At 35.5% G+C, this 62,244-nt stretch overlaps 3 protein-coding genes, 1 long non-coding RNA gene and 1 pseudogene across 5 annotated transcripts; 3 read left to right on the top strand and 2 right to left on the bottom strand.

Moving 5' to 3' along the window:
• Positions 1-4,860: 4,860 nt before the first annotated feature.
• Positions 4,861-11,455, top strand: LOC109340439 (annotated as a pseudogene).
• Positions 11,456-26,358: 14,903 nt separating this feature from the next.
• Positions 26,359-29,323, top strand: LOC109340442 (pentatricopeptide repeat-containing protein At4g18520-like). Its single transcript, XM_019578138.1, has 4 exons — positions 26,359-26,512; positions 26,830-26,995; positions 27,401-27,428; positions 27,465-29,323. The coding sequence occupies exons 1-4, from the start codon at positions 26,468-26,470 to the stop codon at positions 29,140-29,142; spliced, it is 1,917 nt and encodes a 638-aa protein (XP_019433683.1). The 5' UTR covers positions 26,359-26,467; the 3' UTR covers positions 29,143-29,323.
• LOC109340443 (VIN3-like protein 2) lies at positions 29,183-36,584 on the bottom strand. Of its 2 annotated transcripts, XM_019578139.1 has the most exons (3): positions 36,493-36,584; positions 35,168-35,235; positions 29,183-29,784 (listed from the first exon to the last, which is right to left on the bottom strand). In XM_019578139.1, the coding sequence occupies exons 2-3, from the start codon at positions 35,196-35,198 to the stop codon at positions 29,315-29,317; spliced, it is 501 nt and encodes a 166-aa protein (XP_019433684.1). In that variant the 5' UTR covers positions 35,199-35,235; positions 36,493-36,584; the 3' UTR covers positions 29,183-29,314. The 2 variants fall into 2 exon arrangements, with proteins under 2 accessions (XP_019433684.1, XP_019433685.1); XM_019578140.1 differs by lacking the exons at positions 35,168-35,235; positions 36,493-36,584 and adding an exon at positions 31,146-31,975.
• Positions 36,585-42,851: 6,267 nt separating this feature from the next.
• LOC109340441 lies at positions 42,852-43,268 on the bottom strand. The gene has a single exon (XM_019578137.1). It carries the CDS (start codon positions 43,266-43,268, stop codon positions 42,852-42,854), a length of 417 nt encoding a protein of 138 aa, XP_019433682.1.
• A 6,101-nt stretch (positions 43,269-49,369) lies between these two features.
• On the top strand, positions 49,370-53,283 carry LOC109340440. Its single transcript, XR_002106795.1, has 8 exons — positions 49,370-49,442; positions 49,721-49,827; positions 51,286-51,347; positions 51,789-51,876; positions 51,978-52,039; positions 52,376-52,745; positions 52,836-52,988; positions 53,088-53,283. It is a non-coding gene; the product is annotated as an uncharacterized LOC109340440 (long non-coding RNA).
• The last annotated feature ends 8,961 nt before the right edge of the window (positions 53,284-62,244 follow it).

Genomic DNA, 62,244 nt, shown 5'->3' with positions numbered 1-62,244 from the left:
TGTATTAGTTGAAAACTGTTTTTACAGAATGCAAAATCTTCACAAAAACATCAATGAATGCATGAACATGTGAGGTGAAATAGTGAGAAATTAAACATGAAATGCCTCTCAATCCTAAAGCATAGAATTCTCTCTTTTCTAATCTCACAAATGCAATGTCATATAGATGCAACACTTAACACGAAATATGCTCTAATTCTCTAAAAAAATGCAACATGCAAGTTATGACTTTCTGAAAACGCAGTTTATAAAGAATCAGTTCTGCAGCCCAGTTAATCGATTAAAACCTTGGTTAATCGATTAACTCGGTTTAAAATCATAACTTTCTGTTTTTCAAGTTTTTAGTTTCAACAACTTCTCAAAAACTCATGTTAATCGATTAAATCATGCCTTAATCGATTAACAACATATTTCTAAGTGTATTTTCAAATTACAAAACTTAAATACGTTATGCACTTAATTTATACATGTTCAACACTAAGTTTATGCCTAGGATGCACAGATTACATGTATTTATATGATGCATGAACATATTATAAATGACATATCTCAAAACTTAAAATGATTTAAAGTTTTATGCATATGAGACATGTATAGAGTTTACCTAAGCCTTAGACTCAACCTAAACTAATTATTAGTCTAAGTCTAATACCAATCTAGAGACTTAAGCATGCTGATTTGTTGATGATCTTCAAGCTTCCATAATCACAAGTTGTCCTCATCAAAACTAAACACATAGAGAAAGCTTTCCAAAGTGCTATCTTGACATGTGCACTTTCAGTGATAATCTTGTAAGCCACATTGCAAAGACTAATAGATCTTCACTCCTTGAAATGGACGGGATTGTCCACCTTAGGAATTAAGACTAAAAGAGTTTCCAAAAGAATTGAGTCTGCCTACCCATAACCAAAGGCCTTTGTAATCATGTCATGCAGATCTTTACCATTGACATGCCAATACTGCTTAAAAAAGAAATTTTGGAACCCATCTGGACCAGGAGCTTTGAAAGAGTGCATTCCCATGACCACCCTTATCACTTTATCCAAAGAAACCGGGAGACATAAATTCTCCCTCTCCGAAGCAGGAAAGGAGGGAGTTCTATTATCCATAATATAATTTCTCTACACTTGCACATCAACTTAAAACAGGTTAGAGAAAAAATTATGGGCCTTTTCCATGAGAATTGTCGAATTCGTACAACATTCTCCATTATTGAGAAACATCCCATGGAACTTATTCCTCTTCCTCCTTACCACGGTCTGAGTATGAAAGAACTTTGTATTTCTATCTCCAAACTTAACCTAGTTCTCCCGAGATTTCTGGTACTAGAATAATTCCTCTTGGTGAAGAATATAATCGTACTATTTCTGAAGATCACATTCCAGGCGCACCATTGAGTCCGTAGCAAACCTCTCTAAATCCTATTGAACTCCACACGACCTTCTTTCCAGTCTTTTCTTCCTTTTGAAAATGCTCCCAAACACATCCTTGTTAAAAGTCTCAGAAGCCTTCTGCATATTTTTTAGTTTAACCACTAGAGATTGAGGGTTCTTACCCCACGTGTCACAAACTAAGGGTTCAAAAGCATAGTGGGTAGCCCAAGCAACCTGAAAATGAAAGGGTCTATTACCTTTGTCATCATTCTCAACATGACATCTCACTAGAAGAGGGGAATGATCTGAGTAAATGCGTTTGAGGTGTTCAACATATGCTTCTCGGAAGCTAAGTCTCCATTCAACATCTCCCAAACCTCTATCCAGTCTCTTGGCCAAAACCCACATGCCATGAATTCTCCTCTCCCATGTGAAAGCAGTTTCTATTGCCCCCAAATCAAGAAACCCACATGCATCAATCATGTCTAACATCTTCATAGCTCGGTTAGAACAAAAATTACCTCCCCAAACCGCCCTAGGGCTGCAGTTTTCATTGTAATCACCAATGGCCAGCCAGGGAGCATTGATACTACCCCTAACCGAAATAAGATGCTCCCATAATTCTTCCCGCCTACTCGGGATTGGACTCGTATAGATCGTAGAGCAAACCCAAGCCCAATCAGTATAATTAATAGCAACCGTGACCACTTGAACATGAACACCCATGACTGTAATCCCCAAATCTCTGTGAATAGGTACAAACACCCATATACCACCACTATGACCAACAACCTCAACTTCACAGCAAAGCTCATAACCAAGCGTCCTCCAGAAGGAAACAACTACTGCAAAAAGTCAATGTGTCTCAAAAAGAGCAAACATCATGGGTCTGAAAGTCTTCACAAGGTCCTTCACTCTCCTCTTTCCTCTAGCACCCACGCCTCCTCTAATGTTCTAAGCAATTATTTTATCCTTCTTTCTATCCATGTAAAAAAAATTAGAAATAAACAAACAGCGCAACTTAGGATTGCTCCATAAACTGCATCTGATTAACCATAGTAATTTCATCACCTAGATTAGAATATCCTTTGATGTTACAGCCACCTCCATGAGGACCGAGTTCTCAACATGACACATGTTCTCTGACCTCATCTTAGTACCAAGCGAACCAATATCAGCAATGTTAGCATTGTTCCATGCTCCCTTGTCCATGTCCGCCACCTTCCGACCTTCAACCATCCTCATATCTTCCTCCCCTTTCACCTTAACATGTTGTAAGTAATTGGAGACTACAACTTGAGAAGAATTAGGCTCATTGGTACCTTTATTTTGGTTCCCTCCCTACTTCATAACCTCCTTACGACTTATTTTTTCCCCAAAATTGGTACTCTCCCGTGCCACATGTATGCTGGTGGCCCCCTAAGCAAATCTGAACTCAAAACAGTCCTTATCTAAGATCTTAGATAACAGGACATTATATTTGTTAGTAATTTGGGAACCCTTTAGACTCTCCTCCTTTTTAAATCCAGTTTTTGCCCTCCTTTTTTTAATAACTAACCAATCTCCATGCGGCTCAATAGATAGCTTCCCATTAGGCACGCTAGCAATGCCACCAATATCACATATCAAGTTGTTGCCATTAGTATTAGAACTAACTTCTGGTAGTGTTGCATCCCTTGCCATCACAGGTTGAGTCACCTCTAAAGGTGGATCAGAGTCTGTTGTAGGTACATGGGCAATACAATTCCTAGCCATGTGTCCGTAACAGCCACAACACGAGCACAAAAGGTGAAGACCTTCATACTCTATATTATACCAAGTGTCACGTAAACAGAGCTTTCCCACAACCGGTTTGTCCAAGTCAATTTCCACACAAATCCTAGCAAACCTTCCACGTTGCATATCTAGAGTGTTCATATCAACCTTAATCGGGTTTCCAACTACAATAGCTAATGTTAACAATATGCTCTCATCATAGAACTGCATACCAAGCCCTGATATTCTAATCCAAACCATTGTTGTGTTTATCTTCTCATTGGCAGCAACAAATTCCTTTCTCCAAGGCTTAACAGATAAATAATGGTAAAAAATCAGCCACGGTGCTCCTGCCATCACCTTCTCTCTATTTGTTGCAGCGTCAAACTTAACCAGAAAATATCCATGGCGCACATCAATTATATGAATGCCGCCCACTGGTTTCCACATTGACCTCAACTTGCTGGAGAGCACCTGATACCCTAGGTTTTTTCTGAGCAGTTTTACCACCAAACATTCCTCCCATGGTTGACATAATCTCTGATATTCATTTTCTTCAAAGTTAAACACTGGAAACAGCCTGTTACCTTCTATTAAGTCCATCTGCATAATGTCCTGCATAATCAGATTACATGGCTTCCGTTTTTCTTCACCCATCGCCCCTAACACCTTCTCCTTGAACGTGGGTGTCCTTTCCGTTTGATTCCTCTTGCTCTAGTGAAATACGGAGGCTCCTTCGCTGAGTGTGCGCCATATTCTCGAGGAACCCTAATGCTGTCGTCGCTGCTCTCCATCATCACCCTTTTTAATAAATTCAAAATTCCAATATTTTATATATATATATAACATAAAGGCTACTAGTTATAGCTTATTATTTTTATAAAATAAATTATCTTTATATTTTTACTTTTTAAATTTTTTATTTTTGATTTCTTAAAATATCAAATTATAATATTAAATTAATAAAATTGAAAATTACAATGAGAAACTAAATTATTTAAAAAAAAACGAAAGAAATTTGTCTCCATGATATACCATATTTTGTTTAACTAAATTATACTAATCATTTTTTTTTGTTTAAAAGATCACGCTTATTTCTTACGTGTAAATAATTAGTATAATATATGAATATAAATAGAAAATAAAATATCTTCTGATTTAAGGAGATAAATTATTTCATCCAACAACTAAAATCATGACATATGTCATACTTAATTATTTTATACAAAAAATATTTTTAAAACTAAACAAAATAATATATATATCATACTTTTACTGGTTGAATGAGATAAGTTAGCTCATGTGAATATATTTTATTTCTCATAAAAATATGAGTGCTTTATGTATGTACAAAAAAAAGACGAGAGATTCTTATAATTATAAGTCAATGAGAAATAAAATATGAATGATGTAACGATGAGTAAAAAACTATTACTATTATATATACAATTTTTTTCTTCTAAAAAATTAAAGGAGAAAACTAGTAAAAAATAAAATCAACTTTTTTTTAAAAATTCAATCTTTCTCTTCTATCTGTTTCTCCTCATTTTATTTTCCTTTTCTTTTGTTTTTCTTTTTGGTACTCTTCGAGTTGTACAAAGTCATAATTTCCCTACTTGGGAAGATCTACCACTCTTTTTCTCTCTCTTCATTCAGTGGTGGATCTCTTTTCTCTTCACCATAACCGCCAGCTTAGAAAAAAAGCTGATTAAAAGTTGAACAACACAACTTATCACTTCTCATTTCACCTTTTCTCTATCCCTAACTTCTCAAAACCATTGTGAGTTCATAATATCACGTAATAAGTGTGCGATTCTCAAATCTGCTATTTCTACTAGCTTGTTTTTTTTGCGTGCTCTTAAGCAATAGAGTGTTCTAGTATTTATTTTGTTTTTTGTTTTGGTAATTATTTAACGCATTATCTTGCGTTGGTCACGGAGGATCATGGTTTTGAATTTTGAATAAAACTGTGGAAGTGTTGGTTCATTTTCTCTATAGCTTTTGGCGCAATCTGATATGAATTTTGTTTTGCAATTTGCTTAATTTGATGGTTATTGTTATATGCTGTGATGTGTGTTAACAGAAGTAGTGATGGCAAGTCGATTGAAGGAAGATGAGAAAAATGAAAGACTCATTCGAGGTCTTCTCAAACTTACACCGAATCACAGGTGTATCAATTGCAACAGCTTGGTAGGGTGTCTTTATTATTGCTAATTTTTTTTGCTTCATGTTGTTCTGGATTTATGTAATTATGTTAAACATTCGAAATTAGAAATTCTTAGGCGCTCATTGAGCAAGAAAAGTTCCTTGTTCTGATGCTTAGTTATCATAAATGCACTATGTTCTAACTTTTTATATTATTATTACAAGGTTTTTTGTAACGCGGACTTGATATGTGGCGATGAATCATTTAATGTGTGTTACCACTTACTACAGCTATAAATATAATTTTTTAAATGGGAGATAGTGATGGGTTGTGTAGTTGAGTTACTACACATTGAATGAGGACAATAACCTTTTTCTTGCTCAAGGAGCTACTTAAAAGTTCTTGAAACTGAATCCACTAGCCCCAAGCTCATTGATGTTAGATTCACCTGGAATCAGCGAAGGTAACTTCAAAGGATTGCTACGTAGTAGGAAACAAAATTACTAGTTTGACAGAAGAAGTAATTGATTGCAGTAAGGAATTCATTAAGATTAGTGATATGCAGTCTCATTCCTTGTTATATTTGAATTTGTATGATTGGGGGGGGCACAAATAGGAGACTTCACCTGTGTATGATCTGTTAACCAACGCGGAGTCTTTCATTAAAGTGTCGATGGTTGAAAATTTGACTACCGAGTTAGATATTGCAACCTTTCCAAGTGAGGAGGTTTACTTGGTACATAATATTTTGTTTTTTTGGAGTTTTTATTATTAAACTTAAAAGGGGACCCTGTCAAATATATTACAAGCTTGAGCTGTGCAGTGTAGACAATGTCAAATATATTACAAGCTTAAGCTGTGGAGTGTAGACAGTGTCAAATATATTACAAGCTAGCTCTGCCTTATGTCTTCATGAATATTGACTATTGACAACTTTTTTGCAAAATATATGTGTGTGTTTGTGTAATAACATGGCATCGTTACTACTATGGAGTTGTTTGGTCCATGTTTTCTACCCCACCTAGTGGGAAAAGACTTAGTTGTTGTTGTTATGAATAAGCTTCAGGAAAACAAGATGTACTCAGATTATTTCAATGCAGGAAAGCAGAAGGACTCAAATAAGTTGCATTTGGCTTATTTTCATGCTCAATTATACAGGTGTTGTATCCTCCATGGTGGGGAAGATAGATTTAATTTCTTCTATGACAAACAGAACAATGTTTTTCATTTGTACTTAATGTCATGGTTGTAGACTCACAGGATTGATAACAACACCCATAAGCTATTGATTACTCTCTAGATTTCAAGCAAAAATGGGAACCATAAACAAAGAAATAAATTTGAATGAATATTGAATACCTTCGTTGGACATAATTTTGTACACTTCAACTTAAGTGTTCGTAATCTCTACTAGCTTTTAGAGTGTTGTCTGATTGCATTCTTATGAACCTAGCTAGGAAATGGTTGAGTTTGATGTCAAGACAGATATCTAGAAAATGGTTACATCTAATCTTTTTTACTTTCTCTCTTGGCAGGGACCACAATATGTGTGCACAAATTTCTGGACGTTTGTTTGCACAAACTGTAGTGGAATACAGTAAGTCCTTACAACCTTTTTACTTATTGGGTTTTCAAAATGTCTTCATTTGGCTTTAAGGATTGAATCTATATTTTTGAAGATGATAGAAGCCTATTATACCAACACACATTTCTCATTTTAATGGACTTGAGTGTCATGTGCCTTTCACTTACATGCTTTCTTTATGTTTTGCTCATGAACTTCTACACCACTAACAATGAAGCTTGGAACATCTTTATACTGCATGTATTTTCTTTGTAGTTTATGTATTTTTCTGTAGTGTTGTTTTTTGATGGATTGAAGTTCATGAATTGTGTACCTACTAAAATATGATCTGTATTTTTCAGTAGGGTTATCCAAGCTGTGTTGTGTTTAAAATTTGAAATATATATTCTTTTGTACTGGAGATAGGTCACTAGTCATTCCTGTTTTCTAAAATGCTTTGTGTTTATTTCCAGTCGAGAATTTACACATCGAGTAAAATCAGTTTCGATGGCTAAATTTACTTCACAAGAAGTTAGTGCACTTCAGGAAGGAGGAAATCAGGTATATAGGCTTGTTTATGATAAAACTTGCACTGGATATCTTAGTCTCATTGATGTTGTATGTTTCTTAAGTTGATTTTCATTTTTTTCTAATATGAGGATCTAAAAGCCCTCAATATGAGGACACATATGAACGTCGTTATAGTGATAGGTCTAGTCCTGGTGGAAGAAGTCCTGGTGGAATAAGTCTTGGCGGAAGAAGTCCTAGTGGAACAAGTCCTGGTGGAACAAGTCCTAGTGGAAGAAGTCCTGGCGGAAGAAGTCCTGGTTATGATCAGGAAAGTAGACAGTATGGTGATTTTAGAAGAAGCACTGATCCTCCTCCAGTTGTCAATGACTGGCGTCGTGAAGATAGATTCAGAGATGGAAGGAAATTTGAAGATCATAGAATATCTTATGGTGATATTAAGATGGACAGCCAATCCCCTGAGCGAGCGAAAGATCTTGGTTCTTCAAGTCTACCTGTTGTCCGACCTATTAGAGATATTTTGGGAGAAAATGTTGTACCTCTTCGAATCAGTGAACCCCCTAAAACAAACAGTGGAAAGGCTGCTAACGGCTCATTGCTAACACAGGTGAAATAATCAGGAATGATTACCATATATTTCAATCATCTGGGTCTTGATGCTACTTGATATACCTTCTGCCTTTCCTCTTGAGAGACTTCGGTGTTTATCAGCGGGTTTAATAGCCTTGTTGCAATCATTAATTGGGAGTAAAATGTTAGCAAATAGTCAATGAGCTATTGCATTTATTTTTTACTCTGAACTTGCAAGTTGGTTTTTGGAGGGGAATAGAGAGAAAGGAAAGGCTTTGAGAGCCATGAAATACAGTTGTGAAATCAAGTCTTCCCTTTTCCTCTAAAAACCAACTCGCAAACAAACCCTTAAGGCCGACCTACCCCTTCCTTCTCCCCTTTTGCTTTGTAAAGTTCTTAAAATTGATGTTCTACAACTTACTGTTTATGATTGCAGAGAACTTCATCTTCCAGTAGCTTGGCATCCAGCAATGAAAATCTTGCCGAAGTTAAACTTGAGACTACCAAGAGCCTTATTGATTTTGATGATGATCCTGAACCGCCTGTGGCTCCACAACCTGTTGTGATGCCAGAAAATTAGGGTGATAACAATTGGGCCTCCTTTGATTTTGCTCCTGAGGCAAAAGCAGCTCAGGGTTCTTCAAATGCAAATCCACTTGAACCTGTGTTGTCTCAATTGTCCATACCAGCAGCTTTACCTGGTCATGTGTCTGGAGCTCCAGGTGGTCCTCATCATGCAGCAGCTATTCCTATGAGCAGTGTGCCTGTGACAGGATCAGCTCTTATTGCTGCCGGAGCTCCAACTATTAGTAGCCTTTCAGCATTCCAACCCAGTGGTGCTTCAGTAACATATCCTGGATCGTGAACAATATCACCACTCAATAATGCGGGACAGTTGGCTGGTTTACAGTATCAGCAACCTTCGTTCCCTGGAACCGTTAGGCAGCCTACTATTCAACAATTTACACCACTAGTAGGTGGTGCTACGAATAATCAGGTTATTCTTATTGAGAGTAGTTGCCTCTAATGTTTTGTCTATTAATTAAGATTTAATGTCTTTTCACCCTTTCCTGGAAACATCTTGCAGCCCTGGAATATACCTTCTTTACCGACAGAACAGGGGCATGCAAGCACACCAATGCCACATGCATTACATCACGCCAATGAGACTAATTCCGATGTTGTTTCACAACCTTCTACTGTAGACGTAAAACCAAATGGAAGAACTGAACTTCCAGAAGTATAATTCCCTGCTTAGTTTACTTCATAAAGCATCTATATTGTGCCCATGCTTGTATACACCTACTGTCGTTTCTCAGGTTAGTTGTGATTTCTGCAGGATCTATTCACTGTAAAATATTCACCCTTCCCTGCTCCAGCTCCAGGTTGGCATATGGGTGCACCCCTTGGCATGGGTACTTCAATTCAATATAATAAAACAATGGTACCGTTAGAGCCCATAATTATTACCTTACAAATTTATACTGATTCTTGTCTACTAACTAGTAAAATAGCGTGATGTATTTCTCATAATTCTCTTCTCATCTTTACAGCCTATTCCAAGTTTTTCGCAGCCACCAAAATCATCAAATCCATTTGATGTTAGCAACGAACCAACTCCAGTTCAAGCTGCATCAGTATGTCACTTTAGTTGATATATTAGTAATTAGTGTGTAATGTTCCCAGTAATAGTTTGGATACTTTTGTCCAATTTTGTGTGGTGCATGCATGCATACTGTCTTAAGGCATTAATATTTGATATTGCTAGAGTACTAGGTATCTGTAATCTGTCTCTTCTAACGTGCGTGATTTGCTTTAGAGGAAAATATTTTTTACAATCACTGGTGAAAGATAACAAATATAGTGTGGATTTGTCCACTATTGAGTCATTAGCTCATGTTATTTTTTAATAATTAATTACTAAAGTGTACATTACTAACCGAAGGGTGCATCTTGCTTAGAGGAACCTTATCTTTTAATAGGAAGTTTGAGTATCTGGCAAATGCTGAAAAGTATTGTCTGTTTTATTTATGATCACCTGTTATTTAAAATAGATGGAACATTAAAGTATTACATAATTACTTCCTAATATTTCAATTCATCCATTAATTAAAACTTGTTATAGCCTTCCAGTTTACCCTAGGAAAATTCATAATAGCATAATGTTCCCCAAGATTTCATTAGTTAATTGCACATTTTGGTTAATTTATTTTTTTGTTGGTGTTTATGGCTTGTAGTTTCCTTCCACGTCATCTTTGGAAGGTGTTCTTCCTAGTGTAACAACTTCAGGAACAGTGCACCCTTCAAGCCTGGGTAATCAATCTTTTGCCTGGAATCCACCCTTATCATCATCATATGTATCAGTGCTGCCTCCTCAAGCACAAACTCTTGCACCAGCCGTGACACCAGGTATATTTATCTTTTTGACATTTCCTCAATCAGTTATTTTAGTTGAAGTCCATTTTCTCTATATTTGTATTCTGAACTGTCGTGTAAAATTCTCAGGGGCATACATGGGGCAACAAATGCCAAGGTAACTATTTCCTAATCATGGTTATATTTCTTGTTTGCATAGGCTTAAGATTAGGTTGTCCTTTTTCTATTGGAAACATCTTTTAGGTCTCATCCTTCAGATACCATGTTGGCCTTGCATACAATGTAGCAGAGTCCAGTAATAAAGTGAACCCTTTAGAAGAATTCACATGAAAACTCAAATTTTAGCATCTCGTTCCATAGTTTCACAAACGTTGCTTCCTTGAGTGGGCGGCTATTACGTGCAGTTACTGAGTGCTAAGTTTTATTTCTCCGGGTTTTTGAAGTAATTTGTGCAAGTGCTAATTTATTGTTGTTGTATGGATAGAGTCAATAATTATTGGTTGCGGTTCACCATTACCTACCTTGCTTGCCAATATAAATATTGATAACTGAACACACAGGTATCAAGGAATTGAGAGTTTTGGTGATGATGGGGCTGCTTTTGGCATCTCAAATCTAGACCAGCAGTTGAATGGTAGGTTGTCAATCCCTGCAACCCCAAACTTCTTCCCAGCAGGAGGGAAATCATTCGGATGAGCTGGTATTTTTATCTGCTCGGAATCTTTAAGTCAAGCATCGACTTGTTGCACATGTACAAGTATGGTTGTAGTGGTCTCTATCGTCTGTCAATCAGAAAATACACTCAAACACATTGAGATCTATGGTCACTCGTTGGTCGAATTCAAATATTTGTTCTTGACCTTGTAGATTGTTCATTGCTATAGAAAAGAGAAAGGAAAAATATGCCTTCTAGTATGCAGGTCTAAATAGACAGATAATGAGGAGTGCAGAGACCTCGTTGTATAGACAAATAATTTTTTGGCAAATCCACATTTTCATTTGCATTTGTAGCGTCGATTAGGCAATGGTGTGGTTTGGTGCCTCTAATTATATTATTTTTATTTTGCTGCATCGTATTATTTTGTAATATAATTTTGATAAGGTCTTTTTATTGTCATCTAGCTCTATTTATGCTATAATGAGTTTAGAAAATGGTCACTGATCATTTAAACTGAACTCAGGATCATTTATGCTTTGTAGATAAAGGTGAGAAGTTTTGGGGATTTTACATATTGTTGAGAGAAAAAGGGAAGAAAACCTTGATGTTAAATTTGAATTACAAATGGTTTTTTCTAAACAAGTTGATGGAAATATCCCATTACATAAAAATTGGTTCTCCATATTTTCCACCCATTTTAGGAAAAAATTTTATCTTACTGACAGGTCGTTTTTCTTTCCTTCCTCATTTGTTCCTCTATGCCTTTTCTCTGTGAACTACTAATCTTCCCAAATTCTCCTAGTACAATAATTTTTAATTGTTGTATCTTAGTTGCCAAACATGACCATAACATCGTTCACTTCCTGAGGGTGTAAATGAGGCAAGTTGAATATGGTTTAGTTTAGTTTGACTTGTTAAAGGCTAGTTCAGTTCAAAACTTGTTATTTGTGTAGTTCGTAACAATTCCGAATGACACAAAATAATACTTACTGCTCGAGTTATGACTAAGTTGCTCTCTTTAACAAGTTTCGTGATACTGCCAAAATTGTGTAAGCACATTATCAACCATGCCGTCTCCAAGATAAGATAGCCTAGTTCTTCGTTATTCGATTTTTTACTACACTGGAAGAATCGATCTCGAATACACCCACAATATGGCTACCACCAATTCGCGAAATTCCGATAATATGATTATTTGTGTCAATTCTTTTTCCACAATAGTGATTTCTAGTGTCAGTTTTCGATATTATCACAATTTGGCTGCAAGTGCCAATTCTTAAGTACCACATAAAGAAAGGGAGAGAAGGTTGCCAGAAATGCGTGGGCAAAAAGTTATGGGGGAGAAAGAGGAAATTGAATGAAAACTTAGGACGAAGAATTATGAGGGGAAGAAGCCTCTCTTTATAGCCTTAAGCCTTCAACTGAACTTCCATCTGACAGTAGAGATATCAAAACGTTTACATGATTCGACGGTGGAAAAAAGTTGCTACACAGATCAACACACAATCCAATCCAAAAAATAAAATTTATTTAAAAGGAATGTTTGGCCCGAACAAGAACCGAATCGACTAGCGGTGGAGGTAGTGCATGCACATGTGCGTGGAGGGCGCACACCCCAAGGTGTAACGTAAGGTTTATTAAGCCTTTCAACTTCTCTCTTCCTAGCAATGTGAGACTTCAAGAGTTTTTTTATTTCACACCCCCAAAATATCCCCTTAATGGCCTCATTAATATGTGATCGATGTTGTACCCGATGTAAATATTATAACAATTAAAGTAGTATTAAGAAGTGACTCATAGATCGTTTCCAAATGATTATCTTTCCAAAACTTCAAACACCTTATACTCACACACACATACAAAGGGTTTTGTGGTTGAATGGTATAACAATAAGCAATTTTAGAAACATTAATTAAGCAATGTAATAAAACGGCTAAATTCCTTTGGTTCGTTTGTTCACAACTCAATCCTCAGTTTCAAAAGATTAATTTTACATTTCAACCATCATCTTCCTAATTTGCACAGTTTCACAACCTAAGCTTTTAACTAAGCGAAATCATCATAAACATGAAACATTAGCAAATTCACACAAACTAAGCATTCATGCACTAGAGAGTAAATCAACTAAATGAAGATAAACTCACAAACCAGTTTCTAAACAATGAGATTAAGCAAACCACATTCAGAATTAGGATAGAGAAATCAATAAGAAAGAAACCGAAAATGCATTAATAACAAAACTTCAACAGTTGTGATACATTACCAAATGAATTTAGTCTACAAGCTTAGCCTTCCATGAAAATGGAAGCAAAACCAAATGGAATGAAGATGAAGTGAAAACCGAAAATGAAGAACAAACCCTAGCAAAGCATAAAAGAGGGAAAACCAAAATGTGAAGTGTTTACAAAATGTTGGAATGAAGTGAATGAATGGAATTCGGGTTCCCTCTCCTCAAAAGAGTAAAACCGAAAATGGGCCCTAAACAATGAGCCGAAAACTAAAAATGAATTCACAATTAAAAAAGCCTAAAATTAAAAATACAATCTTCAGTTTAACACATATCCTTCATTTTTGTAATGCCCAAAATGTCTTTAGTGCCAAATATGATATGAAAATGATAATAGATTTAATCAGGCCAAATAAACATAAATTAACTCATTTTAGGAATATTAGTATAATAAAGTTAAAACACTAAACCATGCGAAAGAAAGTCAATTAGGCACTAAGAATCACAAATCTTGCTAAATTAAGGTTATGAATATTGTTTAATATATTACTCATCAATATGCTTTTAGACACTTTGAAAACCAACAATTTCCAACAAAAACTCAATTGAATTAGTCTAATTTTGTTCCATCATTTTTTGCTTTTTTATTTATTAACAGTTTACATTCTTAATGCCATTATCTATTTGCTTCGTATAGTCTGAATTCTTGGTAAGGAAATTGTATAGAAAATCTCGTAGAGAGAAAAAGATAAAACATTTGATAGAAAAAAGCCAAAAACCTATAGAGAAGTGCATAAAGAAAAATACATTAAATGTTATTCTCAACGTAATAAAGTGTCTCATGATACCAGAAAACAATTTATCTGTTATTCTCAACGTAATAAAGTGTCTCTTGATACCAGAAAACAATTTATCTTTTTTAAATCCACTCATTTGACATTTATTTTATTATTTTTATATTATGACATGTGTCTTATTTTTTATTTTTATAATAATATAGAAAATGAGAAAGGGAGATTGAGAGAGGGGGAGAAAGTAGGAGATCGGAAGAGAGGCAGTGAGTATGGTAGACCATGGGAAAGAGGGAGATTTAAGGAGAATGAGAATCATAATTTTCCTAGGTACAAAAAGGTGAATTAGATGGGACCATACATTCTAAGAGGATATTTCAAGAATCTACAAGCTACATGTACATCATTTTTTTCGCTAACTTTCCTAAAAGTCATGAAATATCAGAAATATGGTCGATTTTCTCCAAATGGGGAAGAGTTGGAGAGGTGTTTATTCCACAGAAGAAGGAGAAAATGGGTAACAGATTTGGCTTTGTTAGATTCAAGCAATCTGATGAGGGGGAAACCTCTTAAAAGCCTTGGAAAAGATTTGAATTGGAAATCTTAAAATCAAAATTAATAGTCCTAAATACAACAGGATGGAAGAGAAGATTGCTAAGAACAAAAATATTCTAAATCAACTCCAACCCCAATTAGAAGACAAGAAAAAATTGTTTCAAGCCTTTGTCAAAAAACCGGTGGGTGATAACTTAGGAACTTCTCTCTTCTGGAAAAAGACCCTCCTTCATGGTCTCCCAAAACTGCAGGCTTCAATCAATGGAGATAAGCCTTCTTTTCATTTTTCGACTCCTTTTGAATATGTTAAAAAATGTTCATCCTTATTTGTGGGAAAGTTAAGAAATTGGGAGGATGTCCTTACCATTCATGAGTCACTAATCAAAGGAGAGGTGTTGGAGGTGAAAAAAGTTCCAATGAGGGGGGGATTGTTTCTTTTGAAAGGTGGAGGTGATATTGATGTTGTAAAAGTATTTGATATGGAAGTAGAATGGTGTAAATCTCTTTTTTCTCTCCATAAGAAGTTGGAACCCTAAAGTAGGAGCAAAGGAGAGATTGATTTGGATCTGTTACATAAGATTCCGTCTCCATGCCTAGACCAAGGATTTTTTTGGGTGCTTGCTGAAAAATAAGGATGTTCATAAAGGTGGATGTTGATACCTTGAATATGGAGAGGCTTGACTATGGTTGTGTGCTTGTGGCTACTTCTCAATGGAGTAAAGTTGATGTACACCTAAAAGTGTTGATTGGAGACTTGGTCTTTGAGTTGAGAATGTTGGAGGAAGATCCGAGAATTCCATGTGCTTATAGAGGACCCTTACGTAGGAACATCTGGAATGGAGGGATGTTGGTGGACTCTGAGTCGGAGGATGAAGAGTGGTGGCGGAGGTGGTGACTCTTTTTTGGTGGAGCAATATGATGATGTGGCAAATCTCTGCAAGGTTCTGCAAGAGGGACAAAGTTTAGACATTAGGGTATGTAATCAAAACATTAAAGAAGATGATGATGGAGACGTGTCTATGAACTGTTGTGAGGAGGTGCCAGCGTGTTCAGCGGATTTAGGGGACTCAAACACGATTTTGGAAAGTTTGTGCCTAGAGGAAGATAAAAAAGCTCCCTACTCAAACCGAAAAAAGCTTCTAGGGAGAGAGAAATACAACTAGGGTTGGAATGGGAGAGAGAGCTACAAAGAAAAGGTAAAAGGGCCATTCAAGGAGGAGATGTTGATGTTGGGCCTATTTTTTTAAATGAACCCATTAAGTATTTGAAGTTTAATAAACCATTACCATAGGGTGAACATGTGGGATTGAAGAGCAAGCACTATTTTAAGAACATGGGCCTCCCTGTCTGGGCCTTGGACTGTGATGGTGTTCCAATTGTGGCTAAGGAATTGGACTTCCCTGAATTAATCTAAACCTTGGTAAAGGATTCTTATTATGTTTCTGAGACTGTTTTAACGTGTGATGTGAATGGAAATATACAAGCTACTGTTTTTCTTCTAAAAGAAAAGAAAAAGAAAGAGGAAAAAATTGTTGAAAGACCACTCTACTCCTCTATCCCATTTCATTTCCATGTGCCATCAGAAAATAGAAATTGCTAATGCGGCCAAGACCAAATCGAAATGGATGGTGAAGGGAAATTCTAAGAGGTCGATGACTATTAGTGATGACTAGAATAAATCCTTGCTTGTGCATATTGCTATGACTGGTGAAAATTGAGACAATAAGGTGGACTCTTCGATTAGTAATTCCATTATTGATTCAAATGTTCGGGCACTGAATTCTTTCCATCTCAAAAGCTGTGGTGAAGTTGTAGGCAAAGTATGAGAAATTGGTGAGCTATGGGTGTTTCTTATGATGGACATGATGCTGATATTGTTATGAAAATTGGCGAGTTAGAAAACAGAGACTAAATTGGTTTTATTGGGAATAATCCAAAGGAAGAAGATGGTTGTCCATGATTTGTTTATCTATAGGTCATGGGAGTAGTTTGAAGATTTGGGGTGTTAGGAGTCTTATTGTGAAAAATGATGTTGATTTTATAGCAATTCAAAAAACAAAGAAGGATGTCATTGATCATGGTCAGAGCCATAATCTATGGGATAATAGTATCTGTTCCCGGGAGTTTAATTCTTCAGCTGGAAATTCTGGGGGAATTTTGAGTATTTGGTATTCTTTGAAGTTTCAAAAATCTAGTATCCGCAGATGTTTGGGTTTCTTGGCTATCCAAGGTTTGTGGTTGCCATCCGAAGTTAATTGTTATATTGTCAATATTTATTCTCTGTGTCTTTTTCCATTAAAGACTCAGTTATGGGAAGATCTTCTATGTCTCGGAAGATTAATTGGAGATGGAATGTGGTATTTTCTTGGTGATTTTAATGGAGATCTTTTATGTCTCAAAAGATCAATTGCAGATCTTTTATTCTTCGTGTTTATTAGGACCGCATCGGAAAGAAGATGTGAGAGATGGTTATTTGATAGAAGGGAACCTCAATTGTTTAACAATTAGATTAGGGATATGAAGCTGATTGACATGCCTTCAATAGGGAGAAGTTTCACTTGATATCATTCTGGGAATGGATCCATGACTAGATTAGATAGAATCCTTCTATCTCCTGAGTGAGTTTCTTGTTCACCGAACTTGTCGCAATGGTCCCTCAACAGAGACTTTTCATATCACTGTCCTATTCTTTTTATGGTTAAAAAAATTGGTGAAAGGCCCCATTCCTTTCAAATTTAATAATTGTTGGTTGCAACATCATAATTTGGGGGATGTGGTTTTGAGTAGCTGGAATGATCCTATTGATGTTTCTAGAAAGGCTTTCCTTGTCAAAGAGAAGTTGAAGCGGTTAAATGAGGCTCTCAGAAATTGGAATAAGGTGACTTTTGGTTGTCTTGATACTAAATTGGGAGATTTGGTGAAAGAAATTCAAGCAATTGACCTTTGTGGTGAATCAAAAATCTTGGATGTCAATCAAATTTCTCCAAGGAAAGAGCTTATGGCAGATTGGTGGAAGACATCAAGTTGGAAGGATAATTGGTTGAGACAGAAATCTAGAAACTTATGGTTGAAAGAGGGGGATGCTAATTCTAGCTTTTTTCATGCGTGTATTAATAATAGAAGAAAGAGGAATCATGTTTTAGGGGTTTGAATTGATGGTGTTTGGTATGAAGAGGATAATCTCATTTGATCTAGTGCTTCTAATTACTTCAAGGTTGTCTTTTCCCAAGTGTCTACCATAAATCCTACTCTTGACATGCTTGTGTTTAGTTGGCTATCTCAGTCTCAATATTTTAGTTTGGATACTGAATTCTTGGAAGATGAGATTAGGTCGATAGCGTGGAGTTGCGCTGGTGATAAATGTCCAGGTCAGATGATTTCAATTTCAATTTTTTTTCAGGCTTTTGGGAAATCATCAAGAAGAATTTTATTCTCTTTATAGAGGAATTCCACGACTCTGGGAATCTTCCACGTCGTGAGTAAGGCGATGCCTAAAAAGGATTACATAATACCACGCAGCGAGGTCGTTTGAAGAGCTTGGCCATGTGGTCGTCCAGGATATTTCAGCGTTGGTTCATAGTGGTAGGGATGTTATTCCTCTATTACATGATAACGTAAGATCGGGTCCCACTAGAAGCATTCCTTTGGGAGATGTTTTAGGATGGGTCGATCGATATAAAAGAATGATTAAAAGATTTAATTGACTAACTTCGGTTAGTGTTCGTACTCATTATGAATAATAAAGTAGTGGAGAGGAAATTTATGGGAGACGAATGAGCCCCGCGATGTTGAGAGGGATGGTGTTGGCGATGGTGGTGATTCATTAGCAAATTCTTGAGGGCGATTCTAGGTGAGACGAGTCCCTTGTATTCCTAGATGAGGTATTTCTTGGATTGGAAAGTTCTCATAGCGCAAACTAGACGATCTCTAACAACCCCTCTTTGCAATCAAGATCGTTGAGAAATATGTCCATAAAGTGTTTGATACGACACCATCTTGAAACGAATAGTTATTCGGAACAAATCGATCATATATCCTTGCGAGGAATATTTTTTGGTGCGTTCACATCGGCTTGTTATGTGACCTGTACTCTAGGTTATTTTTTAATAGTATTTTGGGAGGATATTGGTGTAAGGATGGATGAAATAAGCATAACATTCATACATTGAAAGCGGGAATATTGATCCTCATGATCTGAGTTATAACATCATTCACCATTGTGCATTATGTTTGTGATCTATATTGTGTATATTATGTGTGTCTGTTTGGATGTGATATTCCGTGTAATTCTACACTATCAATGAATGATATTCATTAGATGTCTTACTCCCTTTTTTATTCCTTTTCTTTCTACTTGTCTTCGGTTCGTATTCCCGTTCAGATGGAGCATACCGCGATGATTCAGAACTACCGATTCTCGATGTTCGAGAAGGGGACATGGAGCAGTGATGCACACTGATATACCTACACAAGCCCTTGTACCTTAGAGTTGGAGATGGTTTGTGATAGCTCTATGATGCGCTTCCCTTTGCACCATGCAGACTTGGAGGCTTCTTTCAATTTACCTGCTCGAAGATTTGCACCTGTTTCACCATCCATTTAGTATGTTATTCCTCACGGACCCACTATTGCGGGACCATCTACTAGGAGACGGAGTTGGGACGACATGCTCAATTCCCCACCAAGGAGGAGAGTTGCTCGATGGATGACGCCCGATCTTCAAGCAGATGCGGGAGCGGGAAGTAAGTCATAGGGTGCATCCAATGACTTGGAAGAGGAGATGGAGACTGAAGAGGAGGACTGTGTGGAGTTAGTATGTATAGAGGACTCCATTGAGGTGGTGGACCTCTCCTCTGATTCTGAGACGAGGGAGGACCCCAACGAGTGTCCTAGCACACCCGCTAACGCTGGAGCTAGTCACTAGTAGTCATTTCCATTTCTATTTTGCTTTTGAGGCAGGTATCTGTATAGAATACTTTTAATATATTGAATAAAGCAGTTTATTGTGTATATTTAAGTTTGGAAAAATATTGTTTTTCCGCCTTGGTTTTTGTATAAACATTTTTCGTATTTCAATAAAGAATTATTCCAAGATATATTAAGTGGCTTTTAGTTACCATTAGGTAATGATTGTTGTCTTTTCCGCAGTTTAGGTTACTTAACATGATGTTCTGAAAATGAGTCAAATGTAAATGAAGGAGTTTTATATTACAAATTGTTTTACTTATTTTTGGGCAATATTGTTGGAGTAATTTTTGGGGCATTACAACATGCATATGACATATGATAATCTGTTAATTTGTAATCAGATGGGGAATTCCGCTCTTCGAATGTTACCTCGTTGACTGGACAAGGGGACAAAACGATATATATTTTACCCTGTTGGTAAGAAAGTAATTTAAGATGTAAAAGAACCCCTAGGAATAAGGGGAATGAGTAATGAACTAATCATATAGTAGGATGTGAGATTGGAAATACCCGAGTGTAGTCTCTTTAGATACTCAGAGATGGTGTGGGTCAACTATCAACCTTTGGATGGTGAGTTCACCAAACCATATGAGCTAAGAGATTGAGAGAAATGTGAATATGATTATGGGAAATGTGTAATAACTTATCGGGTACCTGAAGATACGCCTGATTGTATACGTGTCATACTCGAATAGTAGTGACGGGCCAAGTAAAGCCAAAATACGTAGAATCTCCGCTAGTGGAAAATAGGAGACTGATTGGTCCCACAAGAAGCATTCCTCTAGCATTGGGCGTCCGATGAGGCGTAGATGACTATGAAGGAGATGACTTAGGAGGGGTTGATCAAAGGAATTAAAAGAAATGTTAAAGTTTAACATGAAGTGTGAATGACATTGAGCATATGCACGAACCAAAGCTTAAGATTGAAAGAGGAAGCGGATGGTGACAGAGATGTCCCGAGATTTGGATATGGGCAGCAATGGTGGTGATTTATAAAGAAGCCTTGAGGGAATACTTAGGTGGAGTAGTCTAGTGAGGGTCCGGATGATTGCAATCCGTTAGACCAGGATAACTCTATATTCGAAACTAAGTGGACTCTAACACCCCCTTGACACTTCAGGATTAGTGGAGAGAGAATCTGAAAGCGCAAGATATAACATCGTCCGTAGGGACATTGGTACCGCACTCTATGTATAACTTTGGTGCATGATGTCTGAATGTATATGGATTGTGACTTGATAGGATGTCTTGTACTCCCGGTCGTTTCCTAGATAGAGAAGTTGAACTTGATATGGAGTTTGGATGGTGATTATGCATAGACTTGTTTATTGTACTTGAAGGCAATTATCCCATGTCTCAAGTTACAATCATCATACATAATGAACATTCACATGTTATATCTTTTCAAATGCTTGCTTCTATTATTGTTGTTGTATGCCATGTTCTATGTAATCCCATGATGTCAATGAAGTGCATTCATTAGATGTTTTACTCCATCTTTTCTCCGCGGTTGTGCTGTTTTGGGTGGGCAGTTTTAGATAACAGCGGAGAGGACCAAATTTCAATTCGACATGACCCCCGAGGGGTCATGGGTATGCAGAGGTGATCGTTGGTTCTACATCGGTTCGTGTATAGCTCACTTACGACCAATTAATAGTGGAGTTGATGCTTTCAGCTATAATGGAGACTTTGAGATCTTAGTGACCTTCCCTATGGATGGACCAAACCCCTTCGTCGTTTCCCATACCGTGAGCGTTGCTTCATGTGTCTCATATAGGTTAGTCGTTCCTAATGACTCTCCTAGGGTTGTACCTGTCTCAGATGATAATATCTTTATTCTTCCGGTTTCAAGGTGGATGGGCCTTCGCTGTATCTTCACTCGGGTAGTGAAGAAGGGCATTCGTTGTAGGCCAGAACCCATTGCTTTGGAGGCAGACTACTTGATCGTCGAGTTTGGGCTAGGTGGGAGGCTAAAGCTTAGAGGAGCGGAAGGATGATCGAGGAGTTCAGTGATGCGGAGAATGAGAATGAGGATGAGGAGGAGATGGTGATCCCTAACGCAATGTGGTACTTTGCTAATGTCATGGTTCTAGTTATGGAGAATGTTGTCACCTTACTTGTCGAGGAGCATCGAGCGACGGAGGAACCAATTTGATATCTCCCAGTGATCATTATTGATTCTGACACCGAGATGGAGGACCCCGAGGAGGACCCTGATGATCCCGAGTCTTTAGATTCTTGAGTAGCATAGTTTTCTAACTGTTGTTGTTAGATGACAGTATTATGGACCCATTTTACTTTCGGTAACACTGATGTAATTACATATGCCTCTGATTTAGTTGTATTTTGATTATGGTCTATATTATTGGAGAGACTGCTGCCTCAAACACCTGACTTTTATTTCCGACACTTAACTGTCACACATCAGGTTATGGTAAGTGAGATGGTTAAGTGACATGGTTCATTTTGGAAAACTAATCAGAGAAGTATCATATACTATCTAGTTTTTAAATTTGCTTATGACTCAAGTTTTGAATTTTCGCGAAGTTTCAACATGTGAGGTTTCAAAATGGGAAGCTTTGAGAAAAAGGAATCGACTAAGTTAATCTTATTTTCCTAATCACTTGTCAACCTTTTTTAACAAGTAGTTGGGCTAATCTTTTTGTGGTAACATCTCTTTTCAAAACAAAAAAAAAATTTACCTTCAATTTATCAATTGTTCGAATTACTTAGTTTAACCTTTTTACTAAAATAAAAATCTCTTTAAATATTTACGGATGGCTTTTCGGGGTATTACAAATATCATGCTTCACCTTGCTCAATACCTAATTCTCTCTAATAGCTTTTCCACATAAGAGTTCATCTCTACAAACTTGTAGTATAAGACTCTTCACCTTAGTGAATATATTGACGATGTTACTTAGATTTCATCTCTACAAACGTGTAGTGTAAGTTCTCGTACTGCCATCTAATAGAACACGACACATACTCTCCATTGCTAGGACGCCTTTCAATATTATGGAATATTTAGACCGATGTTCACAACAATTGTCCTCTTCAATATTCAACTTGCTTAACCATGGAGCTTCCTCAAAAAGCATCAACCACTACCACCATTGTCGAATTCAACAACCATAGTTCAAAAGAACTATCATATTCCACTATAAGAAGTATATCCACAACATACATATTGCGCCAATTCCAACCAATGCTTATGACACACTCTTACATCCAAGCCAATGTCCATGTCACATCTTGCATCTCTACTAGTGTTTGTGTTACACCTTGCATCCAAGTCAATGTCTGTGTTAAATCCTATATCAAAGTCAGTCAGTGTATGTGTGCTTTTGTAACATCTAGAGAGATATTGTAAGCACATGTAACATCTAGAGAGATATTGTAAGCACATGTTTAACAACTAAGATCATCATCTCCATTGTAACATCTAGAGAGATATTGTAAGCACATGTTTAACAACTTAACTCGACACATGGGTCTTATCTCTACCTTGGTCCCAATCGAATACATGGACTTTTAGGGTTACAAATTTAACATTGGTGTAGTCCCCATCACGGTCCCATTATGTTCATTCTCCTTCAACCCATCTCATTTCTTATCCTTGTGCAATGCCTTTGATAGACTTTGTCCAACCAACACATTCTTCACCCCCTTTGTATATGGGCGAAAAGCCATCAACCATGGGTACACGACAACTAATATATAATATTGATTTCTTTTATCTAGTCCAATACTAGGCAATGTGAGACTTCATATAATAATATATTTCAAGCATCCACAACAACTATAATAATTATGTATTTTTTTTTTACCATTTTTGCTATGAAAATTAGTGTGTTACTAAGGACACTTTAGGGATTTGTTACTTTTAATTTTTATATTGATTTATTAATATGGGAAATGTAATGTGATGCTCTTATTTGTTTGAGGAGATATTTTGTTTCCTTGTATCAGAAGTTATTTTATTTTGTATCAAACATAAGAGTAAGATAATGAAATATATTAATTTTTGAAGAAAAAATATCTCTAAATTAAAGAAAGAATAAAAATGTTATTTTATTATCAGTAAAGAACATGACTTAGTAGTTTAACAATTTAAGTATATTTTTTATATTCTTATCATATAATTTAAATGGTTAATTTTAACTAATAATTATCAAGTTACATAATAAATATAGAGGTCAGTGAGGATGAAATAAGATATCATCATTTCACTTAAAATAAGATTTATTTTACCTCTTTCTCAAGAGAATAAGTTTTTGTGAATCCGATCCACTTTTTAATTATGTCATATGTAGATGTTGAGTTAATGAAGTCAGATAATAATGATAGTTAAGGTGGTATAGTTTTTAAACTAAAAAATCTAAAATCATTAAAACACTTTTTATCTTGAGGTGAAATTTGAAAATGACAAAAAAAACATTTATGCTCAAAATACTAAGTAGGTTTTGTTTTGTAGATATCAATCTTAAAGAGTAAATCACTTATTTGACCTTTGAGAAATTTGATATCTAATAATTTAGTTTTGACACCTTAAAATAATTTTTTTTGGGTAGAAAAATTAAATACAAAAACTAAGATCTTACAAACGAGTCTCGATGGCATCCATCAGTAACATGCTTAACTAAAAAACAATTTAGTATTGACACCCTAAAATGATTTAAAAAACTGTAAAAATGATGATTTTGACAAATAGATTATAGTATTACATATTTTTTCAATTATTTGAAAAATTAATTTTATTATATTTCTTCATCGTATATTTAGAATTTTATATGACCTTATGAGAGCTTCTGGAATACTTTTAACAAGCAAGGTGATTTAGAGAATGACATTTAGTTATGGGTTACTACTTATTAAGGTCATGTTAGATCTCAGGAAAGACCAAAAGTTAATAGTTCAATTCCTATAAGCAATATTTGTTGGAAAAAACAGTCAAACATTTTGAAAGCGATTACTTCCTTAATAAAAAATGTAAGTTATATTTTTTATACTACAAAAAAAAGATGTTTGAAATCCGAAAGGATTTAATAGTTGTAGTAAATATTTGTTTACAATATCACCATCATCTATAATTTATATTTTAATTATTGTTAACTTTTAAATAAAAATAATATAAATCAGCTTTACTACCATGTACAAACTATACATTAAAGATAAATATATATTAAATGAGAAAAAATGTATAGATTGATCATGTGTGAGTTTTATACATTATCATTGTATCACCTACCATTCATGTTAAATAATCACTTACTCTTCAAAAAATATAATACAAGTAAATGATGAATAATATATTGACCGTGTATAAATGTTTATACTAAAAGTATATAATTATATAATACATGGATATTACACTTATATAAAATTCAATTTTGAAATATCTTTGAGGAAACTTATGGATTTCCAACTTTCCAGAACCAAATTAATCCATAAAAATGGATCTTACTCTTAAATAATGATCTCGTTTGAAAACTAAAAACTTGAGCAATAAAGTCTTAAATTAATCTGATTTTTTCTTCTTTGTAAAATAAATTTAGATTGGAACTTGGAAGTATAGTAGCCGCTATAAGCGAGTCCTCCTTCCTTATCCGTGACCACGAACGAGTTCAATTCAGTTCAGTTCCTTCCTTCTATTTCTTTACTCACTTCACTACTTTTTCTCTTTGTTTTCCCTCTTCAAAAGTAACCCCACCCCAACACATGGAGTTGCACGCTTCAATTTTCCAACCATCTTCCTCACTTCTCTCAAGGTTTCATACTGTTAAACACGCCGCAGATTTTGTTTCTCCCTTCTCTTTATTCATTTCAAACTCACTTCGACCTTCTTTCTTCACTTTTACTACTTCCAAAGGTCACTCATTACTTTTCATCTCTGTAACTATTTTTTTCGTAACTATCTGTTTTGCAGTTTGTAGTATTACATTATTAAGATAGTGCATAGATTAGTAAGGTAAAACTAGGAATTAGGATTGTGCTAACAAGATATTTGTTATTTAGATACTTTTACAAAATTCAAGATATTATGTTCGTGGTGTTTTTGTTCAATGAAAACATGCCTGCAGTTGTGGCATGTGTCTTGATCTCATTGGAGAATAACACCAAAGAATAGTGGATAAGTTTTGTCTTTTAAATATTTAGAATGGTGTGAATTCAGTCATGTGCAACGATATAGTTGTAAATATCCTATTGATCCTTGAGAAACAAAATCTAGAATTATGTCATCAAGAATCTCAAATGTCTGTCCAAATAATTCTTTCTAGGAAAAATAAGTGCATATTGGGAGATATGTACTATTTTCAATGGCATTTGAGATTCCTATGGTTCGTTTGTGAATTGAATTTTAGAGGGGAATTGAAATAGAATGGAAGGTCATCTCAGAAGTGTATTTTATGACTGTCAAACCTTCCATCTCTCCAAAATTCAACTCGCAAACAAACTCTTAGGGACCAAAGTGAGTTTTTCCATTTCTGAGGGGCATTTTTTCCTAGGGATGAATTTAGGTATTTACTATTTATTTATATATAATTGAGACTATTTACTGAATTTCTTGATCCTATAATAACCTTAATTTTAAAATGAATGAGTTAAATATATGCTACCAGAGGATTAGTAACATATACATACTTAATTATAACTTGTTTCTTGCCTTTGACACGAATGCAGTGCCGAATTGTTTCAGTAAAGGGTTGTCATGTAGTAGCACACCTGGTTGCAATGGAAGTGATGAGAAAAACAACGACGATGATAATGATACATGGTTCTTGGATGACTACCAATTGATTAGTGATTGCGACAAGTTAATTGAAGCTTTTGTACTGGACAAATCTGCCTTGATTGATTGGAGAAGGGTGTTAGTGTTGAACAAGAAATGGAACAATATCAGACACCATTTTTTTAAACACTGTCAGGATAGAGCAGATAATGAAAAAGATCCAATGATGAAGAACAAACTGCTCTGGCTTGGAATGAAGCTTAAAGAGGTTTGTCATTTGTTATTGACATTTATGCACATCACTTTGTTTCATTATGATATTACAAATAGTTACTAATGAAAAACAATCAGGTGCGGTTCTAATCAAAGGAATCTCTTAATATCTTTAATTTGTTTCTCTTGAATTCAAAATAATTGTTACTGTATTTCACAGTTCAATTAATAACAGGGGAAAGATGTTTTATGCCAGAAATCAAAATAAGAACTTGGTTAATGTAGGGAAATTTGTGTATTAGGAGATTATGTTGTTCCTCTATTTTGTTGTTTATGATTGCTACAATACCCAATTTTACTCATCTTCTGCAGATAGATGAAGATGTACAGAGATACAGTGAACTCATGAAAATGATAAAGGGGACACCATCAGATATTAGTGAAGTTGTCTCGAGGTGCCATAAAGATTTCACAAAAGAATTCTTGGTGCATCTTCATACAGTAGCTGAATCTTTCGACGATCCAAAAGTGCAAAATGGTAAGACTAAATGCATGGGATAATTTATGTAATTTAAATTGATATTTCTTATAACAATGGATTTAGCTTTTAGATATTTGATCACCTATAGATGATAGTTCTTTTTAAGTCCGTAGAGGCAATTCAGTTCAGAACTTATAATACTTTTTTGCTAGAACTACACTTAGATGGTGGTATCTTTTATAATTGAATCGAAATTGCTCACCCACATACTTAGAGATAATCAATAATTTATTTGGGTAAGCTTAAGCTGAATTGTGATTGTAATCCCTATGAAATTTTTGTCCATCCACTATAGAGATCATGTAGCACTTGCCACGTGCTTAGAAATGAGTCATTTAAATGAGTAGTTCAAACTTCCTTCAATTAATCTGGTATTTGACTTATTATTATGTTTGTAACAAGATTTGGTAAAGCTTCGGGACGCATGCTTCACTGCTGTAAAATCCTATGATGCGGCAGCTGAAAGCACTGGAGCACTAAAAACTGCAGAGTTGAACTCTCCACATATTATCAGTTCTGACTTGGATGCAGTCTGCAGGAATATAGACAATTTGGATGGGAGAAGTCAATGCTTCAATCCAGATTCAGTAGCTCGTTTGTTGCGGTCATGTTATAATGTGAAAGAAATTGGAATGATACATGCAGTTGTCTTGAAAAGGTTTAGAGATTCAATTATTTATGTTGATAATAATTTGATATGTAGTTATTTGAGATTGGGTAAGTTAGCTCAGGCTCGTAGAGTGTTTGATGGTATGTCCAGAAGGAATACAGTTACATGGACTGCTATGATTGATGGGTATTTAAATTTTAACTTGGTTGATGAAGCTTTTATGTTATTTCAAGATTCCACTAAACATGGTGTCCAAGAAAACAGTACCATGTTTGTCTGTTTCATGAATTTGTGTCCTAAAAGAATGGACTTAAAACTGGGGAAACAAATTCATGCTCGTGTATTGAAAAGCAATTGGAGGAATTTAATTGTTGACAATACAGTTATTCATTTTTATGCCAAATGTGGGGAGATATCAAGTGCGTTTCAAACATTTGATTGTATGGCAGAGCGAGATTTGGTATGTTGGACAACTATGATTACTGCTTGTTCCCAGCATGGTCTTGGACATGAAGCCTTGTTGATGTTGTCACAAATGCTTGGTGATGGGTTCCTTCCTAATGAGTATACTATATGTAGTGCACTGAAGGCCTGTGGAGAAAATAAAGCATTGAAATTTGGGACACAGCTACATGGTGCCCTAGTAAAGAAAATCTGTAAGATTGATGTTTTTATAGGAACATCTCTACTTGGTATGTATGCAAAATGTGGTGAGACTGTGAATTCTAAGAAAGTGTTTGATAGAATGAGGATTAGAAACACAGCCACATGGACATCCATCATATCAGGATATGCTCGAAATGGGTTAGGTGAAGAGGCCATAAGCGTCTTTCGATTAATGATGAGACGAAAAGTGCATGTTAATAAATTGACCATTGTAAGTGTCATGATGGCTTGTGGCTCAATCAAGGCTTTGCTATTTGGAAGAGAAGTTCATGCACAAGTAATCAAGAGTATTAACCATACTAATTTGCACATAGGAAGCACTTTGGTATGGTTCTACTGCAAATGTAAAGAATACTCACATGCTATCAAGGTGCTCCAACATATGCCTTTTAGGGATGTTGTCTCGTGGACTGCCATTATCTCTGGGTGCGCTAAGCTTGGACTTAAATCTGAAGCTCTGGAATGTTTGCAGGAAATGATGGAGGAAGGTGTGCTTCCTAATTCCTATACGTACTCATCGGCTCTAAAAGCATGTGCAAATTTAGAATCTCCTACTCAAGGAAAGTTAATTCATTCCAATGCAAGCAAGACCCCTGCCTTGTCTAATGTATTTGTGAACAGTTCTTTAATTAGCATGTATGTGAAATGTGGAAATGTTGCTGATGCTTTTCAAGTTTTTGACAACATGCCGAAGAGGAATTTGGTGTCTTGGAAAGCTATGATCTTGGGTTATGTAATGAATGGCCAATATAAAGAGGCTTTGAAGCTCATGTACAGGATGGAAGCTGAAGGGTTTGTGGTGGATGATTACATACATGCAAATGTTTTTACGGCGTGTGGAGGCATTGATCCTGTAGACATTGATTAGGATATCAAAGTCTTCTTCTCATTTCTTGCATTCCTCTTAATCTTCTACAAGAGAGGAGCATCAATACATTAAGTTTATCAATCAAATGTATAGTAGTTAATGGATAATGTATATTTAGTAGATGAGCAGGCTAAAGAAAGGTGTTGAGCAACAATGTGATAACAGATGTTATTTATATTCTCCATTTGTTGTCTTTGTGCCGATCATCAAAAAGGTGACAAATACAGCAAGAGCATCTACTACAAAATGTGTCATCTATAGATAAAACTGCCCTACAAGCAACATTTTTACAGATCCAAGAGTTTGAATGTCCAAAATCAGAAGACCAATCAGGAGTAGATATCAGCCGTGTGGGGTTTTCACCCTTGCGGTGTTGCTTCCTAGGAGGCTGATGGCTGAGACTGGAAACTTTTTTGGATTCTTGTTTCTTAATAACCTTACCAGTAGACTTCGAGTCAGACATCCTGCTTTTGGATGAAACTTTCTTTTTGTCCTTACCGAAGCATGTTCGAATAAGTTCCTTCTTTGAACCAGACTTCAGGAACTCCTGAGAGAGTTCTGAACTTTTTGAAGCATCATCTGAATGGCCATTCTTTTCTGGAGTACTCTGCTCACTGGAAGAAAGGCTTTGCATGCTAGAAACTGGACAGAAATAAAAACCAACTTAAAGTAAGTCTCTGGTAGAAACAGAGATAAGATTAACTAATATAAACAATACAACTAAGACTCACCCACAAACAACTGAACAAAAATAGCAAAGTTAGAAGACTACTTAGGAGCAGTAAAAAATGCATGCAGTAAATGACCGACTGAGTTCAGGTTCACCAACGAAATATGAACAAAAGGGTAATCTGTACACAGTCATCTGTTGATGGAGCTTTTGCTTTCTAAAATTTACTCTATCATGCATGCCAAGGTAACCCTTCAGATCAGGCACACCAGAGCTTAAATGACTTCCCTTCAAAAATAAAATCATAGCCTACATACACATGCACACCAATGACATATATTATTGTGTTGCTACTTTTGACACATCCAGACCCTTTCTTACTCTAATATTTGAGTTAATGTATTTGACTTTTGAAGTGTGATATTATTCCTATTACGCATTTTCAGGGCAAATAATTCATGCGCAAACTTAAAGAAAATTTGAAAACATTGCCGACCCCACCTAGTGGAATAAATGCTTGGTTGTTGTTGTTACACATGTTATCCGAATATTGTTGTAATTTGACACACTGTATTGTAAATCAAGAAATAACATATAATAGTTAACCTCTTAAATGATAATCATTTGTTTTATAACATCATTCCGTTTATAGCAACAACGTTAAGTCAATCCACCTTAAAATTTAGAAGATTTCAAGATCCAAACATCAACGATGAAATCATCAACAGATGCTAATAGCAATAACGTTAAATCAATCCACTTTGCATCAATAGCAACAACTTTAAATCAATAAACATTTAAAAGCTTTCAAGATCCAAACATCAACGATGATATCATTAGCAGATGCTAATAGCAAACCAGCCAGAACAACACGAATATAAATCAGTTATGGCAAATCAGTTCTTATGTCCCCAAGAGGTAGCTCGATTGGTAGAGCTATGGGGCATAAAGTGCGAGCACCTAGGTTAAGGCACCGACATCTGCACAATTTCCTCCTCCTCCCCCCCTCCCCATCAAAAACTTCGCCTATAAAAAAGTTACGGCAGTTCTTCTAGATTAATATCTGCCAAGGACAAGCCCTGGAGTCGAGTTTCCTCCAGTCGGATTGCACAGATCTTAAACAAAAAGCCAAATTATAATCTATGATAGAATAAGAGGGATAAAAGTCTAGATCCATCCTGAATCGGCTATATTTATAAAATGATCTTCACAACAAAATCAAAATAATAATAGATCATATTTTCTCACCGAAAGTATGAAGAACATTAACATCGGAAATCAGCAAGGCAGCAAAAGCATGTGCACAATAGAGAATATGAAACAATTCAAATACCTCAGAAACTATATCAAGGAAGGGTTACAGGAAAAATTAGATTGTAAGCCAGAACCTCATAAACATCAGATCTTCCCTACCATGAAAAGAAAATGGAGATATCTAAAAAGATTTCACACTAGAGAAGTATCTCAAGTCCGACAATGTGGGGCTCCTAGGTTGAGAACAATCCTTTATAAGACTGAGGTCTCAGAAGGAATTGAAGCACGTGCCAAAGGTCTATTTTAATTTACTATATATATAATATAACTTAATTGACGAAGTGTAAAACTTCATACGTGTACACCATTCATATATAGAACACAATCATTGAGCAATCCTACCATGATAAGCGTCACTTTGACATTTCACAATCATGCATATTTTAGAAAAATTGCTCCGAAAAAGAACTAATTAAACGTTGATATTTTCTCATGCTTGAAGAGTATATTGTATGCTAATATTAATTGTATGAATAAATTACAAATCAGTCACATTAATTAGTATGTAAAATTTAAGAGGATCCAGTGTATATTTTCTGAGTACATTTGCCATTTAAAAAGTTATTTAATGTATTAAAAATATATACAACCTGGTCATGTAAGTGGAAAACTGTATGAGCTATAGTCTATATGCAAATTCAACTCAATACCTCTATGCAATACCTTACCAAGAACTTTTTGTATATCCTCTTTTCATAATGCCCCTGTTCGTCAGCTCCACACTTTCTACTCTAAAGATAACTCCTCTTGGAATCCATTTTTCATAACTTCGCATGATGGAGACTAATGAGAAAGAGTCTCTTTTGGTTCTAATTTACTATATTCATCTCATTCCTATTTTTGACTTATGGTACGATCCTTTATCCATAAGGAGTGAGTGTTCGCATGTAAATCATTTTTTCAATTCTTGACTACTTCTCATCTCTAAAGCACCATATTTCAATGTCCTTAACATATCTGTATCTGATATTGATACTCTCCGATACTTCATAGATACATATCCATAGAGTATCGAAATTATTTATTTGAAAAATAAATAAATTATAAATCCGACACTTTCTGGATATTCGCCGATACTCTTAAAAAATTATGATACGTCCCAGACACCCAAAGTACCATACAAGAGCATCTTAAGGGGGAGAAAAAGGGAAGCATAACTCACAATTAGTTAAATACAAGAGAAAAACATAATATTCAATCTACCAAGTGGAATTGTAGTGAGATAAAAAAGTCAGCATGTATATTACATAGGAAAGGTAAAACAAATGCATTTGCATAATGTTCATCATAGATTAAATGGGATCGATACTAGTCCTATTTGTGGGCACTAAGTAAATATGTGTATCGACATATCGAATATTTATCGTATCAGTAACGGTGCTTCATAGTTTCTCATAATACTAATAATTTTCTTTTGGATACACTTATTTGGGAACCCAAAGTCCCCTGAAAGGCTAAAGCTTTTTGTCTTGGGTGTTGTTCTTAATAGAATTAACACTAACGACATGCTCCATGAGCACAACAGGCCTACTAATTTGTCTCCTCTGTATAATGCATGGTTGTGACTCTAAAAGCAAGCCTGACTCTTTTTACATTGCTCAGTGGCAATATTTCTTTGGAATGGGTTGTTTGGGATCTTTGAATAGTCTTGGATCTGCCCTATGGACTTGCATACTTTTTTCTTTACTAAATTTGGAGGTTTTGGCTCATGTAAAGATGCCCAAATTCTGTCACAACTGGCAATGCTCGATTTTTGCTGCTCTCTGTTGTATACAGTTGGAAAGGAACATCAGATTTTCAATCATGTCTCTGGACTTCTTTTGGGATTTGGTTACTCTTTTACCCCATCCTTTTGGTGCTCAGCACACAGGTTATTAGTTGTGTTTCTTTGGTAATCATGCAGCTTGCAGAGAGGTTTAAGATGCTTTATTGCATGGCTCTGTGACGTTGCTTTAGTTGTTTCCTTTTCTTTTCTGTGAGGATGTCTTATCCTGTTCTTGTATATTTCTCTCTTCTCATATAATAGTATTTCTTTTATTATTAAGTAAATGAAAATTTACAACTAAATATATCATCTATCGAACACATTTGAATCCAATAACCTAATTCCATCAGTCCAAGATGCAGGACATGCCCACTCAATCAAAGCAATCATATTATTAGCCAGTGGGAGTGGGATGATGTACCTCTCTTTAAAACTGCAACCTGATCATACACAATCACAGTATAGTATGACATGCTCAACAACTTATAATGGCAGTTCAACTGTAGTCAAAGGAACCAAAAGGTGTGCCTAAGGCATTGAGGTGATGTGGGATCAAAACGCTGTACCAATTTAGGAGTGCCTTATTGATAAGGATAACAAAAATATCTTAAAACCGGTCATCTAAATTGCCAACGATGATGCTAATGGAGTACAGAGTCAGAAGACAGGAAGAATAACCAGTTGCTAGCTTTTAGGACCCTAGGCAACAACTAGCTTAGGGTTTTCAAAATTGAACCTTATAATCTTGTCTTATTATGAATATTATGCTTGAGTAGTTAATTTATGATGAAAATCACTGAAAAATGGTGAAATATTTAAGTTTTTCTCTTTCTAATGTTAATGACTTTCTATACTAAGGTATGCTTTTTGGGCCCTTTTAGCCTCAAGGCATTGAGGCTTAAAACTCCCTACCACCTCAAGGCCACTTTTCATCTTTGACTACTTTGGTTCAGCTAACCCTCATATCCTAACTTGGACATCGCTAAGCACATGTTTGGTAGTTGAGGATTAGTTTTGAAATAACTACTTTTGGAAGAATGAGTCTATTTGGGATTTTTCACCTACAACTAATTTTCGGTAATTGGAGGAGAAATATTAAAATTACTTTCAGACAAACTTTTCAGATCCAGAATTTATAATTTAGGTTTGGCAACCAAGTAAGACAATTTCGCTAGCAAAATTACTTTTTATAACATATGAAAACATTTTTTCAGTGGAAAAACACTGGTCACATAAATGAACCATCGAATACCTTACTTTTTTAAAATCACCTATTCATTTTTCCCAAAGTCCAATTTCAGATGTATTCTATAACATACCTTACTGTTTCAATAGGTTAACATATGAAAATATGCACAATCTTAAAACCAAACTAGCTTACAGTCAACATTACATCAACTACACGAATTGAAAAGATATTGTTGAAAACAACAATAATAATAACAATAATAAAAAGGATGACTATTGATATTACTGGCTCAAACCATTCACAGTTACATTCCAAAGCTGTACCAGACTCAGGAGAAAGTAGAACAATACTACTTAGTAACTGCATGAATTCCAACTTATCTAAACCTCACAAGATTATCCTTACATAAGTTGATCCTTGACTCAGCAAATAGATGTATAAAAAATTTGATCTCAAGAATAATAATAGGAACTATCATGGCATTGCAATACTCCATTTTAGCACATAATAATGATATATTCATCACATGGGTCAAACGGATGCCATGTAACTGAACTTACCAAAAAAAGTCATGTAAATGATAGATTAATAGGGACATAGGGTATAGGGCAGAGACAAGACCAACTTATTAAAACACTTGAGTTTCTAGATTGTTGATCAAGCAGCCAGTGTTCCAAGGATGTAATGAGGCGATAAAGTATAATGCATAATGACATAAGGACCAAAAGTAGTCACGTTCAATACCATAACAAACAATGTTTATCAGGAATGAAGCAACAAAAAAAATCACATGGTTAAAACTGAAACATATAAAAACATTTTTTTCAGTGGAAAAACACTGGTCGCATAAATGAACCATCAAATACCTTACTTATTTAAAATCACCTATTCATTTTTCCCAAAGTCCAATTTCAGATGTATTCTATAACATACCTTACTGTTTCAATAGGTTAACATATGAAAATATGCACAATCTTAAAACCAAACTAGCTTACAGTCAACATTACATCAACTACACGAATTGAAAAGATATTGTTGTGATTCGAACTTTTGAGAAGTAGCATCAACAAGAAGCTCAGAACCATACCTTTAGCAAGTAATTTCTCTTCTAAATCCATTAGTAATCAATAAACGCTACAGTTGCATGGCCCTTGTCTGACAAACAGAGAGAAAGAGAGCATTAAAGGGTGTTTATTTGTATTAGTGGGAAGATCAAAGCAGTGGCATGTACGAATTAATACTTTACTCAATTCCCGGATAAATCGAAATTGCAAATTTCATAGGTAAATTCTCAGTTATGGCATTATGCCACAGAAATTTTCAAAAAAAATCCCGAGAGATCTTAATCAAAGTTTTAACATACTACTAACTTTCTTAAGCAAAAATTATAACAGTTCAAAGATCCAGAACCAACAAGTGCTAGCAATATCAACTAGAAAATTTTGCTTTTGATATTCCACTTCTATACTACCCATACTTCAAGAACAAGTGGTGACATATAATTGGGAAAATTACCATGTGTATAATCAAATACTACTAGACCAACAAGACGTTGGTCTAGTGGTGTAAGCCTCACTAGATCCCGGGATGACCAAAAGGTCAAGGGTTTGATTTGTGGGAGAACACTTGTTGAGAGGGATTAGTTTCTTATCCAGAAGGTGAGGAGATACCTTGGAGTACAAAAAAAATAATACCAGAAAGTGGCTAATGAGCCAAACATACCAAATCAACAGTAAATGGAATTAATCGACAATGCAGCATAGGAAACTGAAATTAAATGACTCCAATGCGAAATAAACATAGATTAAGGAATAAAAATAAAGTTGAACATTAAATCAGACTCCACCACTTCCAATTTTTCTTTCCCCATTTAATTACAACCTACAATGCTTCATGCAAGAAAACAAAAAACAAACCTCCCCACTACATTCCGAAATCCCAATCATTATTATTATTATAATAGCATGCAAAAAGCAATGTTATTTTTCCCACTAAAACCTCAACAAAAATCGTAATGCAGGGATATAAGTGACACACTGAATAGTGAAAAGAAGAGTAGGAGCATGAAAAAGTCACACACATTACGATTTAACGGTTCTTCCTATATGCATTGTTCTGCATAAGCATTAACAAGAGGTGAAATCAAAGCGCGCTTTTGTTCCATTACTTTTTTTCCAAAAAAATAGAAACAATTCCAATATATATACAGAAAGAAAAAATGTAGTATTTTCCGAAAAAATTACGAAGCATAATTGATAACACAAAACAAAGTGTGGAACACAAGAAGCAACGAAAAAACGAGAACGAATCTCAGGAAAGAGAAAATAACCATAAAAACTAAAAACGCTAAAAATAAGAGTAATTTACGAGAAAGGAGAGAGAGTGAAAGAGAATCTGATAGAAAATGGTTACCTTGGTGAGAATGAGGAGAAAGAATGAATCTAAGGGTTTCTCATTGAATATGATTTGAATGAATCGAAACAGAAGTTTTTTGTATTGCGTTGATTTTAAGAGAGAGAAACTTGTACTAGTCGTTCACGTTGTAGAAAGGAGTGAATATGGGGAAACACGCGCTGTTTGCGCAGAAACAGCGCATGTGAAAGTGTGAAAAAGAGGAAAAGCTTGTACAAGCTGGGCACTTTGGGTTTTTTTGCAGCTACCTTAGTCAGCTACTTCCGATTTCGAACTTACAAGCCCGTGCTATTATCTAAGGCATGGGATGGATTGGTCTGGGTCTCTTCCCCGACCTTAAATATTAGTTAGATCAGTTTTATGAAAATTTAATCTTAAACTTAAAGTTAATTCAACATCAAGTATCGATTGGGTCAGTATTTAAATGATAACTATACGAGTGGTATATTATTAGCAACATTCATGTGGTTTTTTCTTCTATTAGTAATCATTTTGGTTGTTCACTTTCTCCCTATGATTTATTTTATCACCATTAAATTATTTTCTCATTAGTAATGACCATTCCATAGTGGTTGTACCAAAATATTTCACAATTACAATACATTTCTAATGATTCTTTGAAATCATATAATTAGTTTGATTGTTATCATTTTGAAATGAATTTTTGTAACAAGCTTCAAGCTTTACCTTGATGGATGTGTTAGATATATTTGAATTGATAGAGCATGATCTTGTTTAGGATTTAGTTAATTTCATTCTATTTGAATTAATTTGTAGCTTATCATATTAGTTATTACTTAGATTATTATTATCTTATCATTTGTAATAACTTTTGTCTATTTAATAAAGAGGAGGATCCACTTACTCCAAGAGTTAGTTTTTTAAACTTATTATCTATCCTAACCATCAATTATATGGACATCTAATGATTTAGATCTACTCAATAGTTCAAACCATTCGATTTCCCTAGAATTGATGGCTAGGATAAGGAGTAAATTTAGAAAACTTACTATTGGAGTAAATAGATCCCTCCCTTATAATAAATATTTCAATTGATTCATATTTGAGTTTCACCAAATCATCCTCGAGAATAAAATATTTTTTTATACTAGAAGATAACGTATATCCTCTGGCGAGTAAAATTATGAGAGGAATGCTATTTTGTTTAGTTTTTAAAATATTTTTGTAGAAAATAATTAAATATTACACATATCATGATTTTAATAACTGAAGATATTTTATTCTCATCCTATTTATCGTAATAAATTTCTACAAAATCACCTGTTGACATTTGATAAACTCAACAAGGTGAACATGGGATTGCGAATGGCTGAGTCTGGGTTCTGCTTCTGCCTGCAGGGAAAGTACATAAAGTTGGATTCCCTGTGCTATTGGGTAACATTATTATTTTACTTTTATTATTACTAGCGTTGACGGACAATTTGTATATGCGGATCCACATTCTTATTTTACTATATTAAATATTCAATTTTTATATATTTTATTTTAGAGAATTATAATGTTTTATTATTGATTATACTTTATATTATAATTTTTTGTATTTATTATAATGTCCAAATTTTTTGTAGAAATAAAAAATGTTAAGAGCAAAATAGGAATACTAGTATGGCGAGAAACATTTCGTGTATGTTAACCCACATTTTTACTTTCTGGTATGAAATATTTAAGTTTTATATATTTTATTTTGGTGAATCAAAATATTTGCCCATATTAAATGTAATTTATATTGTAATTTTTATTTAACCAATTTTATATTATATTTCTTTGTCTTTATTTTAATTGTCAAATTAAGGTGATGGGTGGTTAAGATATTAGTGGTTATTTCATATAATTATATATTTTCTCTTTATATATAGTATAGTATTTAGTATCAAATAATTTTCAAATAATATGTTTGTCCAGTAGTGTACGATGCTAGTAGATCCTAAGATAATCAAAAGTTATCGTTCAATTTGATAGAACAACATTTATTGAAGTAGACAATCATGCACCTCAAAAGATAGTTTCTTATTCATAAGTTAAAGGAATATCCTTAATAGTATCTAAAAAAAATTTAGAGGGTTGGGTACAACAATATACATTGTTTTTATATTTATCAATAATAATCATTTATGACATTATGAATTGAAAAAAAATCACATCAATATTTTTTTGAAGTGAATTTCTTGGAAGTTTTTATAAATTGAGATTGTTACCCAGACAAGCTTAATTTATAAAAAAACTTAATAACTCAAATAAGAAAGACAATATATACCAAATGCGCCCAATCAAAATAATTAGGAGCTTTGACAAAAAAGCTAAATAATTATGTGGTAAAAATTTATATAATTTTAATACAAATATTTACTATTCTAGTAAATACTATTCTATATCGTTTTTCATAAGTAGAATAGTTTTACATGAGTAAGAAAGTTGGTATTGATATTAAATTTGCCAAAATCAGATTTTCCAATCATACTTAATCACCTAACTCATCCATTTTCTCTTTTTACTTAATATTTTTTCTTTCTTTTATAGAAATAAAAATATTATTATAATAAAAATTCCATAAATGGTTATGTAAAACATATGAAAATCAAATTTTCAAAAGAGTTCTATAAAAAAGATCTGAAATGTATCATCTTTGAGTGAGGAGATGCTCTCCATTTGTCTAATCTAATAATTATCATTGTTTAAACATAATTAGTTAATTTAATATTTACTATACAAATAAATTATTCAATAACTCCATCTTATCCCTTTCCTAGGAAATGGTGAAAATGTGAACTCTATTTTTAGACTTAAAATTGATGCATGTGTTTGGTGTAAAGTAATTTCCCATATTATTAATTAATAACTTGTTACCATATATTTAATTTTTTGATAGTTAATCATAATGAAAGTGAATTGATGACTAGACAAACCTTAACAACTAAAAGGGTTTTTTTTTGTTACATGTGAAAGAAACAAACTAAGCTAACAAAGAACCTCTATCATAGAAGAGGGTGGCAGTTTCCAAATTTGCATTGACATGTTGTCTTGGATAGCTTGCTTGGTTAGTATATCAGCAACAACATTAAGATCCATAGGGATGTGAGATAGAGTGATAACACAACCCCATTGCCACATATCCTTAATTCTTGTGATTATATCACGATACCAATGCTCCTCTAAATCAACATAATCAGTCAACAACTTCACCAACTCCAAACAATGTGATTCACATCGTATGTCCTTATAGCCTAGCTGCCAAGCATGCTTAATGGCCTCCTCCACAATTGTCAATTTCGCATGAAGAGGACTCCCATTATGAGCATTACCTGAAATTGTAGAAATCCAACGACCATCATGATCATGTAAAACACCTGCTCAACCTGTTCGGTTTATTCAAATATGAAGTCTCACATTGGATATGCGAGGATGAGTGAAAAAGTTTATAAGTAGAAAAAGTCTATAGAACTAATGTCTTAAGGTTTTGGTTCAAGACATGATGTCTCATTTGTGGCTCTCCACTCTTCTCATACCCCAATATATCCAATATGTGTGGTACCCACACTTGAGGGGAGCACACTGGAAAGTGTGTGGTACCCACACTTGAGGGGGAAATCGTTGGGTTTATTCAAGTGTGAAGTTTGCACATTGGATATGTGATGAAGAGTGAAAGAGTTTATAAGTAGAAAAAGGCCCATAGAACTAATGCCTCAAGGTTTTGATTCAAGACATGGTTTCTCATTTGTGGCTTTCCACTCTTCTCATACCTCAGTAACAATGGAACTCCTCGATGGTTGGAGGCTCCCTGATCGCAGTCTGATCCAACACAACCCATGTAGGATAAAATCTGAATCCAACATCCATTAACATTAACCCTGATCTTCCCACACTCAGGGTTTACCCAAGTCGTAGGCTTATAGGATAACCTCCCCCATTGGCTAAACTCCCTTACCATAGTAGTGATATGGCAAATAACAAAGTCAAGGGGTCAAGTATGCTCATCAAAGAAGTGGTTATTATGTCATTTCCAAATCCACCACATAATAGAGATGGGTAGAACATGATTTTTGTGTTGAAGCATGATTACAAACAAATTTTGAAATGTGATCCCTATCGCAAAGGATGGAAATAAGCAAAATATCCTGGCACACATTTTGGAAGTCTCTTTAACATTCTAATGTCTTCAATTAAGATACTCAAATACATATCCATGTTATGACATTTTTGTCTAGGACTTTAAGTCATTAAACTTAACATAATGAATTTGTGCTTCATATATCTAATGATATTATAGTTTGATTGTTGTTGTAGGCTTGACTAAAGCTTTTTGAAAGCATATCTAACTTAACAAGTTATACTTTATGTAATTTGAAATACCTATTAAACATAACATACCTTTAAATTTAACTGTGTTATACTATTTTTCTTGGGTACATTGTGTTATAGTATTTCAATATAACTAAAACCATGTTTCCATCCTGACTGGTGTGTGTGCGAGCCTCATTGATGTGAACCCCAAAGAGCCTAACCCTGAAATTGATGGCCTTGAAGGCATAAGTGGTCCTATGACTAGGGCTAGGGCAAAAAGGGCTCAAAATGCCCTTGGACAATTCATAATATTGATCCATGATGGTGAGCCAAAGATAGCCCAAGGGGTCTAAAGATGCTCACTAGCATCTTGGTCCATGGTTCTGACTGAGCCAATGATGGACTAGGCCATGCGCACGAGACAGGCCACGGGTCTGACTCAGGCGCCAAAATTGGCCATGACATGGAGCTAGACGCATCAGGCATGAAACCTGATCGAGACAACTCTGACCGAGTTGAGGTCTCTAGTGCACCCAGTGTTGCACCAAGCGCAGGGCCAAACTGGCCTGGCCAGGAAATCTGACCGAGGCACATGCGCCTACTGTGCGGCATCAGGCACTAAGCGTAGCCTGACCGAGTCAAGCCTAGCCAATTTACTTAACATTGAGCAATTTTAATTTTTATAATAAATGTGTGGGCTAATTTTTATCCAACACTTGGTTAATTTATTTTAAATGTTTTAATCATAAATCTGCCCATAAAAAATTGACCAGAATGAAAAATGGCTCGTGGATGACTAAGTCAAACCTAAAAGTGTAACCGACACTTTAATGCTTGGACCAACTTATATTTTTCGTGATCCAAAGTCATTATAAGTTAGTCTAATATTATTTGGAAGGTAAATAAAGACTATTGTAGCCGTTGGAGGAGGATTGCTCGAAGGGAATCAAAATATGACCGTGGAAGAGCTTAATGGAGCATTTATGGGGCTTAAACACCTTGTTTGGACCGTTGGAGCTAAATTCACTTGAGCACATTTCCTCCAGAGGGATCCTAAGTTAATTTCAGAGTTGTTGGAGCAAAGATGCTCGTGTGTAATTAGCATGTGGCCGTTGGAGACCTTAATGGTGCATTATGCTCATGTTCTAGCCGTTGGCAGCCTACCAACTTGCACCAACGACATTCTAAGCTATTTAGTGCATCTTTAATCAACACTTAGCTGATGGAATTTCATACCTTAGCAAAGGAATTCTATGCCAAGATCAAGTGTACCCGAGGATCATTAAGAAGGCTTAACTACAACAATTTCCATGTGCCGAATTAGAAGAATCCAATGGAGCTCATCAAAGCTTAGCCGTGGGCATTAACGAGTCATCAAGTCTCATTCATCCTATGACTTAATTGTGAGTCGTGCACTTAAGGAAGAATGGAATCTCATGCTCATCATTACCCAACCGTGGCAATCAAGGCATCCTAGGCCTAAGTCATTAAGTTTGTCTTTCAATTGTAATAAAGCACACAAAACACATGTGCTCATATCTTTACCATCCGAATGTAGTCTAGTTGAGGGGTAGATTCATTTGGTTTATGGAATCCAATGTTAAGATTACCATGCATTAGTCTTAGTAGCAAACCATGGGAGCCTAGTGGCTTGCCTATAAATGTAAGTCTTTTGCAATGGAATAAACAAGTTAAGTTAAGTTGAATTCTTTGTGAATAAAAAAGGATTATATCCTTGTGAGAGTATTCTCCAAACCTTCTTGGCTGAACCAAGATTAGAAGTTCTTATCACGAACCAAGTTCTTGTGCGAGCATCACTTTGACTTATCAATACCTCAAATGTTGTGGCGCCTTCACCTCAAATCTACTCCATCTTATTTTATCCAATTTCATATTTCCGCTGCTTACTCTCAAAAGCTCTACTCCACCGTGAGCTTGGGCCAAGCACCAACCAATATAGATCGTTCAAGAGCCTTTTAACCAAGAGGTTCACATCACCCATGTACACATATGCTTAAAGGCTACTAGTTTTTTTTTGTTACAAAGGAAATAAGCAACAACTAGACAAGAAGATCTAAGCACAAGATATGAATCACACTGGAGTGGGGAAATCTCCAAATACGATGAATAACTCCTCCTTCCGAAGCTTCCCGAGCAAGAGCATCAGCCACCATGTTACTATCTCTAGAGATATGAGTCAAAGAAAGATCCCAATGCCAAAGCCACATCCCCCTAATAGAGAGAATAATGTCTATGTACCAATGATTACACACATTCAAGTCACCATTTATCAACTCCACTACCTCCAAATAATCAGTTTCACAGTCAATTCTTCGATACCCCAACTGCCAAGCATGTTGAAGTCCATGTTGAATAGCTAGCAACTCCGCCAAAAGAGGACAACCATCATTACCACTACCAGAAATACCAGAGATCCATCTACCATCATGATCCCGGAGAACACCTCCCCAACCCATTTTCCTTTCCCTGTGAAGCTAACTACCATCCGTGTTCAACTTCACCCTCCCAATATTAGGGCTTGACCACACTAGAGTGCTAGTTTTAAGGCGACCCCACTGAGTAAACTCCTGAACTGCCACCAAAATCTGCCTGAGGACATAAGTGATGTGCTAGTGTATGTCCTCGAAAACAAAATTGTTCTGCCATTTCCATATCCACCATAAGATAGCCTTGGCAAGTATATTATTTTTTCGCTGGAGTAAGCAAAGAAACCTTACCTGGAAGGGAGTAGAATGTGAAATATTTAGCAGAAGATTTGCAAAATGCTCCCATATAATATTCGAGCTAGGACATATTCGAAATAAATGATCTAAGTCCTCAACTAAAGCATTACAACGGCAGCAAACCGATGTTATACTCAAGTGACAGTGCTGTCTACGCAGGTTTGTGGGAAGAACTTCATGACCAATCAACTAAAGAAAGAACCGCACCTTCTAGGGAGCACAAACCTTCCAAATTAAACGCCACTTTCTTGACGCTAAGGACTCATCCTTAACCAACAAATCATAAGCATAGGCCACATAATAGTTACCATCAGGTCATCCTTTCCATAGAATTTTATCTTCCCCTTGCGAATACATAAGAACCACAACCTTGCGAATTTCCTCCTAGACAGACATAGAAAGCATAGTGCATAGTCTGGAAAAGTCCCACCGTCCATTGTCCCAAAGATCTACCACACACATTCTCGTGTCAAATATATGAACATAAGGAACTCTAGTACACAACTTACCAGTGCCCAACCAATCATCATACCACAAAGAGGATTGCCCGTCACCCAAGAATGTACCATAACCATCCATGATCGCCTCCTTAGCCTTGAAAGTACCCCTCGAAATGTACGAACATCTAAGACTACACTGAGCACGAAGAATTGTTTCATTTCCCAAGTATTTCTGTTATAGGACTTTAACCCACACCTTCTCTTTCTCATGAAGCATGTCATGCACTAGCTTCCTAAGAAGGGCCTCATTATTATATCGGGCACTCCTAAGACCAAGCCCCCCTTTGTTCTTTGGTCGAGAAATATCTTGCTAAGCCACTAAGTTCCATCTTCGACTTTGACCACCTTTCGCCCAAACTCAATTCCGAATCATTTTATCAATGTGATCACAAGTAGACTCAGGGAGCCAAAGGGCCTGCATTGCATAGATAGGAAGGGAAGCTAGAACAAACTTTGCAAGGCAAAGCTTCCCAGCCTTGTTCAAAAGTTTATTCTTCCAAGAAGCTAATCTAGAGTTGATTTTATCGATGATAGGCGCAAAATTAGCCCTAGTAACTCTCCCTTAGCAAGGGAAGACCCAAATACTTACCAAGGCTAGTAGCTCTCTCAATCCCGGAAATAGCCGATAATTCTTCTTGCTTCCTCCTGTCCACATTCTTTGAACATACCATTCTAGATTTGTCCTTATTCACTTTCAAACCAGAGGTTTGGCAAAAGTCTTGAAGAGTGCTGGAAATCAACCTCATTTGATCCTTGGTAGCTTGACAAAAAAGTAAAACATCATCAGCAAAGAAGAGATGTGAGATACCTATTCCTTCCTTTGTGATATGAACATGCTTCCATTTCTCCTCCCGGACTAGCTTCTGAATTTGGATATCAAGTCTCTCCATACAAAGAACAAACAAATACGGGGATAACAGGTCGCCCTGCCGGAGCCCCCTTTGTGGAGTGAAAAGAGGAAGTTGAGATCCATTCCAAAGAATTGAAATATTTGAAGCCTGAACACTCCACATGATTAAATCCACAATTGTAGGAGGAAACCCAAAGTCATGTAACGTTGCTCGAAGAAAATCCCAACTAACTCTGTCATAGGCTTTCTCCAGGTCAATTTTAACAGCCACTAATCCATCTCTCCTCTTATACGTATGAATCGTATGCATGACCTCCTACGTCAGAATAATATTCTCTTCAGTAACACGACCTGGGATGAAGCTTCCCTGAAGTGGTCCAACTAGATCATTGAGTAACGGTCTGAATCTTGTAAGCCACATTGCAAAGACTAATAGGTCTTCACTCCTTGAAATGGACGGAACTGTCCACCTTAGGAATTAAGACTAAAAGAGTTTCCAAAAGAATTGAGTCTGCCTACCCATCAACAAAGGCTTTCGCAATCATGTCATGCAGATCTTTACCAATGACATGCCAATACTGCTTGAAAAAGAAATTTTGGAACCCATCTGGACCTGGAGCTTTGAAAGAGTGCATTCCCTTGACCGCCCTTCTCACTTCCTCCAAAGAAACCGGGAGACATAACTTCTCCCTCTCCGAAGCAGGAAAGGAGGGAGTTCTATTATCCATAATATAATTTCTCTGCACTTGCACGTCAACTGAAAACAGGTTAGAGAAAAAATTATGGGCCTTTTCCATGAGAATTGTCGAATCCGTACAACATTCTCCATTGTTGAGAAACATCCCATGGAACTTATTCCTCTTCCTCCATACCACGGTCTGAGTATGAAAGAACTTTGTATTTCTATCTCCAAACTTAACCTAGTTCTCCCGAGATTTCTGGTACCAGAATAATTCCTCTTGGTGAAGAATATAATCGTACTCTTTCTGAAGATCACGTTTTAGGCGTACCATTGAGTCCGTAGAAAACCTCTCTAAATCCTATTGAACTCCACACGACCTTCTTTCCAGTCTTTTCTTCCTTTTGAAAATGCTCCCAAACACATCCTTGTTAAAAGTCTCAGAAGCCTTCTGCATATTTTTTAGTTTAAGCACCAGAGATTGAGAGTTCTTACCCCACGTGTCACAAACTAAGGGTTCAAAAGCATAGTGGGTAGCCCAAGCAGCCTAAAAATGAAAGGGTCTATTACCTTTGTCATCATGTTCAACATGACATCTCACTAGAAGAGGGGAATGATCTGAGTAAATGCGGTTGAGGTGGTCAACATATGCTTCTCGGAAGCGAAGTCTCCATTCAACATCTCCCAAACCTCTATCCAGTCTCTTGGCCAAAACATACCTGCCATGAATTCTCCTCTCCCATGTGAAAGCAGTTTCTATTGCCCTCAAATCAAGAAACCCACGTGCATCAATCATGTCTAACATCTTCATAGCTCGGTTAGAACAGAAATTACCTCCCCAAACCTCCGTAGGGCTGCAGATTTCATTGTAATCACCAATGGCCAGCCAGGGAGCATTGATACTACCCCTAACCAAAATAAGATTCTCCCATAATTCTTACTGCCTACTCGGGATTGGACTCGCATAGATCGTAGAGCAAACCCAAGCCCAATCAGTATAATTAATAGCAACCGTGACCACTTGAACATGAACACCCATGACTATAATCCCAAAATCTTTGTGAATAGGTACAAGCACCCATATACCACCACTATGACCAACAACCTCAACTTCACAGCAAAGCTGATAACCAAGCGTCCTCCAGAAGGAAACAACTACTGCAAAAAGTCAATGTGTCTCAAAAAGAGCAAACATCATGGGTCTGAAAGTCTTCACAAGGTCCTTCACTCTCCTCTTTCCTCTAGCACCCACGCCTCCTCTAATGTTCTAAGCAATTATTTTATCCTTCTTTCTATCCATGTAAATCAATTTAGAAATAAACAAACAACGCAACTTAGGATTGCTCCTAACCTGCATTTGAGTAACCATAGTAATTTCATCATCTGGATTAGAATATCCTTTGATGTTACAGCCACCTCCATGAGGACCGAGTTCTCAACATGACACATGTTCTAAACCCTCATCTTAGTACCAAGCGCACCAATATCAACGATGTGAGCATTGTTCCATGCTCCCTTGTCCACGTCCGCCACCTTCCGACCTTCAACCATCCTCATATCTTCCTTCCCTTTCACCTTAACATGTTGTAAGTAATTGGAGACTACAACTTGAGAAGAATTAGGCTCATTGGTACCTTTATTCTGGTTCCCTCCCTACTTCATAACCTTCTTACGACTTCTTTTTTTCCCAAAATTGGTACTCTCTCGTGCCACATGCATGTTGGTGGCCCCCTGAGCAAATATGAACTCAGAACAGTCCTTATCTGAGATCTCACATAGCAGGACATTATATTTGTTAGCAATTTGGGAACCCTTCAGACTCTCCTCCTTTTTAAATCCAGTCTTTGACCCCCTCCTTTTTTTAATAACTAACCAATCTCCATGCGGCTCAATAGATAGCTTCCCATTAGGCACGCTAGCAATGCCACCAATATCACCTATCAAGTTGCTGCCATTAGTATTAGAACTAACTTCTGGTAGTGTTGCATCCCTTGCCATCACAGGTTGAGTCACCTCTAAAGGTGGATCAGAGTCTGTTGTAGGTACATGGGCAGTACAATTCCTAGCCACGTGTCCATAACAACCACAACACGAGCACAAAAGGTGAAGACCTTCATACTCTATATTATACCAAGTGTCACGTAAACAGAGCTTTCCCACAACCGGTTTGTCCAAGTCAATTTCCACACAAATCCTAGCAAACCTTCCACGTTGCATATCTAGAGTGTTCATATCAACCTTAATCGGGTTTCCAACTACAATAGCTAATGTTAACAATATGCTCTCATCATAGAACTGCATACCAAGCCCTGATATTCTAATCCAAACCATTGTTGTGTTTATCTTCTCATTGGCAGCAACAAATTCCTTTCTCCAAGGCTTAACAAATAAATAATGGTAAAAAATTAGCCATTGTGCTCCTGCCCTCACCTTCTCTCTATTTGTTGCAGCGTCAAACTTAACCAGAAAATATCCATAGGGCACATCAATTATATCAATGCCGCCCACTGGTTTCCACATTGACCTCAACTTGCTGGAGAGCACCTGATACCCTAGGTTTTTTCTGAGCAGTTTTACCACCAAACATTCCTCCCATGGTTGACATAATCTCTGATATTCATTTTCTTCAAAGTTAAACACTGGAAACAGCCTGTTACCTTCTATTAAGTCCATCTGCATAATGTCCTGCTTAATCAGATTATATGGCTTCCGTTTTTCTTCACCCCTCGCCCCTAACACCTTCTCCTTGAACGTGGGTGTCCTTTCCATTTGATTCCTCTTGCTCCAGTGAAATATGGAGGCTCCTTCGCTAAGTGTGCGCCATATTCTCAAGGAACCCTAATGTTGTCGTCGCTGCTCTCCATCATCACCCTTTTTAATAAATTTAAAATTCCAATATTTTTTATATATATAACATAAAGGCTACTAGTTATAGCTTATTATTTTTATAAAATAAATTATCTTTATATTTTTACTTTTTAAATTTTTTATTTTTGATTTCTTAAAATATCAAATTATAATATTAAATTAATAAAATTGAAAATTACAATGAGAAACTAAATTATTTAAAAAAACACGAAAGAAATTTGTCTCCATGATATACCATATTTTGTTTAACTAAATTATACTAATCATTTTTGTTTTGTTTAAAATATCACGCTTATTTCTTACGTGTAAATAATTAGTATAATATATGAATATAAATAGAAAATAAAATATCTTCTAATTTAAGGAGATAAATTATTTCATCCAACAACTAAAATCATTACATATGTCATATTTAATTATTTTATACAAAAAATATTTCTAAAACTAAACAAAATAATATACATATCATACTTTTACTGGTTGAATGTGATAAGTTAGCTCATGAGAATATATTTTATTTCTCATATAAATATGAGTGCTTTATGCATGTACAAAAAAAGAAGATGAGGGATTCTTATAATTATAAGTCAATGAGAAATAAAATATGAATGATGTAACGATGAGTAAAAATCTAATACTATTATATATACAATTTTTTTTCTTCTAAAAAATTAAAGGATAAAACTAGTAAAAAATAAAATCAACTTTTTTTAAAAAAATTCAATCTTTCTCTTCTATCCGTTTCTCCTCATTTTATTTTCCTTTTCTTTTGTTTTTCTTTTCGGTACTCTTCGAGTTATACAAAGCCATAATTTCCCAACTTGGGAAGATCTACCACTCTTTTTCTCTCTCTTCCTTCAGTGGTGGATCTCTTTTCTCTTCCCCATAACCGCCAACTTAGAAAAAAAGCTGATTAAAAGTTGAACAACACAACTTATCACTTCTCATTTCACCTTTTCTCTATCCCTAACTTCTCAAAACCATTTTGAGTTCATAATATCACGTAACAAGTGTGCGATTCTCAGATCTGCTATTTCTACTAGCTTGTTTGTTTTGCGTGCTCTTAAGCAATAGAGTGTTCTAGTTTTTATTTTGTTTTTTGTTTTGGTAATTATTTAACGCATTATCTTGCGTTGGACACGGAGGATCGTGGTTTTGAATTTTGAATAAAACTGTGGAAGTGTTGGTTCATTTTCTCTATAGCTTTTGGCGCAATCTGATATGAATTTTGTTTTGTAATTTGCTTAATCTTATGTTTATTTTTATATGTTGTGATGTGTGTTAACAGAAGTAGTGATGGCAAGTCGATTGAAGGAAGATGAGAAAAATGAAAGACTCATTCGAGGTCTTCTCAAACTTACACTGAATCACAGGTGTATCAATTGCAATAGCTTGGTAGGGTGTCTTTATTATTGCTATTTTTTTTTTGCTTCATGTTGTTCTGGATTTATGTAATTATGTTAAACATTCGAAATTTGAGAGAAATTCTTAGGTGCTCCTTGAGCAAGAAAAGTTCTTTGTTCTGATGCTTAGTTATCATAAATGCACTATGTTCTAACTTTTTATATTATTATTACAAGGTTTTTTGTAACGCGGACTTGATATGTGGCGATGAATCATTTAATGTGTGTTACCACTTACTACAACTATAAATATAATTTTTTTAAATGGGAGATAGCCCTGGGTTGTGTAGTTGAGTTACTACACATTGAATGAGGACAATAACCTTTTTCTTGCTCAAGGAGCTACTTAAAAGTTCTTGAAACTGAATCCACTAGCCCCAAGCTCATTGATGTTAGATTCACCTGGAATCAATGAAGGTAACTTCAAAGGATTGCTACGTAGTAGGAAACAAAATGACTAGTTTGACAAAAGAAGTAATTGATTGCAGTGAGGAATTCATTAAAATTAGTGATATGCAGTCTCATTCCTTGTTATATTTGAATTTGTATGATTTGGGGGGGGGGGCAAAAATAGGAGACTTCACCTGTGTATGATCTATTAATCAACACGGAGTCTTTCATTAAAGTGTCGATGGTTGAAAATTTGACTGCAGAGTTAGATATTGCAACCTTTCCAAGTGAGGAGGTTTACTTGGTTCATAATATTTTGTTTTTTTGGAGATTTATTATTAAACTTAAAAGGGGACCCTGTCAAATATATTACAAGCTTGAGCTGTGGAGTATAGACAGTGTCAAATATATTACAAGCTAGCTCTGCCTTATGTCTTCATGAATATTGACTATTGACAACTTTTTTGCAAAATATATGTGTGTGTTTGTGTAATAACATGGCATCGTTACAACTATGGAGTTGTTTGGTCCATGTTTTCTCCCCCACCTAGTGGGAAAAGACTTGGTTGTTGTTGTTATGAATAAGCTTCAGGAAAAGAAGATGTGCTCAGATTATTTCAATGTAGGAAAGCAGAAGGAGTCAAATAAGTTGCATTTGGCTTATTTTCATGCTCAATTATATAGGTGTTGTATCCTCCATGGTGGGGAAGATAGATTTAATTTCATCTGTGACAAACAAAACAATGTTTTTCATTTGTACTTAATGTCATGGTTGTAGACTCACAGGATTGATAACAACACCCATAAGCTATTGATTAGTCTCTAGATTTCAAGCAAAAATGGGAACCATAAACAAAGAAATAAATTTGAATGAAGATTGAATACCTTCATTGGACATAATTTTGTCCACTTCAACTTAAGTGTTCGTAATCGCTACCAGCTTTTAGAGTGTTGTCTGATTGCATTCTTATGAACCTAGCTAGGAATGGTTGAGTTTGATGTCAAGACAGATATCTAGGAAATGGTTACATCTAATCTTTTTTACTTTCTCTCTTGGCAGGGACCACAATATGTGTGCACAAATTTCTGAACGTTTGTTTGCACAAACTGTAGTGGAATACAGTAAGTCCTTACAACCTTTTTACTTATTGGGTTTTCAAAATGTCTTCATTTGGCTTTAAGGATCTTTGAATCTATATTTTTCAAGATGATAGAAGCCTATTATACCAACACACATTTCTCATTTTAATGGACTTGAGTGTCATGTGCCTTTTAGTTACATGCTTTCTTTATGTTTTGCTCATGAACTTCTACACCACTAACAATGAAGCTTGGAACGTCTTTATACTGCATGTATTTTCTTTGTAGTTTATGTATTTTTTTTGTAGTGTTGTTTTTTGATGGATTGGAGTTCATGAATTGTGTACCTACTAAAATATGATTTTTATTTAGAAGGGTTATCCAAGCTGTGTTGTGTTTAAAATTTGAAATATATATTCTTTTGTACTCGAGATAGGTCACTAGTCATTCCTGTTTTATAAAATGCTTTGTGTTTATTTCCAGTCGAGAATTTACACATCGAGTAAAATCAGTTTCGATGGCTAAATTTACTTCACAAGAAGTTAGTGCACTTCAGGAAGGAGGAAATCAGGTATATAGGCTTGTTTATGATAAAACTTGCACCGGATATCTTAGTCTCACTGATGTTGTATGTTTCTTAAGTTGATTTTCATTTTTTTCTAATACTTGAAGTGTGCAAGAGAAATTTATTTTAAAGAATGGGATCAACAACAGTAGTCTTTGGCTGATAACAGGTAAGTACTTGCTCATAAGCTTTTATGTTTAATAGTGTGTTGCATTATTCTGATTTGCCATGTTCGGTAGCAGTAACGTTGACAGACTCCGAAATTTTATTAAGCATGTTTATGTGGATAGAAAATTCACTGGTGAAAGGGCCTATGACAAACCCCTAAGAGTGAAGGCGGTAAAGCGTCTGTTGTCCTCCTTTGGATTTGATCTTTTAAGCATATAAGAAGCAGTCTATTAGAATTTCAATGTTAACTACTGTTGATTTTGCTTTAGAGTTTCTTTTATTTATCAGCTAAACCTAACTCTCTTTTCTCATGATACATGTTATACCGGGCGATAAGGATGATTTATATAAAAACAGGAGGATGAGGACGTATCATGGAGGATCTAAAAGCCCTCAATATGAGGACACATATGAATGTCGTTATAGTGATAGGTCTAGTCCTGGTGGAAGAAGTCCTGGTGGAATAAGTCCTGGCGGAAGAAATCCTGGTGGAACAAATCCTTGTGGAAGAAGTCCTGGTTATGATCAGGAAAGTAGACAATATGGTGATTTTAGAAGAAGCATTGATCCTCCTCCAGTTGTCAATGACTGGCGTCGTGAAGATAGATTCAGAGATGGAAGGAAATTTGAAGATCATAGAATATCTGATGGAGATATTAAGATGGACAGCCAATCCCCTGAGCGAGCGAAAGATCTTGGTTCTTCAGGTTATTCTTATTAAGAGTAGTTGCCTCTAATGTTTTTTCTATTAATTAAGATTTAATGTCTATTCACTCTTTTCTGGAAACATCTTGCAGCCCTAGAATATACCTTCTTTACCAACAGTACAGGGGCACGCAAGCGCACCAATGCCACATGCATTCCATCACGCCAATAAGACTAATTCCAATGTTGTTTCACAACCTTCTACTGTAGACGTAAAACCAAATGGAAGAACTGAACTTCCAGAGGTATACTTCCCTGCTTAGTTTACTTCATAAAGCATCTATATTGTGCCCATGCTTGTATACACCTACTGTCGTTTCTCAGGTTAGTTGTGATTTCTGCAGGATCTATTCACTGTAAAATATTCACCCTTCCCTTCTCCAGCTCCAGGTTGGCATATGGGTGCACCCCTTGGCATGGGTACTTCAATTCAATATAATAACACAGTGGTACCGTTAGAGCCCATAATTATTACCTTACAAATGTATACTGATTCATGTCCATTGACTAGTAAAATAGCGTGATGTATTTCTCATAATTCTCTTCTCATCTTTAAAGTCAATTCTTTTTCCACAATACTGATTACTAGTGTCAGTTTTGGATATTCTCACAATTTGACTGTCTGTGCCAATTCTTAAGTACCACATAAAGAAAAGGAGAGAAGGTTGCCAAAAATGCGTCGGCGAAAAGTTATAGGGGAGAAAGAAGAAATTGAATGAAAACTTGGGACAAAGAATTATGAGGGGAAGAAGCCTCTCTTTATAGCCTTAAGCCTTCAACTGAACTTCCATCTGACAATAGAGATATCAAAACGTCTACATGATTCGACGGTGGAAAAAAGTTGCTACACAGATCAACACACATTCCAAGCCAAAAAATAAAATTTATTTAAAAGGAATGTTGGGCCCAAACAAGAACCGAGTCGACTAGTAGCGGAGGTGGTGCGCGCGTATGTGCGTGGAGGGCGCACACCCCGAGGGTGTAACTTAAGGTTTATAAAGCCTTTCAACTTCTCTCCTCCTAGCAATGTGAGATTTCGAGAGTTTTTTTATTTCACACTCCCAAAATATCCCATTAATGGCCTCATTAATATGTGATCGAGGCTGTACCCGATACAAATATTATAACAATTAAAAACTGTAGTATTAAGAAGTGACTCATAGGTCGTTTCCCAATGATTATCTTTCCAAAACTTCAAACACCTTATACTCACACACACACATACAAGGGGTTTTGTGGTTGAATGGTATCAACAATAAGCAATTTCAGAAACATGAATTAAGCAATGTAATTAAAAGGCTAAATCCCATTGGTTTGTTTGTTCACAACTCAATCATTGGTTTCAAAAGATTAATTTCACATTTCAACCATCATCTTCCTAATTTGCATAGTTTCACAACCTAAGCTTTTAACTAAGCGAAATCAGCATAAACATGAAACATTAACAAATTCATACAAACTAAGACTTCGTGCACTAGAGAGTAAATTAACTAAATGAAGATAAACTCACAAACCAATTTCTAAACAATGAGATTAAGCAAACCACATTCAGAAATAGGATAGAGAATTCAATAAGAAAGAAACCGAAAATGCATTAATAACAAAACTTCAAGAGTTGTGATACATTACTAAATGAATTTAGTCTACAAGTTTAGTCTTCCATGAAAATGGAAGCAAAACCAAATGGAATGAAGATGAAGTGAAAACCGAAAATGAAGAACAAACCCTAGCAAAGCATAAAAGAGGGAAAACCAAAATGTGAAGTGTTTACAAAATGTTGGAATGAAGTGAATGAATGGAATTCGGGTTCCCTCTCCTCAAAAGAGTAAAACCGAAAATGGGCCCTAAACAAGGAGCCCAAAACTAAAAACGAATTCACAATTAAAAATGCCTAAAATTAAAAATACAATCTTCACTTCAACACATATCCTTCACTTTTGTAATGCCAAAATGTCTTTAGTGTCAAATTTGATATGAAAATGATAATAGATTTAATCAGGCCAAATAAACATAAATTAACTCATTTTAGGAATATTAGTATAATAAAGTTAAAACACTAAACCATGCGAAAGAAAGTCAATTAGGCACTAAGAATCACAAATCTTGCTAAATTAAGGTTATGAATATTGTTTAATATATTACTCATCAATATGCTTTTAGACACTTTGAAAACCAACAATTTCCAACAAAAACTCAATTGAATTAGTCTAATTTTGTTCCATCATTTTTTGCTTTTTTATTTATTAACAGTTTACATTCTTAATGCCATTATCTATTTGCTTCGTATAGTCTGAATTCTTGGTAAGGAAATTGTATAGAAAATCTCGTAGAGAGAAAAAGATAAAACATTTGATAGAAAAAAGCCAAAAACCTATAGAGAAGTTCATAAAGAAAAATACATTAAATGTTATTCTCAATGTAATAAAGTGTCTCATGATACCAAAAAACAATTTATCTTTTTAAATCCACTCATTTGACATTTATTTTATTCTTTTTATATTATGACATGTGTCTTATTTTTTATTTTTATAATAATATAGAAAATGAGAAAGGGAGATTGAGAGAGGGGGAGAAAGTAGGAGATCGGAAGAGAGGCAGTGAGTATGGTAGACCATGGGAAAGAGGGAGATTTAAGGAGAATGAGAATCATAATTTTCCTAGGTACAAAAAGGTGAATTAGATGGGACCATACATTCTAAAAGGATATTTCAAGAATCTACAAGCTACATGTAAATCCTTTTTTTCACTAACTTACCTAAAAGTCATGGAATATTAGAAATATGGTTGATTTTCTCCAAATGGGGAAGAGTTGGAGAGGTGTTTATTCCACAGAAGAAGGACAAAATGGGTAATAGATTTGGCTTTGTTAGATTCAAGCAATCTGATGAGGGGGAAACCTGTTAAAAGCCTTGGAAAAGATTTGAATTGGAAATCTTAAAATCAAAATTAATAGTCCTAAATACAACAGGTTGGAGGAGAAGATTACTGAGAACAAAAATGTTCCAAATCAACTCCAACCCTAATTAGAAGACAAGAAAAAATTGTTTCAAGCCTTTGTCAAAAAACCGGTGGGTGATAACTTAGGAACTTCTCTCTTCTGGAAAAAGACCCTCCTTCATGGTCTCCCAAAACTACAGGCTTCAATCAATGGAGATAAGCCTTCTTTTCATTTTTCGACTCCTTTTGAATCTGTTAAAAATGTTCATCCTTATTTGTGGGAGAGTTAAGAAATTGGGAGGATGTCTTTACCATTCATGAGTCACTAATCAAAGGAGAGGTGTTGGAGGTGAAAAAAGTTCCGGGGGGGGGATTGTTTCTTTTGAAAGGTGGATGTGATGTTGATGTTGTAAAAGTATTTGATATGGAAGTAGAATGGTGGAAATCTTTTTTTTATCTCCATAAGAAGTTGGAACCCTAAAGTAGGAGCAAAGGAGAGATTGATTTGGATCTGTTGCATAGGATTTCGTCTCCATGCCTAGACCTTGGATTTTTTTGGGTGCTTGCTGAAAAATAGGGATGTTCATAAAGGTGGATGTTGATACCTTGAATATGGAGAGGCTTGACTATGGTCGTGTGCTTGTGGCTACTTCTCAATGGAGTAAAGTTGATGTACACCTAAAAGTGTTGATTGGAGACTTGGTCTTTGAGTTGAGAATGTTGGAGGAAGATCTGAGAATTCCATGTGCTTATAGAGGACCGTTCCGTAGGAAAATCTGGAACGGAGGGATGTCGGTGGACTCTGACTCGGAAGATGAAGAGTGGTGGCGGAGGTGGTGGAGGAAGAAGATGATGTGGCAAATCTCTGCAAGGTTCTGCAAGAGGGACAAAGTTTAGACATTAGGGTATGTAATCAAAACATTAAAGAAGATGATGATGGAGACGTGTCTATGAACCTTTTTGAGGAGGTGTCAGCTTGTTCAGCGGATTTAGGGGACTCAAACACGGTTTTGGAAAGTTTGTGCCTAGAGAAAGAGAAAAAAGCTCCCTACACAAACCGAAAAAAGCTTCTAGGGAGAGAGAAGGACAAGTAGGGTTGGAATGGGAGAGAGAGCTACAAAGAATAGGTAAAAGGGCCATTCGAGGAGGAGATGTGGATGTTGGACCTATTTTTTTAAATGAACCCATTAAGTATTTGAAGTTTAATAAACCATTGCCAAAGGGTGAACATGTGGGATTGAAGAGTAAGCACGTGAGTGACAAAAATGTTGTAGCTAGTGTGTTTGAGGCAAGTCAAAGTCAAAGGGTGGATGCTTCAATGGGCCTCCCTGTTCGGGCCTTGGACTGTGATGGTGTTCCAATTGTGGCTAAGGAATTGGACTTCCCTGAATTAATCTAAACCTTGGTAAAAGATTCTTATTATGTTTCTGAGACTGTTTTAACGTGTGATGAGAATGGAAATACACAAGCTATTGTTTTTCTTCTAAATGAAAAGAACAAGCAAGAGGAAAAAATTGTTGAAAGACCACTCTACTACTCTATCCCATTTCATATCCACGTGCCATCAAAAAATAGCAATTGCTAATGTGGCCAAGACCAAATCGAAATGGATGGTGAAGGGAAAGTCTAAGAGGTTGATGACTATTAGTGATGACTAGAATAAATCCCAGTATGTGCATATTGCTATGACGGGTGAAAATTGAGACAATAAGGTGGACTCTTCGATTAGTAATTCCATTATTGATTCAAATGTTCAGGCAGTGAATTCTTTCCATCTCAAAAGTTGTGGTGAAGTTGTAGGCAAAGTATGAGAAATTGGTAAGCTATGAGTGTTTCTTATGATGGACATGATGCTGATATTGTTATGAAAATTGGCGAGTTAGAAAATAGAGACAAAATTGGTTTTATTGGGAACAATCCAAAGGAAGAAGATGGTTGTCCATGATTTGTTTGTCTATAGGTCTTGGGAGTAGTTTGAAGATTAGGGGTGTTAGGAGTCTTATTGTGAAAAATGATGTTGATTTTATATCAATTCCAAAAACAAAGAAGGATGTCATTGATGACGTTCAGAGCCATAATCTATGGGGTAATAGAATCTGTTCCTGGGAGTTTAATCCTTCAGCTGGAAATTCTGGGAGAATTTTGAGTATTTGGGATTCTTTGAAGTTTCAAAAATCTAGTGTCCACAGATGTTTGGGTTTCTTGGTTGTCCAAGGTTTGTGGTTTTCATCACAAGTTAATTGTTATATTGTCAATATTTATTCTCCATGTCTTTTTCCATTAAAGACTCACTTATGGGAAGATCTTTTATGTCTCAGAAGATTAATTGGAGATGGAATGTGGTGATTTCTTGTGATTTTAATGGAGATCTTTTATGTCTCAAAAGATCATTTGGAGATCTTTTATTCTCCGTGTTTATTAGGACCGCATCGGAAAGAAGATGTGAGACATGGTTATTTGATAGAAGGGAACCTCAATTGTTTAATATTTGGATTAGGGATATGAAGCTGATTGACATGCCTTCAATAGGGAGAAGTTTCACTTGATATCATTCAGGGAATGGATCCATGACTAGATTAGATAGAATCCTTCTATCTCCTGAGTGAGTTTCTTGTTGATCGCACTTGTCTCAATTGGCCCTCAGCAGAGCTTATGGCAGATTGGTGAAAGGCCCCATTCCTTTCAAATTTAATAATTGTTGGTTGCAACATCATAATTTGGGGGATGTGGTTTTGAGTAGATGGAATGATCCTATTGATGTTGCTAGAAAGGCTTTCCTTGTCAATGAGAAGTTGAAGTGGTTAAATGAGGCTCTCAGAAATTGGAATAAAGTGACTTTTGGTTGTCTTGATACTAAATTGGGAGATTTGGTGAAAGAAATTCAAGCAATTGACTTTTGTGGTGAATGAAAAATCTTGGATGTCAATCAAATTTCTCTAAGGAAAGAGCTTATGGCATATTGGTGGAAGACATCAAGTTGGAAGGATAATTGGTTGAGACAGAAATCTAGAAACTTATGGTTGAAAGAGGGGGATGCTAATTCTAGATTTTTTCATGTGTGTGTTAATAATAGAAGAAGGATGAATCATGTTTTAGGGGTTTGAATTGATGGTGTTTGGTATGAAGAGGATAATCTCATTTGATCTAGTGCTTCTGATTACTTCAAGGCTGTCTTTTCCCAAGTGTCTACCATAAATCCTACTCTTTATAGGCTTGTGTTTAGTTGGCTATCTCAGTCTCAATATTTTAGTTTGGATGCTGAATTCTTGGAAGATGAGATTAGATCGGTAGTGTGGAGTTGTGCTGGTGATAAATGTCCAGGTCAGATGATTTCAATTTCAATTTTTTTCAGGCTTTTTGGGAAATCATCAAGAAGGATTTAATTCTCTCTATAGAGGAATTCCATGACTCTGGGAATCTTCCAAAGGGCTTGAGCTCTTCTTTTATTGCCTTGATATCGAAATTCAAATGCCCGAACTTGATTCAAGATTTCAGACTCATCTCCTTAGTTGGATCTTTGTATAAAATTCTGGCAAAAGTCCTAACAACAAGACTAAAAGTGGTTATGTGTTCTATAATTAGCTCTTCTCAATTGACCTTCATTTAGGATCACAATATTTTGGATGTAACAATGGTGATAAATGAAACTATTCATTCATCTAGGAAGGCTAAAGATGGTTGTTTCTTTTTCAAGGTTGATTTTGAGAAAGCTTATGATTTTGTTAGTTGGAGCTTCCTTGATTACATGTTTTGTAGGTTTGGTTTCTCGCTTAAATGGAGAAAATGGATCAGCGGTTGTCTTTCTCCTTCTTCTATGTCCGTGTTGATTAGTGGAACTCCATTGGAGAAATTTTTAGTCTCAAAGGATATTAGGCAACGTGATCCAATGGCTCCTTTCGTTTTTCTCTTGGTTATAGAAGGCTTTACTGGATTAGTTCGACAGGCTAAAAGTATTGGGACTTTTGAAGGTTACAAAATTGGTAGACTTGGTATGGATGTGTGTGACCTTCAATTTGTAGATGATAAAATTTTGGTGTACAAACCTACATTTCAGAATCTTTGGAGCATCAAGAGTATTTTGAGATGTTTTGAACTTATTTCTCGGTTAAAAGTGAATTATCAAAAGAGTTCTCTATTTTTTATTGAGGTTTCTAATTCTTTCACTTCTTTGGCGGCAAACTTCCTAGCCTGTAGGATTGGTTCCATCCCCTTTATTTATTTGGAGGTTCCAGTGGGGGCGAATCCTAGGAGGATGGAGACTTGACAAAGTAATGTTGAGGTTGTGAATAGAAGACTTGCATCTTAGAAATGCAAACATATATCCTTTAGAGGGCGTGTGATTCTTTTGAATTTTGTTCTTTCTAATATTCATACTTACCTTTTATCTCTATACAAACTGCCGAAAAAAGTGTTGGCCAAACTTGTTAGTATTCAAAGAAGGTTCCTGTGGGTAAATAGGATTGGTGGCAAAGATATTACATGGGTTTCATGGGAAGAGGTGTGTAAACCAAAGTCCCTTGGTGGTTTGGGGTTAGAGACATTTCTCAGTTCAATGATTCTCTTTTAGGGAAATGGAGGTGGCGTAGAATTCAGGAGATGGATGCTTACTGGATAAAGGTAATTGAATCAAAATATGGAACTAACTTAACCCCTTCAGCCAGAAGCTCTAGTTCTAGGTGGTGGAAAGATCTTTGTAAAGTTGTCTCTTATCGTTTGAATGGTGGGGGTGGTTTGATGAGAATGTTTGGAGGATTCTAGGTAATGGTTCACAAATTCTTTTCTGACCGGATATTTAGGCGGGTAACCAGAGTTTGAAAGAGGTTTTTCCTAGAGGTTTTGCTTTAGCTTTGAATAGAAAGGCAACAGTAGCAGAGTGTGGTCTTTGGGATAATGATAATTGGTCTTGGGAGATCCAATGGCGCATGGTGTTGTTTGATAGAGAGGAAATTCTGACCCAAAACTTGTATGATCTAATTAGGCCACATGCTTCCAAAAAGGAGATTGAGGACACTTGGAGTTGGAGTTTAGATGCATCTGGGAAGTATGTGGTCAAATATGCTTATCTGATTCAAGGTGATCAAAGCCTTTCGCCTCTAGGTAATATTTTAAATAAGTGTTGGATTGATTGTGTGCCTTCAAAAATTTATTGCTTTGTTTGGAAATTACTTAGACTTCAGCTTCCCACTAAGTTGGAACTTTTCAAGAGACAAGTTCTTCTTAGTGTTGATGAAGTAAAGTGTTGTTTGAACCATGAAGAATCTGTTGAGCATTTATTCTTAATTTCTTATCATGTAATTTTGCTTCTTCTGTCTGGAAAGGAGTTTACTATTGACTTCAAGTTCGACATCCGAATCCAACATTATTATTAGATTGCTTTATTATGTATGATGTTGTTATGTCCAATGCCAAATGTTCAAAATTTTGGAGGATGAGTTGGTTTGCTATTGTCTGGTCCATTTGGATTATGCGGAATGACCTCATTTTTTATAAGAAACCGGTAAGTTATGTGCATATTATGGATTTGATCCAATCTAGATATTGGACTTGAGTCTTATGAGATATAGCTCCTACTTCTTTAGTTTTCTGTAATTGGTGTAATGATCCAAGTTCTTGTATTAAGCTTTATTCTAAAAAGATCAAGTTATGATCTTTCTTTTGTATTGGGTTAGCACCCATTGTGCTGATTTTAATGCATTTTTGTTAGCAAAAAACATAATATAGAAAAAATAAGACACATATCAACTAATGAGTGAATTTCAGGAGATAATCATCTTATGATATGAGAAAATATTTTATTCTCTATTCTGAAATATAATTTACAACTCTATTTGATGAAGAACCTTTATAGAGCCACCTAATGAGTTGTTAGAAGAAACCCAAACCCTTTTCAATCTACTGTATTAGATTGTTGCCTGAATATTTAGTTAATATTCGATGTGCCTAGAGAAGTTTCATACTCACTGTCCTCTGAAGATGTTGCCAAAACTTAGTTTACTTGAAGAGGTGGTAGAATACTTATATTACTATGGTGAGTATAATGAAAAACTTTCCAGGTTGCAGACTTGGAGGTGATAAGTGTAAGGTTTACCTATTTTTTGAATATAATTTTCTAACATTTTTTCACTCCAATTGATTAGTTAATTTGCTTAATTTGAATACTATATTCTACTTTGGATTTGATTAGTATACGTTGACACTATAATGTTTTTTACATTGTCGGTAAATCATTCATCATTCATATATTAAGTATTATAGATACTAATCAATAATAAATGATGTCCTGACAATGTGAAATTTTTTACGTATAAATTTTACTTTTATATATATTTTAGAAGAAAATATAAGGATTCATGCCATGAGGATCCGAAAGAGATTTTAGATATATTAAAGATTTTTAGTTAATATAAACATAAAAGTTTTATTAAATATAATTAATATTTAGTTGCTTTTTTTTGTACAATTAGGGTATCTCTTTACCCATAAGGTAAGGGACTACAAGAAATTAGTTTAACCAAACACGTGGATGCTAACTTTTGCATAGACTATAAGAGCATCTCTAGCAAA

Source organism: Lupinus angustifolius, unplaced genomic scaffold (assembly GCF_001865875.1).
Source record: "Lupinus angustifolius cultivar Tanjil unplaced genomic scaffold, LupAngTanjil_v1.0 Scaffold_172_19, whole genome shotgun sequence".
NCBI classification, from domain to species: Eukaryota; Viridiplantae; Streptophyta; class Magnoliopsida; order Fabales; family Fabaceae; genus Lupinus; species Lupinus angustifolius.
The sequence above is the reverse complement of the archived record's forward strand: the minus strand, read 5'-3'. Positions and strand labels throughout refer to the sequence as shown.

What these genes read in the sequence shown, in the direction of transcription:
- LOC109340442 (XM_019578138.1), top strand. Translation starts at nt 26,468, where the DNA reads ATGATGAAGAACAAACTGCTCTGGCTTGGAATGAAGCTTAAAGAG. An exon ending in CGATCCAAAAGTGCAAAATG is followed by an intron (nt 26,996 to 27,400) that starts GTAAGACTAAAT and finishes GTTTGTAACAAG; the next exon opens with ATTTGGTAAAGCTTCGGGAC. An exon ending in AAGCTTCGGGACGCATGCTT is followed by an intron (nt 27,429 to 27,464) that starts CACTGCTGTAAA and finishes GGCAGCTGAAAG; the next exon opens with CACTGGAGCACTAAAAACTG.
- LOC109340443 (XM_019578139.1), bottom strand. Translation starts at nt 35,198, where the DNA reads ATGGATTTAGAAGAGAAATTACTTGCTAAAG. An exon ending in AGAGAAATTACTTGCTAAAG is followed by an intron (nt 29,785 to 35,167) that starts GTATGGTTCTGA and finishes ATTTCTGTCCAG; the next exon opens with TTTCTAGCATGCAAAGCCTT.
- LOC109340441 (XM_019578137.1), bottom strand. Translation starts at nt 43,268, where the DNA reads ATGGGTTGGGGAGGTGTTCTCCGGGATCATGATGGTAGATGGATCTCT.